Source organism: Pocillopora verrucosa, chromosome 8, assembly GCF_036669915.1.
Source record: "Pocillopora verrucosa isolate sample1 chromosome 8, ASM3666991v2, whole genome shotgun sequence".
Classification (NCBI taxonomy): domain Eukaryota; kingdom Metazoa; phylum Cnidaria; class Anthozoa; order Scleractinia; family Pocilloporidae; genus Pocillopora; species Pocillopora verrucosa.
The window spans coordinates 1179986-1252074 of NC_089319.1; the positions used below are offsets into that span (position 1 = coordinate 1179986).

The 72089-nt window shown below is 38.0% G+C and overlaps 4 protein-coding genes, 1 long non-coding RNA gene and 2 pseudogenes across 5 annotated transcripts; all 7 read left to right on the forward strand.

Moving 5' to 3' along the window:
• Positions 1 to 4212: 4212 nt before the first annotated feature.
• Positions 4213 to 11131, forward strand: LOC136282832 (leukocyte tyrosine kinase receptor-like). The gene is made up of 4 exons (XM_066170771.1): positions 4213 to 4520; positions 5258 to 5392; positions 10154 to 10669; positions 10836 to 11131. Exons 1-4 carry the CDS (start codon positions 4214 to 4216, stop codon positions 11129 to 11131), a joined length of 1254 nt encoding a protein of 417 aa, XP_066026868.1. The 5' UTR covers position 4213.
• On the forward strand, positions 5669 to 7468 carry LOC136282790 (uncharacterized; annotated as a pseudogene).
• A 10791-nt stretch (positions 11132 to 21922) lies between the features above and the next one.
• On the forward strand, positions 21923 to 24361 carry LOC136282759 (uncharacterized). Its single transcript, XR_010718423.1, has 3 exons — positions 21923 to 22039; positions 22429 to 22549; positions 24279 to 24361. It is a non-coding gene; the product is annotated as an uncharacterized lncRNA (long non-coding RNA).
• Position 24362: 1 nt separating this feature from the next.
• LOC131772384 (uncharacterized) lies at positions 24363 to 52258 on the forward strand. The gene is made up of 7 exons (XM_066170772.1): positions 24363 to 24420; positions 24987 to 25058; positions 34465 to 34776; positions 35515 to 35649; positions 40410 to 40925; positions 41092 to 41379; positions 51972 to 52258. Exons 1-7 carry the CDS (start codon positions 24363 to 24365, stop codon positions 52256 to 52258), a joined length of 1668 nt encoding a protein of 555 aa, XP_066026869.1.
• On the forward strand, positions 35926 to 37725 carry LOC136282791 (uncharacterized; annotated as a pseudogene).
• A 2408-nt stretch (positions 52259 to 54666) lies between the features above and the next one.
• Positions 54667 to 55416, forward strand: LOC136282833 (uncharacterized). Its single transcript, XM_066170773.1, has 2 exons — positions 54667 to 54964; positions 55100 to 55416. Exons 1-2 carry the CDS (start codon positions 54667 to 54669, stop codon positions 55414 to 55416), a joined length of 615 nt encoding a protein of 204 aa, XP_066026870.1.
• A 13658-nt stretch (positions 55417 to 69074) lies between these two features.
• LOC136282834 (uncharacterized) lies at positions 69075 to 69894 on the forward strand. The gene is made up of 3 exons (XM_066170774.1): positions 69075 to 69198; positions 69375 to 69590; positions 69824 to 69894. The coding sequence occupies exons 1-3, from the start codon at positions 69075 to 69077 to the stop codon at positions 69892 to 69894; spliced, it is 411 nt and encodes a 136-aa protein (XP_066026871.1).
• Positions 69895 to 72089: the final 2195 nt, after the last annotated feature.

Below are 72089 nucleotides of genomic sequence, written 5' to 3' on the forward strand. Positions count from 1 at the left end.
ATGGTAAAGCAAGCTTAAAACGGCAACAATCGCCAGAAACTACAACGGATACACAGGATATGAGTAAGTTTTATTGTTTTTCGAGAAAAATCTTCATATTTCGAAATATTTATCGTTGTAAATCGACCATATTTCGTTCCCTATACTATTCCTTATAACGTGTTAAAATTTTCAACGGTTCCTAGAATAACTTACTCTGAGTCACACAACGCGTGACGCGTTCGTGAATTAATGATTGGCTCTTTCTCGAAAACGTGACCTTGGGTCGCCTGTGACAAGACAATTGCGTAAACAATACTTGACATAATAACATTATACACAAAAAACACGGGATTTTGGATCATGTATTTATTAAAAAAGAATATCCATACAACTACAATGAAAACAAACATAAGATTCACCTTTCTGATCGTGAAATTAATACCATTCGCACTGTTATCGTAGCTACGTTCCTTGGCATCAAGTGAATCCAACATGGTGTCTTTCTTCACTAGCAGTTTGCATCCATTTGAATTTTGTTCTTCAGTCTCACGGTAGTAGTGTTGTTCAATAGATTGCATAGAGTATATGCAGTTTGGTTTCAGATTTCAGATTTTGCTTTTTACAACGAGTTTACGTTTTCAACTAAGACATTGGCATACTTGGCATACAAGACATACAAGGCATTCAATGCTTTCATGGCTTTCAAGCGTTCGCGATTCTGTCCGATCCAAAATTACCGCTCGATAACATCTTTTTGTGTGGATTGGCCGCGAACAATACGACTTGCGTATGCGTCTATAAGTATTTTGAGCGTTTGCCCCATAATGCTCCAGATGATCGTAATCAGATTACGTTGAAATACAAAACGACTGACAAAATAGTTTTATGGGCAAAAATCTCGTGTTCGTCATGTGACCCGGCCCTGTCCGTGCATGACAACGTCAATCATCATCAAGATAGCACGCGTGATCAGCATGTGAACACCTCATTGGATCACAGTTAGTTGTCATGGTGTTGAGGGCCCAATGACCTCTGGGTACTATTGCGCAATTTTTCCATTTTGTGGCGGAGGAAAAAAACAAGCACGTATCATATCTATGCAAATTTGACTTCGCTCGTCTTTTCAGAACCACCATATATATAAAAGTCAATGACCAACACTGTTTATCCTTTTATTTGCTTGAAATCGTACCAGTAACTGTGATAAAAAAAAATTGTTTCGGGAAAATATTCGCCTATAAGACGCACCCAAACTTTGCCGGTAATTTTTAATAGAAATTAGGAATTTCTTGAAAAAAACGGTGCGCCATATAACTGAATAACTACGGTATGTATAATCGCCAACCAGCAACATCCTAGGGGAATGTATTCAGTCGTGACAACCACTGACAACCTCATAAATAAACAAAGAAGGTGGCCCATTTCAACGTACATTAAACTTCAGCTGTCTCAAATTGGTTTATCTTCCTTTTAAGTTGAAAACATTCACAAACGTTGTTGGCTGAAATTATGACAGGCGATTTCTGAGGACATGTTTTTTGCATCTTACTGCTTCGTTCTCGCCGTTTTAGCTTTCTTAATACCAAAAGGACGAGGTGAGACTTTCCTACAGTTATCTTCTTGCTCATGTCTGAGTACTATTTGAAAATCTACCAAACCATTATGTTTCGTTCTTGGTAGCCTTGTATATTAACTTAACTAAACTTTGAAATAATCATACAAACTACTCCTGCAATTGATAGATATAATAAATTACTTCAGTGAAATAGTTCTCCCTTGGATAACATGAAATAACTTGCATATTTACGAGGATTTCACATATCGTTTGAATTCATTTTACACCTTATGATCATTATTTCGAAGCAACAAGATGGCGAACAAATCAGAAGCGAAAGTGTACTTTATAATCGATAACCACGTCTTTCTCTCAGCAATGTTGTCCGTGCACGTTTATAACTTTTCGATCCACGCAATCATTACGGATGAAATGACCACTGACAGGCCTTTGTATCTTCACAACGAGAAAAATAACTTTTCGTGGAAAAGTGTCTTATCCTCAAAGCCTACCTAATTTATAAAAATTTGGCGTTTGGTGAAATTTGGCTCCAGATAAAGGTGGTGCTGAGGTTGATTGAAATTTTCCAAACCTAAATCGAGGACTTTGTGTATTGCAGGTAGCCTTTACAGAAAGGAAGTTCTAACTTAGCTTGGGGCACAATTTTACTCTTCAGACACGTATACATAAACACGAATACGTTTAGCATTACTCCCAACCACGGGCTTTTCGAGCCAAGCCGGTGGTTGCAAGGAAAAATTTGTTTAACAAATTTTGCGCAATCCTGTTTGATCAGAACGGAGATTGTTGAAAGTCGATTCTGTTCTAAGTTTTTTTTAAAGTGCTAAAAGAAAAATAGTGAAGACAATCCGTCTTGCAAACTAAGGTCGAAATTTTTTGGACGCGAGTATTTTCAGTATTCGTCCCTCTTCACCATTCTAACTCTATTTCACACCGAAAACTATATCTAGACTTGACTCGGCAATTTCACCTCGTCTTTATTTGACGCTCAAATGTGGGCGAACGAGGATCGCGTGTAAACAGTTGCTAAAGAGTATTGTTGACTGCCTCCTACGTCGCACTCATACGGACATAATAAGCCACAATAAAACAACACATAAAGGACTTCTTCCTCTTTTTTTATTCAAATTATAGGCCATTGACATGCATTAAGTATAATCACTTAGAACCTCATAATCAGACAAAAGAGGTGACGTATTTTAACAAAAATTAAACTACAGCTGTCTTATTTCGTCCAATGTTTCCCTTAAGGAAGAAAAACTTACTGTAGCTGTTCGCTGGAATTATAACGAGCGTTTGCGTTCTACTGTTTCGTTCTCACCGTTTTAGTTTCCCTAATACCAGAAGGACAAGGTAAGATTTTGCTATACCCAGTTTCCACCAATACTTAAACATGTTTTAAAGCTGTTATGTTAAACATGGTCAAAAATTGTCTTCTTAGCAGCTGCTTACACCGATAGTTTTCAACTTCAAATTTTTCAGAATGAAAATAAGATTGGTGTTTACTTGAAACCTATGTCAGTTATTCACATATCTGTTTTAATTCAACCCGGCTGATGTTGTGAATGGGGTATTACTAGTTGTCTAAGAACTATTTCAAAGTTTTCTTAATCATCATATAATTTTTATATTACCTTTATCTACATAACTAAGCCTTTAAATATTCACATAAGCATTTCCTATTAGTATATAATACAGTAACAATTTTTTTCATATACATACTTGGAGTGGCATAAGACAACCAAATATTCCAAAGGAGGTTTTTATTTGATTTTGCAATATTTTTTGAAAATGACAAAATCGAAACATATAAAATTTAGTGAACATGGTTTTTGGGCGGAGCCAAAAGGGAAGGTTTCCTTTGAATAAACAGTCATTGTCTCTACAGTGATGTCCGCGAACCGCGTTTAATTTTGAACTTTTTGATCCAACACAATGGATAAAATGACTACTGACAGACCTTGAAAAAAATGAGCACCTTAATTTTCGCGCTGTTTGGCTGTTTGGTACAGTTCGGCTTCAAAGTTGATGTTTATGGGCTTTAATGAGCGGGCAGATGAAAGGAATAAGTTATTACCGATACACCGCAGAAAGAAAGTTTAAAATTAGCCTGCGGAGCAATTTCGCTTCACCCAGCCATAACAGGTGATTTCGACAAAAAAATGTGTTAAACAAACTTTACGCAGTCTGGTGTGATCGTAAAGGAGACTGATGGCAATGATCGAGTCATTGAGCTCCTTAGGATATTTTAGGTTAAAAAATATACTCTCTGCATCGGGAAAAATGAATTGTCGGCGGTATCTCTACTTGATCAATTTCTCGTCCGCTCAGTCATTCAAAATTTTCCAGACCTTTAAAAGCTCATAATTTCCCAAAACTGTCAAGTCCTATTACGATACTTTCAGCTCTAATTTTTCCTGCACTCCATTTCCAGAACCACCTGTAAAATTAAAGAATTTTCTCTTGCAGTTCTTTTCTTCATAATTTATTTCGGAGGCTAAATGTTTCTTTTTTGCGATAAGTATTTACAAAAAAGAGAATAACAGATGGGCGGGGGGTTTGAGGTCCTGTTCTTCCAATTATCCACTGTTCTTAGTCAGCCTCGAGAAAAAAAGTTTATTCATTGATGTCTATGAGTTTCGTTTTTCAGGAAAAATGCTGTGGATATTTCGTTATTTTCTTGTCTGTGTTTCGGTCACCAACCTTGTAATCGCTGAGGATCAGTGCAGGATAGAAATTAACATTCGTGGCATGACTCTCAAAGGCTTCGTTTTCAAGAGAATGACAGTAGCAGCTCCTCATATCTGTGACATCTTATGTGAAAGGGAAATTACCTGCCAGAGCTATAATTTCAACAGAAAAGAACAGATCTGTGAATTAAACAACCGCACAAAGGACGTAAGACCCGAGAATTTCCGCTCGGATCCAGCGTGGTTTTATATTCGCCGTTTGAACGGAAGAGGTAACTATTCAGCCAATAATGTTGAATAATAATTATCAATATTTTGGTCATACGCTCGACTTTGATTACAGTCCGCGTTTCCTGATCTCCCGCGATCATCGGTATTGATTTTTCTATCATTCTCAATTCTAATGATGAACGACATTAGTTCTATCCCTTTTCTTTGTAGTTGCTTTGTAGTTTCCCACCAAAAGCGTAGCTCCAAGTTCTTCCGACAGACACACAACCCACAATTCCTCCATTAACTCTGACGAAGGGCTAACACTCGAAACATCTGTTTTGAAACTCTGAACGGTGGCCAACTTACGTTATCAAGTCACTTGATAGCACCAAATAACCTTGTTATACTCTCTCACCGACGCAGCACCACAGTTTCATTAGAAAATTACCCCCTTTATTCAGTTTAACTTTTAGTTAACTTCTTCACAGAACAGCTTTGATACATGTGTGAAATAGTGATAACAAATTATTTATGTATTTATTCTTTAAAATGATACAAAAAGCTTAGGGTAAGAAGATAAAAAAGCTGGTGGGTCTAAAGGAAGGGTTTAAAAGTGAGGGGGCCCACTTCCCAAGAGAAGGCTGCTTGACAGAGCGTTTAATTTAACACATTCGAAGGCGGAATTTGAGTGAATGGAATTAGATCCTTATTCTAATTCTCTTGTGCTTTTCACTCTCGGCTTTCGACTTGCGCACCTACATATACTTTATTTTCAACATTTTTACCTACATACCAGTTCCCTTGGGTTCGATTCCGGAGTTACCAGCACGTTCATGCCGGGAAATAACAGCAAGCGAAGGAAAAAATACTGCAAGCAACAAATACTGGCTGGATCCATCTGGCACAGGAAAGGCAGTTTTGGTTTACTGTGGTATGAATTTTCACTCTCTGTTTAAATTGTAGATTCTTTTAATAGCGTCTCTCTGTTTGCGACAACTAAGAAGTGTTTTGCGACAGCTAAGAAGGGTTTTGCGACAACTAACAAGTGTTTTGCGAAACTAACAAGTGGTTTGCGAAACTAACAAGTGTTTTGCGACAACTAAGAAGTGTTTTGCGACAACTAAGAAATGTTTTGCAACAACTAGAGTTTGGCGACAATTTGAATCTTCTTCTGCATGTTACGCAAGACTATTTTTCTGATAAATTAATGAGTGGGTTCCTATTACTGTACGAAAACTAAGAACTAAGAAGTGTTTTGCGACAACTAAGAAGTGTTTTGCGACAACTAAGAGGTGTTTTGTGACAACTAAGAAATGTTTTGTGACAACTAGGAAGTGTTTCGCGACAACTAAGAAGTGTTTTGTGACAACTAAGAAGTATTTTGCGACAGCTAAGAAGTGTTTTGTGACAACTAAGAAATGTTTTGCGACAACTAAGAAGTCTTTTGCGAAAACTAAGAAGTGTTTTGTGACAACTAAGAAGTGTTTTGTGACAACTAAGAAGTGTTTTGTGACAACTAAGAAGTGTTTTGTGACAACTAAGAAGTGTTTTGTGACAACTAAGAAATGTTTTGCGACAACTAAGAAGTCTTTTGCGAAAACTAAGAAGTGTTTTGTGACAACTAAGAAGTGTTTTGTGACAACTAAGAAGTGTTTTGTGACACTAGATCTTTGGATTCACTGAAATTATCAACAAATCAGTACAACACAGCTGTAAAACAACAAGGAGTCACCAGATCGCTGGAAATAAAGTGGGAAGAAAACAGAGGCAAAATTCTTGCAGAACTGACTATGAACAGGACAAAGAAGAACACAGGTGACGCAAAGCCAATGAAACAAAGGAAGAGCATCGCTAAGAACAGGTCCTCATGCACTGATAAATATCCTCTGGCTTCCAATCTTTTACTCGCCAAGTTTAAACCACGGAGAGCAGCAGGAAGCAAAGTGTCCAAACTTTGGTTAAAAAGTAATGAAATTGAAAATTAAAGCATGCTATGGCGCAGAAGAAGCTCCAAAATTTAAGGGAAGCAGCAACTGGTTCCAGAGATTCAGAGAAAAACACAACACATTACTGAGGAGAAGGATCAACTAGTAAAAAAAAAAAGACTGGGAAGAAGATGGCCGGGATACGATCCAGAAATTCCATAGGGATTTGAGGAAAGCCTCGAAATCACAAAGGAGAAGAAACAAGTTCCATACAGTTGACCCAAAGAATGCAAGATTGATACCTTAAAATAGATACAATATCGACCAGGTAGGTTCCTGTCCCATTTGTAAACGAGCAAGATAAAACCTACGACACATTGGGTGCTAAGCAAGTGTGCGTGTCACAACCATCTTCTGGTTTAGATAAACGACAGGCTACTCTACAACTTTGTATTGGGGCTGATGGGGAACAAAATGTGAAGCCAGCTCTTATCTTCAGAGGAAAAGGGCGTGTGGCCACTGAGGAGAGAGAAAAGTATGACAAGAGGGTTGATGTGTATTTCCAGCAAAATGCTTAGATTAATGAAGAAATCAGCATGCGGTGGGTTCAGGGCACACTTATTCCAGGAATTAGGAATGACTAAAAAGAATAAGTTCTATTTGTAGACCATGTCGGCTTTCAACAAGGTCAACAATTCCATGAAACATGCAGAAATCAGATCAACACTACAGTTTACATGCTGCCTGAAAACCACACTGACAAAATCCAGCCCATTGATGCAGAATGTGGTCGGATTATGAGAGGTAAAATTGGTGCAACAATGGAAACATGGCTGGAAGAGGAGAACAATCTCGATAAATGGCAGGATAGACTTTCAGCAAAGGATAGAAGAAGACAGATTGCACCCACGATTCGCTTTCCTCAGTCCCTTTGGATTAAACGTGGGTACTCTTATTTGTCTGCTCCGGATCTTCATTCTGACATTGACATAACGATTTTCATGGATGCACCATCTAACCCGGATGTGTCTCTCGATGATGACTCAACCGCCTCAAAGGTTTGCAAGATTACCCTGCTATAGCAGCTAGTTTACAGAGGGGATAATGATGTTGTTTGTGTTTGTGAGACCTGGCTCAATGACTCTGTCATGGAGTGTGAGCTGCCTTATGGCTACTCTTTCTATCGAAGGGGTAGAGAAGGACGCGTCGGCGGCGGTTTATTGTTCGCAACTGATCTACAGGCCTTTCGCCGTTTGGATCTTGAGAAAGAAAACACCTAACTGATCGTTGTTGAAATTAGAATGCTGAACTGTATTCCCGTTATCTTGTACACTTTTTATCGCCCGCCTGGTTCTTGACCTGAGATTCGTCATGATTTGAACTCTGCTTTCAGAGCAATGCTGAGTCACGTCGCATTGTTTTGGCAGGAGATGTTAATTTACTCTCTATCGACTGGTCCGCCGATTTACCAATCTCTTTGGGTACTGGGATTCATGCGATGGATAGATCTTTTTTTTGTGTGTAATTGTCCAGAAATTATCACAAACGTTCTCACTTCAACTCCGGAGAGGTGTGGGTTTCCAGCGGATCATCACATCTCAGAATTTACTGTCCTTTTAAAATTTAAGCTGTCTAAGTCTGTTCGCGCTACACCTACGATTTCAAACGCGGGAATTTTCAAGATCTTTGCAGTCTCCTGTCACATACCCCTTTGGAAATTGCACTTTCTGGAGGCTTTGACGAGAGCTGAGCTTTATGAAAGGATGTGTTTTTGTCAGCTGTAGACCAATGTACACCTTCTAAGTCTGTAAAAGATACTAACCTCCCTGGATAGACAGTGAAGTTCGCCATCACATTCCTAAGAAATATGGGGTTCTAAGGAAATATCGCCTAAATAAGTCCGATGATAACAATCTGAAACTGCGCTCCTTGAGTCAACATGTTGAGTACCTGGTTAAAAGAAAACATCGCCTTTATTTGGAGAAAACTGAAGGAGCATCTTCTGAGAATCCAAAATTGTTTTGGAGTTATTATAAAGCCGTTCTGCACCACCGAGCCAAACAAAATTCAGTGATAACCTATTACGGCATAGAGGCTACGACCCCAGCTGAAAAGTGGATCTTTCAAATTCTTATTTTTCATCCGTCTTTACTCCTCTGAGTCCCGTTGCAAACTACGATATTTCCGCTCTTTCAGTGCACCAGCATAGATCAGTTATGCAAGTAACGAAGTTGCAAAATGTTTAGCCACTTTGGTTACCTCTAAAGCGTGCGGCTCTGATAACACTCCTCCGCGCCTTCTAAAAGAATGCAGCAATCAAATTGCACCTAGTCTTTGTTCGCTTTTCAATCTCTCCTTACGAACTGCTCGCATACCGTCTGAATGGAAATAAGCCAATGTCACACCGGTACGTAAAAAGGACTCTATGAAACCGGCTGAAAATTATAGGCCTATTTCCTTGTTATGTATTCAAAGCAAAGTCCTGGGACGCTGTGTCTGTATTAAACTTTACCATCATGTTAAACAATACATCAGGCCTCTCCAGCATGGCTTTTTGCGAAATCGCTCCTGCGTCACACAGCTGTTATCTCTTCTTAATACCACTGGTCATAACCTGGACAAAAATATTTAAACAAATGTTATCTACCTGGACTTTGCCAGCTTTCGATTCCATCGATCACTCAGTTTTGCTTCAAAAGCTCAAACGATATGGTGTGGAAGGCGACACGCTTTCCTGGTTTACAGATTACCTAAGTTGAAGATCTCAAAGGGTCATTTTGGATGGTGTTGCCTCGCAGTGGGTCCCAGTTACATCGGAAGTTCCTCAGGGCAGCCTACTTGGATCATTTCTATTTTTTGTTTTTATTAATGATCTGCCAGGTGTTCTACCGGAAGGTACTCAATCTGCTCTCTACGCAGACGACACCAAAGTCTTCAGTTCCATCTCGTCTATAGCAGATTGTGAACGACAACAACAAACTCTGAAAAACCTGAATTCCTGGAGTCACGATAATAACATACGATTCAATGCCTCTAAATGTAAAGTTCCCACTATAACACGCAAGAAAAAGCCTTTACTTCAAGACCTTTTTTAGGCCCTGAAAAAGTACTGCATGTGCGTGAGGAGAAGGATCTGGGTGTAGTTATCTCGGACAAACTTACCTGGGACTCACATGTACACTTGATTACAGCAAAAGAAAACAAACTTTTAGGTCTGCTAAAGAGATCATGTCCCTTGTTAACTAAAGTGGCAATAAGGTCCTTGTATTCAGCGATTGTGAGGCCTCACCTTTGTTAAGGAACTGAATGCTGACATTTTGCTCGGACTTTAAGTTTGCTTGTGGATTTGGAACCTTGGAAAGAGGGAGGGGGGGGACTGGTGCATTATGAATTTGCTTGACTTTTGCTGCGTTTTCAGTTGTTTATCACCAGGACTACTACCCCTCCCCCCTCCCCCCCTGCCCCCTCTCCCCCCTCTCCCCCAATGTAATACTATTGCCTTGAGTGATGTGGTTAAGGTTAGTTTCATCCATGAATTGATTAAGATGTTCTGCTTGCACATTTATTTCATCTGTTAGTAGTCTATGCAGTATTTAATATTTAGGAATAATTTTTCAGGCTGGTTTTGCAGAAAACACCCGATATATAAGAACAAAATCAGCCTGAACCACTAAAACACGTGTTATTTTAAGCAAAGCCAAAAGTAATCGTTACAATTTCTTACTAGTATCATAACCTTTATTATTTTGTGTATGTGTTTTACGAAGGATTTACAGCTGTTTTTACAAATCTTGGTAAGAATGGAACAGAGGGTCCAAACTCAGTTGGCAGTCACTACACAGGTCAGGATCATGACGGACAAGTTACAGTGTCCAGCGGTATTCAACTGTGGACTGTGCCGCACACTGGTGAATACAGAATAGAAACAATAGGTGCCTCAGGGGGGTACAGCGAGGACAGTGTCATCAACGGAGGGAGAGGGGCGCGGATGATTGGAAACTTTATGTTGACCAAAGATGAGATCATTCGTATACTTGTTGGTCAAAGAGGGGAAAGATCGAATTCTTACAAAAATGCTGCCTCAGGCGGAGGAGGTACATTTGTAGTAAGAGGAGAAATGCCTTTGATCATAGCCGGAGGTGGAGGAGGAGTTGCAAAAATGACAGAACAACATTCAGGATGTGATGCGTCCATAAACACAACAGGAAATGCAGGGTATAACTCGCCATTCCTGTCAGGAGGAAGCAACGGAAATGGAGGACAAACTGATAAACCGCACTCTGGTAGGTGAAGAATTTCCTATTTATAACTTCTGAATTTTTTTTTGCATCCATCAGTATTTCGAAAAAAGAGGTGGTACTGGTCGCTCAAATTTGGATTTTTCTCAGAATTACTAAAAGCCATGATCTGTTAAGTTGCTAGTGTCAACTGTAAATCTCTTGATTGTAGGTGGCGGTGGCGGCGGCTTTAACAGTAATGGAGAAGACTCACAGCAATCTCATGGAGGGGGAAAGGGAGGTAAAGGGTTTCTGGCCGGGGGAGAGGGGGGAAAACAGCAGGGTGGTTTCGGAGGTGGGGGTGGTTCTCGTTTTATTGGTGAGATACCTGGAGGCGGTGGAGGGTACTCCGGGGAAGTGGAGGTGCGAATAAAGATATTTCCTGTGGGGGAGGGGGAGGATCTTTCAACAACGGAACAAATCAGCAAAATGAATGTTGTTATAAAACTGCTGGACATGGTAAAGTGATCATAACATTTCTCCACTGAAATGCATGACAGCACTTTCCTTAGCGTGTAGTGGTAATTCTGTTTTGAAGCGCTAATTGATATTGGTTTTTAAACTCAATTGCTTTTAATTTTTTTGGATCATTATTTAGATTTTATTATTAAGCCGTGTTACTGTAAGACAAACAGCGCAACATATGGTTCTAGAGGCGTTTATATTTGAGGTTAGAATTAAAATTCACAAACAACATTTGCTGGAATAGGTGAGTTTGTGAATTTTTACTGACCTAACCTTCTCCCCCGGGGGGGAGGGATAGAGTAGGGGGAGGGGAAAGGGGGGAAGGGACAGGGGGGAGGGGATGGGGAGAATTAAGCATGGCTCGTACGTTCTGAGTTTTATGATGCATGAATATTTAGGTGATAGAAAAAAGTGAACAACAAATTCTCCCACCTCTTTATTCAATCAGATTCCTACGCGTTAAAAACATACAATATTAGGGCGAGGCAAGATAATAGTTTGTAATCTCCAGGGTGAGGACAATGTTAGCTACAAATTACTTTGGCCTATAGAATAAAGAAGATACAAATGCCAAGACTGTTTAGACTTTAAATAGCGGGCATGGTGGGAAGTTAGTGATAATTGGTCAAATAATAACATATGGGTAATGAAGACTAAGTAATAATTTTGTAAAGAAACAGTTGTGAAGTCAGCTCTTCATATTCTTGTGCATTTTATGTCAATGAATACACATTTAACAATGTAAAGGTATGCAGTCAATCTTTTTTTCTCGATCAGCTCAAAACCAAATTGATTTTCAGTAATGATACAGTCAGTGTGACCCGGCTTCTTTAATTTTTTTGCCCGTTCACCTTCTAAATGTTGCTGCGCATGACACTGACTGTAGGCGATGGCACATTCAAGTTAACGCAAAACCTTATTTACTTGTTATATTTTTGTTTTTCTGCTAACATCTGGAATGTCTTTTCAGGAGGCTCTCGTGCTCTTCGTCACTTAAAGTGGAGTAAAGCGCTGTAATTTTCGCGTAGTTGGAAAGAATGATTCTGCTTAATAATAGTTAGAAATATATTGAGAACATTCTTTGCTGGTGGTCGGTCTATAGTGTAGATTTAATAACCTCTAGTGAAACTCAATAAATTGATATCTGGCTGTCAGTATTTTCATGTTTGTTAGTTAAACCTAAATTATAAAGTCCCATCAACAGACAGCAGGGTAAATTTGTGAAAGAACGAAAAAAGTATCTATGTATCTTACAGGAAATTTCGTGTATCCCCCAACTTTACTCATCGTTGCTCGTCTTTGATGTCGTTCCTTGCAGCACACGAAAACCAGCCTTGACTGAAGGTCTTTGCAGGGTAATCGAAAATTGTATGATGCATGGATATTTAGGTGATGGAAAACAATGAACAACAAATTATTTTCTATGACAGCCTTGTATAGAAGGAGATTCTGACGACGGCTATAAAAAGCGTCGCGAATTGTTTGAGGCCTTCCAACGCAGTTTCTGATTAGACTTCTGATTGAGCAATCGTAAGATAGTAACTAAATAATTCACGCACACTTTTCACAAGACATTCGTCACTCATTACATGTGTCTCCTTTACTGAACTTACCTTCAGCGGAATACAACGAAGGTACAATTAAGTAGAAAGTCAAATTCGTTGAATTGGTTGTGAGTTGCTATATAAAAACTCACCTTTGTAGATACGGCTAATCATTCACTTGCACAAAATGAAAACAATTGAATCGAGACAGTTGCTGCATAGTGAAAATTTCTATGGAGCAGAAATGATGAATACTTTGCTATGAAAATTTCACATGTAGTCAAATATGACGTGAAATGAGGCCTGGACGGAGCCCTTAATCCAATAAAATCAAAATTCAATTCCTGATAACGCATAACTCTTCAGATAAAGAAAGGGGTAAGTTTCCAAAGAAACTTGTGTTGTGTCGGTTGGAGATTATAACAGGGTAGTTCGGTATTAACAAGTAAGTTGATAACGTGAATTGGCCACCGGAAAAAGTTTAAAAGTTGACGTCTTGAGCGTTAGCCCTTCCTAAGAGCGAATGGAGGAATTATAAGTCGTGTGTATTTTTATATGCAGAAAATTGAGCTTCGCTATTGGTGGGAATATGGTGACGAGAAAACAAAAATAAATTAGTTGAACGAAAGGCGCTCGTTGATATCGAGGGGATTTACAGTTTTGCGGCTTTCCGAACTGCCTTGATGTACGGAAATGCCGCATACTGTCATATGGTGCTCAGAATGATTAGGGAGATTTAATTAAATTACTTTTTCAAACGTATTGAAATGAATGCGGTTTATTTCGACTTTTTGAAGCTTAGTTTTTAAAAAACCAGAAATTGCAAAACCTATTTAATCAGCGCTTGTATTGATCGTTTCCACGCAGTTTTCCTATTCCGGTTAGAGGCCCCCTCGGACATAAGCCCCTCCGTTTCTAAGCCCTTCTAAAACCCCTCATGAAGTTGTACAGCCCCAGGGTTTATAACCAGCAGTTTACGGTAGAAGGCAATTAACTTCCTGATTTATTCAGACAGAACGCCATTAATACCCGTTCAGTATAATCAAGTTTCACCAACCAACAAGGTCCCAGAGGAACTAATTCAGCCATGACAACTACTAACAACCACATAAATAAACAAAGAAGGCGCCCAATTTGAACGCAGATTAAAATTCAGCTTTCTTAGTTGATTGTCCACTTGTCCTTAAAAGTGTAAAACTCACAGTAGCTATTCGCTGGGATTATAACGGCTGTTTTTTTTTTCATTTGTTTTCCCTAATACCAGAAGGACGAGGTGAGATTTTCCTACAGTTCTATCCTAGTTATGTCTGAGTAATATTTCAAAGTTTTCAAAGGAGATGTTCCATTTCCTTAAATTTTCCATGACGAGAGTGAACCGACCAAACAGGATCAGGAACACCACTGCACACCACTAAAGTCACCTTGTATTCTTCTGTTTTTTGTACCAAAAAAATAAGTTGCCTCTACCTAAGCATGGCTAAACATTTGCCATCGAATAATCCGGATTCTTATTAAGACACTGGGATGCGTCGAGGCCAAGAAAATTTAACGCTCTACTCTAGAAAAACACTTAAGAGCTAATGTCAGCATGCATCAAACAAACAGCGGCAAGTCACCCAAATTTGTTTTCACTCCTACTTTCTATTTTGTAGCCCAATATGTTCTAATAATTGTGATGTAGTTTTTTGTGAAAATTTATTTTAGTTTTCGAGAAATAACTTTTGTCGTTCGACCGCTCAAATATGCAAATTTTCAACCTGAATATTACCCGAGTTGTGGGACCTCATGTAACGAATGTACTAGACCTACGGTATTTCTGTGAACATAATACTTTGTTTTATTATCTAAACTTAATCCCCTGTCGCTATTGAAGCTGGCAAAGAAATATTTATTTTTTGGTGAATATTTTTGTCCGACATACTTTTCCTATGTCGAAAAGTAGCATCAAAACAAAGACAGTTTTAACAATGACCGATATGATAGAATCTACTGAGCTTCAAGCTTTTAAAAGACCAAAGGATGGTTATAAAGTTACTGTGAAAATTTCCTTGTGTATTTGTGTTGTTTTATCTTGAGACGAACTCAAAGTCCGGCAAAATTTACTTGATAGCGACTATGGAATATACATGGTGCGCCTACTTGTCGCCACCGTTAATTGGCATAAATCACTACAATTTGTAAAAAAGTCTAACATAACACTCTTACCTTGTTATTTATGATTTTATTAGCCGTTTCCATTATTATAATACGCCTGGGTATATTTTTTTGACAGGAGCACAGGTTTTGCGTCGTGTTTTCCCCTCCCTCATTTATATCATAAGCTAGTCACGCAATAATTAATACCGACACAAGTGAAAATTTACCATGTTTAAAGATTTTTATTTACGTTGAATTGAAAATATATATTAAAATATGTGCTTTCTTCACTAACCGTTGTTTCAGCGGCAGCGAAGCAGTTAAAAGTGGGTTGTTGCTTCAACGCTACTGAAATTTTTAGTATTCAGACAGGCGAGCAAAGCGTGATGCTCTGGGAATAAAGACTTTTAGGGGCCTTTTACATGATATCCGAATGAGTTTTGTTCAAGAACGAGTTCATACCGGTTGCCACATAATATCCAGCGTAAAATTCATTCGAATAATTTTCGCTCTAAGTCGGAACCTCATGGACTACTGATAGACATAACAAGAATTCGTTTGATATTCAGACACGTAACCTCTTATTGTTATTGTTGTCAGTTGTTATGGAGACTATTTCCAGCAGAGGGGAAATGATAAGTGAAAATGTCAATTAAAAAATGACATTTGCATTGAAAAGCTCTGAAAGAAGACGTGAAGTAACCTGGACGGGGAATTTCATCCAACAAAATTGATATTTCTCTTCGAAGAGTTTAAATTGTTTGACAGGTTCTTTGGTCTGTTGATACTAAGTGTTAACTTGTGAATCATCTTCCACCCCCCCCCCCCATCCCCCCGCCATTCACTTTTCCTTTATTAAAAAACGGAAATTGAAAGGGTCCTGAGGTAAACAGTCTCGTGAAGGGGAGAGGGGGTGGAGGGCGCAAGTCATTCATGTACGAACATGTACGAACATGTACGAAACTTGTACGAATGACACTTGATTACATGAAAAACCAGCTTCACCTCACAATCAAAGAATGAGAAATAAATATGAGGATAAAAAACAAATTCTCCATCAGAGCCAACCCAAAATTTCGGAACATCAACTTGTTTTGGTAAAACAGTCGTCTTTATTTGACGCTCAGCGTGGGTGAACGAGGATCGCGTGTAAACAGTTTGTAAAGAGTATTGTTGACTGCCTCATACGTCGCACTCATACGGACATAATTAAGCCACAATAAAACAACACATGAAGGACATCTTCCTCTATTTTTATTCAAATTATAGGCCATTGACATGCATTAAGTATAATTACTGAGAACCTCATAATCAGACAAAGGAGGTGACGTATTTTAAACAAAAATTAAACTGCAGCTGTCTCATTTCGCCCAATGTTTCCCTTAAGGAGGAAAAACTTACTGTAGCTGTTCCCTGGAATCATAACGGGCGTTTTTTTCTGAGGAAATGCTGTCTGTATTCTACTGTTTTGTTCTCACCGTTTTAGCTTCCCTAATAACAGAAGGACAAGGTAAGATTTTCTTATACCTAATTCACACTAATGCTTAAACATGTTTTAAAAACTGTTAAGTTAAAGATGGTCATAAATTGTCTTCTTAGCAGCTGCTTAAACCGATGTTTTTTCAACTTCAAATTTTGCAGCATGAAAATAAGATTGGTGTTTACTTGTGACCTATGGAAAATTCAGTTATTCACATCTCTGTTTTAATTCAACCTGGTTGATGTTGTGAATGGGGTATTACTAGTTGTCTAAGAACTATTTCAAAGTTTCCTTAATCATCATATAAGTTTTTTTTATTATCTTTATCTACATAACTAAGGCTTGAAAATATTCACTTAAGCATTTCCAATTAGTACTTAAAACAATTATTTTTTTCATCTATATACCCGGAGTGGCATAAGACAACCAAATATTTTAAAGGAGGTTTTTATTTTATTTTGTACCATATTTTGAAAATGACAAAATTGAATAAAATTAAATTTCAGGAAACATGGTTTCTGGGCTGAGCCAAAAGGGAAGGTTTATTTTGAATAAACATTCATTGTCTCTACAATGATGTCCGTGCACCGCGTTTAATTTTGGACTTTTTGATCCTACACGATGGATAAAATGACCAGTGGCAGATCTTTTTGGCTGTTTGGTTTCAAAGTTGATGTAAAGGCTGGTTCCATTTTTCATAAAACGTCAATTGGGGGTTCATGTACTTCAGAGAGCGGGCAGAATAAAGGATTAAGTTATTATCGATCCACCGCAGAAAGAAAGTTTTAAAATTAACCTGCGGGACAATTTCACTTCACCCAACCAAAACAGGCGATTTCGACAGAAAAATCTTCTAAATAAATTTTACTCAGTCTCATGTGATCGTAACCGAGACTGATGGCAATGATCGAGTCATTGAGTTCCTTAGGATATTTTAGGTTCAAAATATACTTTCAGCCTTTATAGTGCACGATCCAGCGCAAGTGTGCGATCATGAAGATTCTCTACTTGGAAATTCTCCACATTTATTTAAACGATCTATGTCACCACCACCGTTTTTCTCTTTTGACTGGTTGAATATATTACGGAGGGAAACTTGAAGAGGCACCTAAAGAAAATTTGTTTGCAATTAGTTAGAATCTCCTTGAAATGGTAAAATAACTAGAAACAAGCGGGGCGGTATTTATTTTTCTTTACTTTCATAACATTACAAGAAATTCGAGTAATGGATCATATTTCAAGCCGATCAGCTTTTATAATTAAATGTTGCACAGTACTGTACGGCGTTAAAAAAATTGTTAAATATTTAAGCTTTGCGCGAAGATAATCATCTTCCCATGCTCTGAGAAGTTAGAAAACAATCATTAACACGGTTTAATTTTTGAGATTTTCGAAATTAAAATTTTCGGACAAATTTACTTAAATACAAAAAAACCCTGAAAACAGACTCATTGACTTATTGTTTATCCAAGCAAATTAGTACGTGTGATGTCCCCCAGACTCTATTTCAGGTCCCTTGTTATGTAAATTATATATGATCTTCCTTATGCATCTAAATAACACAACCTCTGCTTTTTGATGATGACACCAGTATCTTTTATTCTCTCTCAGATCCCGATTATTTAGAGTCCGTTCTCAATGATGAAGTGTGAAATCTTGACATTTGGATGAAATGCAATAAGCTTTCAGTAAATTTTAAGAAAACGAGTTACATTATTTTTAAATCGAGGCAGAAGAAACTTGGCAAATCTTTTTCCCTGTCCTTTGGAAATCAGACATTGAAACAAGTAAATGAAACAAAATTCTTAGGTGTTTATATTGATTGATACATTTAACAAGGAAACTTCACCTTACAGTTGGCGCGGCTAACACATCCCTAGTCAGCCGGTATAATCTTTAGGGCTAGATACTATTTGTCCATCTAATACTAAACTTACTCTGTACATACGTTTAATTTACCCCATATATCACCTTACCTTATTCACCCTGGTTGTCCACGTATGTGACCAACTTAAAGTATCTTTTTTTATTTACAAAACGTGTTGGCCTGTGCTATTACCAACTCGAACTATCGGGGGGGGGGGGGGGGAACACACTGCCTCCATGTTTTGCTAAATTGGGGCATCTTAGTTATTTTCTAAGTCAACGCAATTGCAAATTCATGTTGTATTATCATAATCAACTATTGCCCCCGATGTTTCTCACGTTGTTCCCTGAAAATAGGCAAGTACGAACAGGTATGATACACGAATATCCCAATGGCTATCGACCACATAAACTGTCGTACTAATCTTAAACAATTTACAATACTCTAACAAGGGCCTAAAATTTGGAATATCTCCTCCCCATATCGAATCACTGGTTTGACGCAGATTTTTTAACTTTTACAAAGAAAGATCATTGAACTTTATCAATAAAATTGAAATCCGAATTGGCCCAAGAGTCACCCCTGCAAATCCACAACTTAATTTACAAACATGTTGACAACCGATGTGGCCTCTCCTATAAGCCTGATGGTTTCTTTTCTTGGAAGTCTCCTCGTCCTACTATACTGTTAAACCTGTTTAAATATTATATCTTAAGTTGCCAATAAAATGTGATGATGAATTATGAATGAATAAAATTGTGCGAAAGCCTTTCGTAGGTCCCTTAAGAAAAAGTGCAAATTTTTGGTGCTTAAGCATTATCAAGCGGAAAATCAACACGAATTGTAATTTGACGAGCCGTTTGTTTATGGTGAAAATTTCCAGCAATGTAGACCCACTGATAACTTGTGTGTAATCCCTCCCCCACTCCCTTGCAATCGCACCTCTTCTTCGACTTAACGACGACCAGAAACTGAAAGCGGTGTCAAGAAAGACTTACACTCGAAGACCGTTGAAAATTGGCCCCGCACGAAATAGCTGCAAAAGCACCTCTAATGCAAACCATAATTCAATTTCAACCATCAGTGATTATCATAGTTTTTTAAGAAAATATCGAGGTTTTACCTGTTTTGTGAAAACGAACGTCGGCGTATATATATTTATATGTATGTAGGTATATATATATATATATATATATAGATACAACGTTTATTTATTGTTTCATTTTTGGTAGGCCTTGGCTATTAATATAACTAAACCTTGAAATATTCATACAACTACTACTCCTTCAAGTGTTAGCTATAAGAAATTACTTTAGTCAAATACGTTTTCCTCCCTTTGGATTACATGAAATAACGCTTCACATTTACGAGGAGTTCCCACAGCGTTTGAATTCATCCTTGCGCCTCCTGATCATTATTTTAAGAGCAACAAGATGGCGAACAAATCATAAGGCGAAAGTTTACTTTAGAACCAGTAATCACATCTTTAGATCCCACGCAATCATTATGGAGAAAATTACCACTGGCAGGCCTTTGGATCTTCACAACGAGAAACTACTTTTCGTGGAAAATGTTTCTCAAAACCTACCTTATGTACTAAAAACTTGGCGTTGGGTGAAATTTGGTTCCAGATAGAGGTGGTGCTGAGGTTGATTGAAATTTTCCAATCTAACTGGAGGACTTTGTGTATTGTCGGTAGCCTTCACATAAAGGAAGTTCTAAATTAGCGTGGGCACAATTTGTATTCTTTCATACACGCACACCACACCCGCATAAGCTTTTATTGTTACTCCTATAAAAGAAAAAATATTTGCCAAACCAATTTTGTGCAATCCTGTTTGATCAGAACGTAGATTGTTGAAAGTCGATTCGGTTCTAAGTTTCCTAAGTGTGAGAACAAAACAGAGAAGACCAATCCGTATAAAAGATTTCAACTTTTTCACCGACTTAAATAAACATAGGCATGCGTGGCGTACAAGAGTTATTTTTTTGGCTGAGGAGGTTAAGATGGGGCTCTTGTGTGTACCTAATGTTTCCATTTCTGTAACAGAAAAAGAGCATTCTTCAAACGGACGAAAATAAAAACGTAATTTATCTGAACTCACACAGGTATTTTGTGGCCTATTCTCTCTATTGTTTAAATACTTCTAAGCAAGAATTATATGCATCAGTGCCAAACTTACTGTTGTCTATTTCGCTGCAGTTGTTTGGTCTCTTCACACAAGGCCATCTATTCCCCGTTGGAGAGAGAGAGCACGTTGCGTGATGAGACCCAAATAACGGTTGCGAAAGAGACGACGCTTACTGCCGTTCCTTTAACAGAGATAAATTAAAATTCTACGTCTACAGTTAGTTGCCTAAAAAAATTTAACGTTTTTTTTTACACAAAAAGCAAACTGAAATCTCTGTTGTATCTTCAATAGACCTTAACCAAAGATATATTGCGATCTCGAATAAGTGAAGATACATTGAACAAGAGAAAAAGGAAAAATTTCAAAGAGGGCTCCTTGATTGTTTTGTTGCTTACCTGGACTTTGCCCTCTGTGTGTGAAATGTGAGATAAAATGCAGGTTGTTTACAAGGAATTAACACGCGATTGGATTAAGTCCAAGGTAGCTAAAACGCAATTTAATACGTAGAAAAAGTCAAAACGCGGAAGAATTGTATATGAAAAGATATCATAATCAGTAGCTTTTAGTTCCATGTGAAGCTTTTTTCAGTGGGGTTGAACAATGCGGTAAGAATACGTGATTAAATGCAGGTTGTTTACAAGAAATGACACGCGTTAGAGAGAAGTCTAATTTGGCTGGAATTTGATTGGGGCTCGAATACAATTCAAGCACGTGAAAAATGTGCAGTGCAATGATAAAGATATTTATCTTCTTTGGACTTTGGACGTTGTTTTCGTGGTACGTGAGATAAGTAAGCTGTTTGGCGTGTGAGCTATGAGTGCGGAAAAAAACTTACTGTTCTAACTTTAAAATGGTACAAAGATGCGAACCTTTTTTATGTCAATAAATCTCGACCTTAATCGACGATCTCGCGAGGCCACAACCATAACACTTATTTAATAAACACCAAAATACGGTTAAAGTCATTCTTTTGCACGGCCCCCTGTTTAAATGACATCGTCTAAATAAACAATACCCAAACGCTGTGGTTGGCGCAAGATATTCAAATGCTATATTTTTATGATTGGTGCGAGATAAATACCCCTAAACGCTGTGATTGGTGCAAGATATCCAAATGCTGTGATATGATTAGTGCGAGATAAATACCCTGATGCGGCAATCTGATTGGTGCAAGGTAAATACTCAAATGCGACGATCTGATTGGTGCTAGCAACATACCACTCTACACACTAACATACGGTTTTTCTTTTTTTCATAAAAAAATAACTTTAAAATGAATGTTTGATAATATTTCTCGAATATTAGTCCACTGGACTTTGGTAATCGATCAAAATAGCGAGATCATCGAGAGGGAGATAAAAATTGCATCGATCAGTCGGAAGATACATCATAAACATTCGGCTGGTGTTAAAAAGTAATCGCCAAGCCAAAACCGAAGCAATAGTTTTCTCAATACTGCACAGCAACTTTCCAACTTTACAAAATTATTTTCCAGGTAACTGCCGCAGTTTAAAATTTACTACTTTTCCTAAACCTGGCTACCGGTTGGAGAATCACACGGTTCGAACTATCGACGTTGTCAACGAGGATCTCTGCATGTTCCAATGCTACCTGGAACCTAATTGCATCAGTTATAACTTCTGTGAGATAAAACAGCTGTCTGGAAAACATGAGTGTGATCTGAATAACGCGACTATTGAACATGATGAAGACCTGGTGAAAAACGAAAGTTACATTTACCGCGGAGCAGAGGTGAGGATCAATTCTATGAGGGAAAAGTAATACTCTTTGTACGGGAAAGCTCTGATACGAAATCAGGGATATCCCTGGCCTCTCCTACTAATTTAAATAACCCTCTCGCAACGGGAATAAATGTAACGCGAATATCCGCGTATATCACCAACAACCTTGCGTGGAAAGAGCGCAACAAAGCACTCGCGAACAACAAATTAAGAGTACACTCGAGGACCACGAGGGCGGACGGGTGGAATCAAGAAACGTCCAAAACATAGCCCAAAAAATGGAACTGCATGCATGAGACATACGCACACCATTGCAAGTGCGGACGACAAACACACGGGAAGAATTTGTTAGCCTGCCAAAACATCATTTTAAATTTCTCTTTTCCTTTCCTTCCTAAGAATGCTTGTAAGAAAAATCCTTGCAAGAATAACGCAACATGCCAAGCTGGGTTTACAGACAGGGACTATCAGTGTTTGTGTGTTGATGGATCTGGATTTAAAGGCCACGATTGTGATGAGGGTAAGGAATCTTCTACTTTCATTAGTATAGCTAATCACATGATTTCGAGTGAAATCTGGGATAAATCAGCACGAGTATATTTTTGAAAGGCCAACCAAATTAACCAACCCGTACGATCGTAATCTTCTGCGTCTGTTGCGCTGGTTTAACTCCTTGATAATTTTATTCAGGGCGATCGCTGTAAACTTTCATAGCTGTTTCTGGAAGCCAAACTTTTGACCAGTTGTTTGTCCTTTGTTGGATGTTTTTATTTTTGGCATTCCCTGAAACTCTGAATTAAAACATTGTTGCTTTCTCCGTACCTGTCAGCATTTTGTTTCGTTGTCCTTACGCAACTTACCTGTCAATCAGTTTGATTTAAACTTTCTGCACTGTTTGGGATAAATTGACGCGCTCTCAGCCAATGAGCATGCTGAAATTCTTGCGTGTGTTTTTTTAAAGAAACATGATGTACTGATAAGTAACAAGTTTCGCACGCTCCTCCCCTAAACTTTATTTCTTTTAGGTGATTGGGCAGACTTATTTGAAAGGGATAAGCACCATACAATCGCTAGCATCTCAATAGTTTGAAAGTTTCAGAACATCACAATAGATAGCCCTGGCTTTGAAGTTTGCGAGAAGAATGATCTAGGATAGCACAAGCTATTCAAAATACAAAAGACGATTTAAATGAATAACTGTGTTGCTGCTCATGGTTCATTTTAGAACCTGGTTCATCACTTTCATTGTATTGGTTGTACCCCAACTTTTTCTTTATCACGTGTAAAGTTGAAACAGAAAAAACAACGGTTTTCAGTTAGCGACAGCAATATACTTCGTGGGACGCCCTTTCGCTTCTTCTTTATCTTTCAAGATTCTCTTAAAGCCTGGCTTGCATACTTTACTACCCTCTCTCAAGAATTCTTCATCATAAGTATGCCGCTGAGGTTTTCTCAAATTCAATTTCAGCCAATAGTCAAACTGTATCAATTTTCACTCGTCAACATTACCGCTACTGTTCTTCACTTCTCTCATCCTCCCAACACCTTAAAAAGCGCCCCGTGGCCTGAAATTGTGCTTTACATTTGGTGCATTTCCACCTCTGACATTTTGGATTTCAGTTGGTCGTAAGTGACTGAGTCAATAACGTAACCTGAAGAAAATGGAAACCTTGGTATTCTTGCGGTCGCAGGAGCTGTTTGAGCCGTACTTCAATTCTTCTATCTTCTAATGAAACCAGCTTTTGGTGGCATATTCGGACATTTTGGTCCGAATAGTTTTTAAAAAATGGATGTTTATCGGCGTTCTTTACAACCGCGGCCCTGAGTAAAAGCAGTGTTGGCAAAACCAAAAGTAATCGTAAAAATTTCTTACTAGCATCATAGCTTTTATTTTTACTGCATGTGTTTTACGAAGAATTTACAGTTGTTTTTACAAGTCTTGGTGAGGGTGGAACAGGGGGTCAAGAATTTCTCAATTATTCTTAAATTTTACATTGTAGTCTATTTATTTTATATTTTATGCAAGGAGCGTCCTCGATAGGGATAACTTCTGACGTTTCCTTTTATGTATCATTACATAGTAAATATTAATTATTGTTATTATTGATATATAAGAACAAAATTAGCCTGAACCCCCAAACACCTGTTCTTTTAAGCAGGTTTTTACTGTATTGGCAGAGCCAAAAGTAATTATAACAAGTTATTACTAGTATCATAACTTTTATCTTTACTGTATGTGTTTTACGAAGGATTTAAAGCTGTTTTTACAAATCTTGGTAAGAGTGGAACAAAGGGTCCGGACTCAGTTGGCAGTCACTACACAGGTCAGGATCATGACGGACAAGTTACAGTGGACCAACGGTACGTCAACTGTGGACTGTGCCTACCAAGGTGAATACAGAATAGAAACAATAGGAGCCTCAGGGGGGTACAGTGAGGGCACAGTTATCAAGGAGGGAGAGCGGCGAGGATGATTGGAAACTTTATGTTGACCAAAGATGAGATCATTCATATACTTGTTGGTCAAAGAGGGGAAAAAAGGCATAATAAAAAATTCTACCAAAGAAAAACTGCTTCAGGCGGAGGAGGTACATTTGTAGTAAGAGACAACAAAACTTTAATCATAGAAGGAGGTGGGAGGGAGGATTGCAAAATGACAGAACAAAACATTCTCGGGATGTGATGCCGTCCATAAACCATCAGGGAATGCAGGGTAACAACTCCTTTATTCCTGTCAGGAGGAATGGAACGGAGATGGGAGGACAAACTGATACTGATAAAAGGTGAAGAAATTCCTTTTTATAAATACTGAAATTTTTTTGCATTATAGTGCCACCCATCAGCATTTCGAACAAAGAGGTGCTACTGGTCGCTTAAATTTGGATTTTTTTCAGAATCACTTAAAGCCATGATCTCTTCACGTAGCTAATATCAACTGTAAATCTTCTTGATTGTAGGTGGTGGTGGTGGCGGCGGATTTTACAGTAATGGAGAAGATTCAGGGGGTTCTGGTGGAGTGGGAAAGGGAGGTTACCGGATTTCTAGCAGGGGGAGAGGGGGGAAGACATTTGGGTGGGTTCGGGGTGGGGGTGGTATATTGCAGCTAAAGAGTTCTGAGGGAGTGTGGAGGGTAGCTGGGGGGAAGTGGAGGTGCGAATAAAAATATTTTTTTTAGGGGAGGGGGAGGTTCTTTCACAACGGAACAAATTCAGCAAAATGAATGTTGTTATAATACTGCTGGACATGGTAACAGTGATCATTCCATTCTTCATTGAAATGCATGGCAGCACTTTTCTTAGCTGGTAGTGGTAATTCTGTTTTGAAGCGCTAATTGATATTGTTTTGAAACTCAATACTCTTAATTTTTTTGGGTCATTATTTAGATTTGTTAGTACGCCGTGTTCATTGATGGAGCTCAATCTGATTTCTGTAATAAAACATGTGGTATTCCACAGGGGTCTATTTTAGGCCCTCTCATATTCACTGTTTATCTTACTGATCCCTTCATGTGATTTGGTTTCAAACACAGATTGTATGCAGCGATACTACCCTCACCACATCTGCAGAAGACCCAGGTGTGCTTGAATATAAAAATGAATAATAATATTAATTTAATCCAGTCATGGCTGTCAGCAAAAAAAATAACTTTAAAATGTGAAGAAGAATAAATACATGCTGATAGGGAGCCAATTAAGTTATCCCAAATAAATAGTGACTTCACAGTCAAAGTCAATACCACTCCCTTAGAAAGAGTAATTGAACATAAAACCCTGGAGTTCAAATCGGACTTTGGGAAATCTTTAAGCTGGCGCAACACATTTCCCATACCATTTCAAAGAAAAATATCCGATGGTATTGCTATATTGAGGCGTGTAAGTAATTTTATACACTTGATACTACAGTGAATATGTATAATGCAATGGTGATACCATATTTTAATTACTGTAATAAAGGGCTAGCAGACAATCTTCAAAAGACTGCGGAATAGGGCTTGCTAGAATTTCTCACCTTTTCTAACTATGACGTGCGCTCAAGGGTTTTGGGTGGATGAGATTGGATTGGAAAGGCTAGAATACTTATAAGACTTAAAAACGGTTGGCTGTGACAATGTATAAAATACATAATAATCTTTCCCCATCGTATCGCAGGCGGATCTTTACAAAACACCTCCAAATGTACAATCACACAATCTTACAGAAATTCTGAGCTAAATTATTATGTCCCCAGACCCAGAACTGCGTCTAGCGAAAGGGAGCCTACACTACAGAGGGATCTGTGGTGGAATAGGATTCCTTCTGCGATTAAAAAACTGCCTAGTTGGACGTTTTTAAAAAACTTAGTTCCATGGGAAAGAGTTCTATGATACACAAGTGTAACTCGTATTATTCATGATATGAGTTTTTGTATTTTTAACATTTATAGTACTCGGTAGCTTGTGAATAATGATATAAGTTTTCGTTTCTGTTTTTGTATGTTTAATATTATAGTCAGCAAGTTCTTAAAGTATTTTAGTATAATTTTAAACACGATTCCTAGGAAGACCATGTAAAATGATACTGAGTTCGTGTATAAATAAAGCTTGATGATGATGATGAGGTTACTGAACAAACAGCACAACTTGTGGTTCTAGAGGCGTTGAGTTGAAGGTAGCATTAAAAATTTAAAGACAAAAGTTGCTAGAATGCGTGAGCGCGGGTTATGCATTTTTACTGACCTTACCTTCTTCCCGGGGGGGGGGGGGGGGGGAAGGGGAGGCCGCACCTGGCTTCTTTAATTTTTTTGCCCGTTGGCCTGCGATATTTTGCTGCGCCTGACACTAACTATAGATGATGGCGCATTCACGTTAACGCAAAACCTTATGTACTTGTTATATTTTTGTTTTTCTGCTAACATCTGGAATATCTTTTCAGGAGGCTCTCGTGCTCTTTCACTTAAAAGTGGAGTAAAGCGCTGTAATTTTCACCTAGTTCGAAAGAACGTTTCTGCTTAATAACAGTTAGAAATAGATTGCGAACAATCTTGCTGGTGGATTGACTAAAAGATCCCAAGAATTGTTTCTATGAGGTACAGAAAAGAGCAATCCCTTTACCTATATTGTCGGTCTCTAGTGGTCGACTTAGTAAATTCTGGTGAAAATCAATAATTGAGATCTGGCTTTAAGTATTTTCTGATGTTTGTTAGGTAAACCTAAATTATAAAGTCACATCAACTGTAGAAGCAAGGTAAATTTGTGAAAAATATTCACGTATCTTTTAAAAACAAGAAATTCGTTGGATCCCCCAACTTTACCTATTCGATTGCTTTTTCAATGTTAACTTCAATCCGCACGGAGGAACTCAAGGCGCTTCTCTGGTTCTCCAAAAACATTGGCGGTACTTGGACGCTCAATCTTACTTCACTTACAAGTTAAATTCCAGCCTCAATTAGACTCAAACTTCAAAATGAAGGCAGAAAGAAGCCGTTCAGCGCGCGTAAATGGAATAGAGCGTTAAGGTTTTTATCTTATATAGAGCGATTGAGTGTAATCAGGTGTGTGTAAGCTTGGTGATCCAGTTTAGGTGTGAAGTGTAGAGGGAACGGAATAGAAACAGAGGCCAGCTTTATGATCATGTGTGAGAGTGACTGAGTGGAAACATTAAAAGTGTATCATTAAATTGAACTTAAAATCTTTAAATTGAAACAAATTAAATTTGAATCGTTTGAAGATAAAATTAATTTTATATCCTTAACTCAGTGCTATATCACTCGCACCCACGTTTTTTACCGATAATCATCCAATGTTCGCGCTAGTTTCAGCTCATCCAGAAGACAAATACATTATTTTAGCTATAATTTTTGCTAAGTCGGTGCCATCATGAAAACTACTGACATAACAAGAAGTCGTTTGATGTGTCAGGCATGTAACTCTTATTTGCTTGGCACAACTTGAGTACAGCCCCCCCCCCGAAACGAGTCAGTTGTTATGGAGAAAATTTCCAGCAGAAGGGAAGGGATAAGTGTTTCGCAAGTAAATATTTACATTTGCATCGAAAAGTCTGAAAGAAGATGTGAAGTAAAGCATAGACGTGGCTTTTCATCCAACAAAATTGATATCCAGTTCTTTCGGAGAGTTTAAATTGGTTTGACAGGTTCTTTAGTCTGTTCATACCAAGTGTTAGCTTGTGAATCACCTTCCACCCTCTCTCCCCCCCCCTCCCTTCACTCTAGTTATTCAAATTATAGGCCATGACATTGATCTTGAGTTTCACCAACCAATTAGTTCACAGGGAAACTAATTCAGTTGTGACGACCACTGAGAACCTCATAATCAGACATAGAGGTCACGTATTTTAACAAATATTAAACTGCAGCTGTCTCGTTTCGCCCAAGTTTCTCTTGAGGAGGAAAAACGTGCTGTAGCTGTTTCGCTGCAATTATAACGGGCGTTCTTTCTGAGGACATGCTGTCTGTATTCTACTGTTTTGTTCTCACCATTTTGGCTTCCCTAATAACAGAAGGACAAGGTAAGATTTTCCTACACCCAATTTTTTCCTATACCCAATTCACACCAATGCTTAAAGGCTGTTAGTTAAACATGGTTAAAATTGTACTCTTAGCATCTGCTTAAACCGATGTTTTTAACTTCAAATTTAGCAGAATGAAAACAAAAATTAGTGATTATTTGAAACCTATGGGAAATTCTGTTATTCAGTGTTTTAATTCAACTTAGTGGATGTTGTGAATGGGGTATTATTTGTCGTCTAAGAACTATTTCAAAGTTTTCTTAATCATCATATAACTTTTGTCATCTTTATCTACATAACTAAGCCTTGAAATATTCACATAAGCATTTTTTATTAGTACTAAAACAATAATTATTTTATTCATCTACATACCTGAAGTGGCATAAGACAACCGAATCTTTCAAAGAAGTTTTCATTTTATTTTGCAAAATATTTTGAAAAAGCAAAGTAGACCCAATGATAACTTGTGTGTAATTCCCCCCCCCCCCCGAAATAGCTGCAAAACTACCTCTAATGTAACAATAATTTCCGTTTAAACTATCAGTAATTATCACAGATTTTTACAAAAATATCGCGGTTTTACACGTTTATGAAAACGGTCGTCGGACAAGGAAGAGCGTATATATATTTATAAGAACAGCCTTATTTTATTACATTCATACGAACATGCATAAAGCCAGAATAGAAAACCACATTAAGGACATCTTCCCCTATTAAGAAAAAATTGAAGGCTATAATACACATTACCGTACTTATTAGGTTATAAGGCGCACTCGGCTATAAGACGCACCCCCAATTCGGCAACTTCATTATTGCATGTTTTCAAACTGAAAATATCGCTAAAATACTTGGTTATAAGGCGCACCGTTGTTGGGGAGTAAAGATCAGTCAAGTTTATTGTAAATTTTCATAAACTTACAAAAAAGCGAAAAAGTCGCGTATTGATTATAGTTTACTGTTAATTAACAAAATCAGAATTGTCGCACACGCGACCACGCGCACAAACAAAAGCCTTGATTAAACTAGACCCTGTGAGCAGGGTAACTGGGATACCTGGATGGTATTGGATCCGTGGAATCAAGTGTTGTGATACTACGCGTGTCGGACTAGTATACTGAAATAGTGAGCTCAAGTCTGGCCAAGGGCATACACCTGTCTCAAAACATAGGCATGCTATGCATGCAAGAGTTATTTTTTCTAGGGTGGGTGGATTACTTGAAACATTGTAAGTGGTCTACATTCTTACAAAAGGAAAGAAGATTATTAACGCGGGAAAGAATGAAAATGTCGAATTACCTCACACACAGGTATTTTGTGGTAGATTATGTGTGTTGTGCGAATAAATGTAACCAAAAATAAACTGTATTTGTGCCACGGATACCTGTTAGTACAAAATGTAGACAGCAGACTGCAGACCGGATACAAAATATAGACTGCAGAGTGGGTAAAAAATGCAGACTGAGAATCTGAAGAGTTTTTACGTCTGGTATATAATAACATGTCATCTTACAGCTTACCGCGCGTCACGCAATCGCTTTTCCGCGATCAGCCTTCACGATTATTTGCACTATTGTGGAAATTCCTGGCCCATTTCTTGATGAAAATCGATCGTAATATAATTTCAAGCCTTCAACATAGTCTTCTCACTTTGCGCGCGAGTTGGTTGGTGTGATGTCTGTACAGATTTTACCATTGTAATAAAAGTAGATGACGTGAATAATAGTGATGGTAAAGCAAGCTTAAAACGGCAACAATCGCCAGAAACTACAACGGATACACAGGATATGAGTAAGTTTTATTGTTTTTCGAGAAAAATCTTCATATTTCGAAATATTTATCGTTGTAAATCGACCATATTTCGTTCCCTATACTATTCCTTATAACGTGTTAAAATTTTCAACGGTTTCCTAGAATAACTTACTCTGAGTCACACAACGCGTGACGCGTTCGTGAATTAATGATTGGCTCTTTCTCGAAAACGTGACCTTGGGTCGCCTGTGACAAGACAATTGCGTAAACAATACTTGACATAATAACATTATACACAAAAAACACGGGATTTTGGATCATGTATTTATTAAAAAAGAATATCCATACAACTACAATGAAAACAAACATAAGATTCACCTTTCTGATCGTGAAATTAATACCATTCGCACTGTTATCGTAGCTACGTTCCTTGGCATCAAGTGAATCCAACATGGTGTCTTTCTTCACTAGCAGTTTGCATCCATTTGAATTTTGTTCTTCAGTCTCACGGTAGTAGTGTTGTTCAATAGATTGCATAGAGTATATGCAGTTTGGTTTCAGATTTCAGATTTTTGCTTTTTACAACGAGTTTACGTTTTCAACTAAGACATTGGCATACTTGGCATACAAGACATACAAGGCATTCAATGCTTTCATGGCTTTCAAGCGTTCGCGATTCTGTCCGATCCAAAATTACCGCTCGATAACATTTTTGTGTGGATTGGCCGCGAACAATACGACTTGCGTATGCGTCTATAAGTATTTTGAGCGTTTGCCCCATAATGCTCCAGATGATCGTAATCAGATTACGTTGAAATACAAAACGACTGACAAAATAGTTTTATGGGCAAAAATCTCGTGTTCGTCATGTGACCCGGCCCTGTCCGTGCATGACAACGTCAATCATCATCAAGATAGCACGCGTGATCAGCATGTGAACACCTCATTGGATCACAGTTAGTTGTCATGGTGTTGAGGGCCCAATGACCTCTGGGTACTATTGCGCAATTTTTCCATTTTGTGGCGGAGGAAAAAAACAAGCACGTATCATATCTATGCAATTTGACTTCGCTCGTCTTTTCAGAACCACCATAATATAAAAGTCAATGACCAACACTGTTTATCCTTTTATTTGCTTGAAATCGTACCAGTAACTGTGATAAAAAAAAATTGTTTCGGGAAATATTCGCCTATAAGACGCACCCAAACTTTGCCGGTAATTTTTAATAGAAATTAGGAATTTCTTGAAAAAAACGGTGCGCCATATAACTGAATAACTACGGTATGTATAATCGCCAACCAGCAACATCCTAGGGGAATGTATTCAGTCGTGACAACCACTGACAACCTCATAAATAAACAAAGAAGGTGGCCCATTTCAACGTACATTAAACTTCAGCTGTCTCAAATTGGTTTATCTTCCTTTTAAGTTGAAAACATTCACAAACGTTGTTGGCTGAAATTATGACAGGCGATTTCTGAGGACATGTTTTTTGCATCTTACTGCTTCGTTCTCGCCGTTTTAGCTTTCTTAATACCAAAAGGACGAGGTGAGACTTTCCTACAGTTATCTTCTTGCTCATGTCTGAGTACTATTTGAAAATCTACCAAACCATTATGTTTCGTTCTTGGTAGCCTTGTATATTAACTTAACTAAACTTTGAAATAATCATACAAACTACTCCTGCAATTGATAGATATAATAAATTACTTCAGTGAAATAGTTCTCCCTTGGATAACATGAAATAACTTGCATATTTACGAGGATTTCACATATCGTTTGAATTCATTTTACACCTTATGATCATTATTTCGAAGCAACAAGATGGCGAACAAATCAGAAGCGAAAGTGTACTTTATAATCGATAACCACGTCTTTCTCTCAGCAATGTTGTCCGTGCACGTTTATAACTTTTCGATCCACGCAATCATTACGGATGAAATGACCACTGACAGGCCTTTGTATCTTCACAACGAGAAAAATAACTTTTCGTGGAAAAGTGTCTTATCCTCAAAGCCTACCTAATTTATAAAAATTTGGCGTTTGGTGAAATTTGGCTCCAGATAAAGGTGGTGCTGAGGTTGATTGAAATTTTCCAAACCTAAATCGAGGACTTTGTGTATTGCAGGTAGCCTTTACAGAAAGGAAGTTCTAACTTAGCTTGGGGCACAATTTTACTCTTCAGACACGTATACATAAACACGAATACGTTTAGCATTACTCCCAACCACGGGCTTTTCGAGCCAAGCCGGTGGTTGCAAGGAAAAATTTGTTTAACAAATTTTGCGCAATCCTGTTTGATCAGAACGGAGATTGTTGAAAGTCGATTCTGTTCTAAGTTTTTTTTAAAGTGCTAAAAGAAAAATAGTGAAGACAATCCGTCTTGCAAACTAAGGTCGAAATTTTTTTGGACGCGAGTATTTTCAGTATTCGTCCCTCTTCACCATTCTAACTCTATTTCACACCGAAAACTATATCTAGACTTGACTCGGCAATTTCACCTCGTCTTTATTTGACGCTCAAATGTGGGCGAACGAGGATCGCGTGTAAACAGTTGCTAAAGAGTATTGTTGACTGCCTCCTACGTCGCACTCATACGGACATAATAAGCCACAATAAAACAACACATAAAGGACTTCTTCCTCTTTTTTTATTCAAATTATAGGCCATTGACATGCATTAAGTATAATCACTTAGAACCTCATAATCAGACAAAAGAGGTGACGTATTTTAACAAAAATTAAACTACAGCTGTCTTATTTCGTCCAATGTTTCCCTTAAGGAAGAAAAACTTACTGTAGCTGTTCGCTGGAATTATAACGAGCGTTTGCGTTCTACTGTTTCGTTCTCACCGTTTTAGTTTCCCTAATACCAGAAGGACAAGGTAAGATTTTGCTATACCCAGTTTCCACCAATACTTAAACATGTTTTAAAGCTGTTATGTTAAACATGGTCAAAAATTGTCTTCTTAGCAGCTGCTTACACCGATAGTTTTCAACTTCAAATTTTTCAGAATGAAAATAAGATTGGTGTTTACTTGAAACCTATGTCAGTTATTCACATATCTGTTTTAATTCAACCCGGCTGATGTTGTGAATGGGGTATTACTAGTTGTCTAAGAACTATTTCAAAGTTTTCTTAATCATCATATAATTTTTATATTACCTTTATCTACATAACTAAGCCTTTAAATATTCACATAAGCATTTCCTATTAGTATATAATACAGTAACAATTTTTTTCATATACATACTTGGAGTGGCATAAGACAACCAAATATTCCAAAGGAGGTTTTTATTTGATTTTGCAATATTTTTTGAAAATGACAAAATCGAAACATATAAAATTTAGTGAACATGGTTTTTGGGCGGAGCCAAAAGGGAAGGTTTCCTTTGAATAAACAGTCATTGTCTCTACAGTGATGTCCGCGAACCGCGTTTAATTTTGAACTTTTTGATCCAACACAATGGATAAAATGACTACTGACAGACCTTGAAAAAAATGAGCACCTTAATTTTCGCGCTGTTTGGCTGTTTGGTACAGTTCGGCTTCAAAGTTGATGTTTATGGGCTTTAATGAGCGGGCAGATGAAAGGAATAAGTTATTACCGATACACCGCAGAAAGAAAGTTTAAAATTAGCCTGCGGAGCAATTTCGCTTCACCCAGCCATAACAGGTGATTTCGACAAAAAAATGTGTTAAACAAACTTTACGCAGTCTGGTGTGATCGTAAAGGAGACTGATGGCAATGATCGAGTCATTGAGCTCCTTAGGATATTTTAGGTTAAAAAATATACTCTCTGCATCGGGAAAAATGAATTGTCGGCGGTATCTCTACTTGATCAATTTCTCGTCCGCTCAGTCATTCAAAATTTTCCAGACCTTTAAAAGCTCATAATTTCCCAAAACTGTCAAGTCCTATTACGATACTTTCAGCTCTAATTTTTCCTGCACTCCATTTCCAGAACCACCTGTAAAATTAAAGAATTTTCTCTTGCAGTTCTTTTCTTCATAATTTATTTCGGAGGCTAAATGTTTCTTTTTTGCGATAAGTATTTACAAAAAAGAGAATAACAGATGGGCGGGGGGTTTGAGGTCCTGTTCTTCCAATTATCCACTGTTCTTAGTCAGCCTCGAGAAAAAAAAGTTTATTCATTGATGTCTATGAGTTTCGTTTTTCAGGAAAAATGCTGTGGATATTTCGTTATTTTCTTGTCTGTGTTTCGGTCACCAACCTTGTAATCGCTGAGGATCAGTGCAGGATAGAAATTAACATTCGTGGCATGACTCTCAAAGGCTTCGTTTTCAAGAGAATGACAGTAGCAGCTCCTCATATCTGTGACATCTTATGTGAAAGGGAAATTACCTGCCAGAGCTATAATTTCAACAGAAAAGAACAGATCTGTGAATTAAACAACCGCACAAAGGACGTAAGACCCGAGAATTTCCGCTCGGATCCAGCGTGGTTTTATATTCGCCGTTTGAACGGAAGAGGTAACTATTCAGCCAATAATGTTGAATAATAATTATCAATATTTTGGTCATACGCTCGACTTTGATTACAGTCCGCGTTTCCTGATCTCCCGCGATCATCGGTATTGATTTTTCTATCATTTCTCAATTCTAATGATGAACGACATTAGTTCTATCCCTTTTCTTTGTAGTTGCTTTGTAGTTTCCCACCAAAAGCGTAGCTCCAAGTTCTTCCGACAGACACACAACCCACAATTCCTCCATTAACTCTGACGAAGGGCTAACACTCGAAACATCTGTTTTGAAACTCTGAACGGTGGCCAACTTACGTTATCAAGTCACTTGATAGCACCAAATAACCTTGTTATACTCTCTCACCGACGCAGCACCACAGTTTCATTAGAAAATTACCCCCTTTATTCAGTTTAACTTTTAGTTAACTTCTTCACAGAACAGCTTTGATACATGTGTGAAATAGTGATAACAAATTATTTATGTATTTATTCTTTAAAATGATACAAAAAGCTTAGGGTAAGAAGATAAAAAAGCTGGTGGGTCTAAAGGAAGGGTTTAAAAGTGAGGGGGCCCACTTCCCAAGAGAAGGCTGCTTGACAGAGCGTTTAATTTAACACATTCGAAGGCGGAATTTGAGTGAATGGAATTAGATCCTTATTCTAATTCTCTTGTGCTTTTCACTCTCGGCTTTCGACTTGCGCACCTACATATACTTTATTTTCAACATTTTTACCTACATACCAGTTCCCTTGGGTTCGATTCCGGAGTTACCAGCACGTTCATGCCGGGAAATAACAGCAAGCGAAGGAAAAAATACTGCAAGCAACAAATACTGGCTGGATCCATCTGGCACAGGAAAGGCAGTTTTGGTTTACTGTGGTATGAATTTTCACTCTCTGTTTAAATTGTAGATTCTTTTAATAGCGTCTCTCTGTTTGCGACAACTAAGAAGTGTTTTGCGACAGCTAAGAAGGGTTTTGCGACAACTAACAAGTGTTTTGCGAAACTAACAAGTGGTTTGCGAAACTAACAAGTGTTTTGCGACAACTAAGAAGTGTTTTGCGACAACTAAGAAATGTTTTGCAACAACTAGAGTTTGGCGACAATTTGAATCTTCTTCTGCATGTTACGCAAGACTATTTTTCTGATAAATTAATGAGTGGGTTCCTATTACTGTACGAAAACTAAGAACTAAGAAGTGTTTTGCGACAACTAAGAAGTGTTTTGCGACAACTAAGAGGTGTTTTGTGACAACTAAGAAATGTTTTGTGACAACTAGGAAGTGTTTCGCGACAACTAAGAAGTGTTTTGTGACAACTAAGAAGTATTTTGCGACAGCTAAGAAGTGTTTTGTGACAACTAAGAAATGTTTTGCGACAACTAAGAAGTCTTTTGCGAAAACTAAGAAGTGTTTTGTGACAACTAAGAAGTGTTTTGTGACAACTAAGAAGTGTTTTGTGACAACTAAGAAGTGTTTTGTGACAACTAAGAAGTGTTTTGTGACAACTAAGAAATGTTTTGCGACAACTAAGAAGTCTTTTGCGAAAACTAAGAAGTGTTTTGTGACAACTAAGAAGTGTTTTGTGACAACTAAGAAGTGTTTTGTGACACTAGATCTTTGGATTCACTGAAATTATCAACAAATCAGTACAACACAGCTGTAAAACAACAAGGAGTCACCAGATCGCTGGAAATAAAGTGGGAAGAAAACAGAGGCAAAATTCTTGCAGAACTGACTATGAACAGGACAAAGAAGAACACAGGTGACGCAAAGCCAATGAAACAAAGGAAGAGCATCGCTAAGAACAGGTCCTCATGCACTGATAAATATCCTCTGGCTTCCAATCTTTTACTCGCCAAGTTTAAACCACGGAGAGCAGCAGGAAGCAAAGTGTCCAAACTTTGGTTAAAAAGTAATGAAATTGAAAATTAAAGCATGCTATGGCGCAGAAGAAGCTCCAAAATTTAAGGGAAGCAGCAACTGGTTCCAGAGATTCAGAGAAAAACACAACACATTACTGAGGAGAAGGATCAACTAGTAAAAAAAAAAAGACTGGGAAGAAGATGGCCGGGATACGATCCAGAAATTCCATAGGGATTTGAGGAAAGCCTCGAAATCACAAAGGAGAAGAAACAAGTTCCATACAGTTGACCCAAAGAATGCAAGATTGATACCTTAAAATAGATACAATATCGACCAGGTAGGTTCCTGTCCCATTTGTAAACGAGCAAGATAAAACCTACGACACATTGGGTGCTAAGCAAGTGTGCGTGTCACAACCATCTTCTGGTTTAGATAAACGACAGGCTACTCTACAACTTTGTATTGGGGCTGATGGGGAACAAAATGTGAAGCCAGCTCTTATCTTCAGAGGAAAAGGGCGTGTGGCCACTGAGGAGAGAGAAAAGTATGACAAGAGGGTTGATGTGTATTTCCAGCAAAATGCTTAGATTAATGAAGAAATCAGCATGCGGTGGGTTCAGGGCACACTTATTCCAGGAATTAGGAATGACTAAAAAGAATAAGTTCTATTTGTAGACCATGTCGGCTTTCAACAAGGTCAACAATTCCATGAAACATGCAGAAATCAGATCAACACTACAGTTTACATGCTGCCTGAAAACCACACTGACAAAATCCAGCCCATTGATGCAGAATGTGGTCGGATTATGAGAGGTAAAATTGGTGCAACAATGGAAACATGGCTGGAAGAGGAGAACAATCTCGATAAATGGCAGGATAGACTTTCAGCAAAGGATAGAAGAAGACAGATTGCACCCACGATTCGCTTTCCTCAGTCCCTTTGGATTAAACGTGGGTACTCTTATTTGTCTGCTCCGGATCTTCATTCTGACATTGACATAACGATTTTCATGGATGCACCATCTAACCCGGATGTGTCTCTCGATGATGACTCAACCGCCTCAAAGGTTTGCAAGATTACCCTGCTATAGCAGCTAGTTTACAGAGGGGATAATGATGTTGTTTGTGTTTGTGAGACCTGGCTCAATGACTCTGTCATGGAGTGTGAGCTGCCTTATGGCTACTCTTTCTATCGAAGGGGTAGAGAAGGACGCGTCGGCGGCGGTTTATTGTTCGCAACTGATCTACAGGCCTTTCGCCGTTTGGATCTTGAGAAAGAAAACACCTAACTGATCGTTGTTGAAATTAGAATGCTGAACTGTATTCCCGTTATCTTGTACACTTTTTATCGCCCGCCTGGTTCTTGACCTGAGATTCGTCATGATTTGAACTCTGCTTTCAGAGCAATGCTGAGTCACGTCGCATTGTTTTGGCAGGAGATGTTAATTTACTCTCTATCGACTGGTCCGCCGATTTACCAATCTCTTTGGGTACTGGGATTCATGCGATGGATAGATCTTTTTTTTGTGTGTAATTGTCCAGAAATTATCACAAACGTTCTCACTTCAACTCCGGAGAGGTGTGGGTTTCCAGCGGATCATCACATCTCAGAATTTACTGTCCTTTTAAAATTTAAGCTGTCTAAGTCTGTTCGCGCTACACCTACGATTTCAAACGCGGGAATTTTCAAGATCTTTGCAGTCTCCTGTCACATACCCTTTGGAAATTGTACTTTCTGGAGGCTTTGACGAGAGCTGAGCTTTATGAAAGGATGTGTTTTTGTCAGCTGTAGACCAATGTACACCTTCTAAGTCTGTAAAAGATACTAACCTCCCTGGATAGACAGTGAAGTTCGCCATCACATTCCTAAGAAATATGGGGTTCTAAGGAAATATCGCCTAAATAAGTCCGATGATAACAATCTGAAACTGCGCTCCTTGAGTCAACATGTTGAGTACCTGGTTAAAAGAAAACATCGCCTTTATTTGGAGAAAACTGAAGGAGCATCTTCTGAGAATCCAAAATTGTTTTGGAGTTATTATAAAGCCGTTCTGCACCACCGAGCCAAACAAAATTCAGTGATAACCTATTACGGCATAGAGGCTACGACCCCAGCTGAAAAGTGGATCTTTCAAATTCTTATTTTTCATCCGTCTTTACTCCTCTGAGTCCCGTTGCAAACTACGATATTTCCGCTCTTTCAGTGCACCAGCATAGATCAGTTATGCAAGTAACGAAGTTGCAAAATGTTTAGCCACTTTGGTTACCTCTAAAGCGTGCGGCTCTGATAACACTCCTCCGCGCCTTCTAAAAGAATGCAGCAATCAAATTGCACCTAGTCTTTGTTCGCTTTTCAATCTCTCCTTACGAACTGCTCGCATACCGTCTGAATGGAAATAAGCCAATGTCACACCGGTACGTAAAAAGGACTCTATGAAACCGGCTGAAAATTATAGGCCTATTTCCTTGTTATGTATTCAAAGCAAAGTCCTGGGACGCTGTGTCTGTATTAAACTTTACCATCATGTTAAACAATACATCAGGCCTCTCCAGCATGGCTTTTTGCGAAATCGCTCCTGCGTCACACAGCTGTTATCTCTTCTTAATACCACTGGTCATAACCTGGACAAAAATATTTAAACAAATGTTATCTACCTGGACTTTGCCAGCTTTCGATTCCATCGATCACTCAGTTTTGCTTCAAAAGCTCAAACGATATGGTGTGGAAGGCGACACGCTTTCCTGGTTTACAGATTACCTAAGTTGAAGATCTCAAAGGGTCATTTTGGATGGTGTTGCCTCGCAGTGGGTCCCAGTTACATCGGAAGTTCCTCAGGGCAGCCTACTTGGATCATTTCTATTTTTTGTTTTTATTAATGATCTGCCAGGTGTTCTACCGGAAGGTACTCAATCTGCTCTCTACGCAGACGACACCAAAGTCTTCAGTTCCATCTCGTCTATAGCAGATTGTGAACGACAACAACAAACTCTGAAAAACCTGAATTCCTGGAGTCACGATAATAACATACGATTCAATGCCTCTAAATGTAAAGTTCCCACTATAACACGCAAGAAAAAGCCTTTACTTCAAGACCTTTTTTAGGCCCTGAAAAAGTACTGCATGTGCGTGAGGAGAAGGATCTGGGTGTAGTTATCTCGGACAAACTTACCTGGGACTCACATGTACACTTGATTACAGCAAAAGAAAACAAACTTTTAGGTCTGCTAAAGAGATCATGTCCCTTGTTAACTAAAGTGGCAATAAGGTCCTTGTATTCAGCGATTGTGAGGCCTCACCTTTGTTAAGGAACTGAATGCTGACATTTTGCTCGGACTTTAAGTTTGCTTGTGGATTTGGAACCTTGGAAAGAGGGAGGGGGGGGACTGGTGCATTATGAATTTGCTTGACTTTTGCTGCGTTTTCAGTTGTTTATCACCAGGACTACTACCCCTCCCCCCTCCCCCCCTGCCCCCTCTCCCCCCTCTCCCCCAATGTAATACTATTGCCTTGAGTGATGTGGTTAAGGTTAGTTTCATCCATGAATTGATTAAGATGTTCTGCTTGCACATTTATTTCATCTGTTAGTAGTCTATGCAGTATTTAATATTTAGGAATAATTTTTCAGGCTGGTTTTGCAGAAAACACCCGATATATAAGAACAAAATCAGCCTGAACCACTAAAACACGTGTTATTTTAAGCAAAGCCAAAAGTAATCGTTACAATTTCTTACTAGTATCATAACCTTTATTATTTTGTGTATGTGTTTTACGAAGGATTTACAGCTGTTTTTACAAATCTTGGTAAGAATGGAACAGAGGGTCCAAACTCAGTTGGCAGTCACTACACAGGTCAGGATCATGACGGACAAGTTACAGTGTCCAGCGGTATTCAACTGTGGACTGTGCCGCACACTGGTGAATACAGAATAGAAACAATAGGTGCCTCAGGGGGGTACAGCGAGGACAGTGTCATCAACGGAGGGAGAGGGGCGCGGATGATTGGAAACTTTATGTTGACCAAAGATGAGATCATTCGTATACTTGTTGGTCAAAGAGGGGAAAGATCGAATTCTTACAAAAATGCTGCCTCAGGCGGAGGAGGTACATTTGTAGTAAGAGGAGAAATGCCTTTGATCATAGCCGGAGGTGGAGGAGGAGTTGCAAAAATGACAGAACAACATTCAGGATGTGATGCGTCCATAAACACAACAGGAAATGCAGGGTATAACTCGCCATTCCTGTCAGGAGGAAGCAACGGAAATGGAGGACAAACTGATAAACCGCACTCTGGTAGGTGAAGAATTTCCTATTTATAACTTCTGAATTTTTTTTTGCATCCATCAGTATTTCGAAAAAAGAGGTGGTACTGGTCGCTCAAATTTGGATTTTTCTCAGAATTACTAAAAGCCATGATCTGTTAAGTTGCTAGTGTCAACTGTAAATCTCTTGATTGTAGGTGGCGGTGGCGGCGGCTTTAACAGTAATGGAGAAGACTCACAGCAATCTCATGGAGGGGGAAAGGGAGGTAAAGGGTTTCTGGCCGGGGGAGAGGGGGGAAAACAGCAGGGTGGTTTCGGAGGTGGGGGTGGTTCTCGTTTTATTGGTGAGATACCTGGAGGCGGTGGAGGGTACTCCGGGGGAAGTGGAGGTGCGAATAAAGATATTTCCTGTGGGGGAGGGGGAGGATCTTTCAACAACGGAACAAATCAGCAAAATGAATGTTGTTATAAAACTGCTGGACATGGTAAAGTGATCATAACATTTCTCCACTGAAATGCATGACAGCACTTTCCTTAGCGTGTAGTGGTAATTCTGTTTTGAAGCGCTAATTGATATTGGTTTTTAAACTCAATTGCTTTTAATTTTTTTGGATCATTATTTAGATTTTATTATTAAGCCGTGTTACTGTAAGACAAACAGCGCAACATATGGTTCTAGAGGCGTTTATATTTGAGGTTAGAATTAAAATTCACAAACAACATTTGCTGGAATAGGTGAGTTTGTGAATTTTTACTGACCTAACCTTCTCCCCCGGGGGGGAGGGATAGAGTAGGGGGAGGGGAAAGGGGGGAAGGGACAGGGGGGAGGGGATGGGGAGAATTAAGCATGGCTCGTACGTTCTGAGTTTTATGATGCATGAATATTTAGGTGATAGAAAAAAGTGAACAACAAATTCTCCCACCTCTTTATTCAATCAGATTCCTACGCGTTAAAAACATACAATATTAGGGCGAGGCAAGATAATAGTTTGTAATCTCCAGGGTGAGGACAATGTTAGCTACAAATTACTTTGGCCTATAGAATAAAGAAGATACAAATGCCAAGACTGTTTAGACTTTAAATAGCGGGCATGGTGGGAAGTTAGTGATAATTGGTCAAATAATAACATATGGGTAATGAAGACTAAGTAATAATTTTGTAAAGAAACAGTTGTGAAGTCAGCTCTTCATATTCTTGTGCATTTTATGTCAATGAATACACATTTAACAATGTAAAGGTATGCAGTCAATCTTTTTTTCTCGATCAGCTCAAAACCAAAATTGATTTTCAGTAATGATACAGTCAGTGTGACCCGGCTTCTTTAATTTTTTTGCCCGTTCACCTTCTAAATGTTGCTGCGCATGACACTGACTGTAGGCGATGGCACATTCAAGTTAACGCAAAACCTTATTTACTTGTTATATTTTTGTTTTTCTGCTAACATCTGGAATGTCTTTTCAGGAGGCTCTCGTGCTCTTCGTCACTTAAAGTGGAGTAAAGCGCTGTAATTTTCGCGTAGTTGGAAAGAATGATTCTGCTTAATAATAGTTAGAAATATATTGAGAACATTCTTTGCTGGTGGTCGGTCTATAGTGTAGATTTAATAACCTCTAGTGAAACTCAATAAATTGATATCTGGCTGTCAGTATTTTCATGTTTGTTAGTTAAACCTAAATTATAAAGTCCCATCAACAGACAGCAGGGTAAATTTGTGAAAGAACGAAAAAAGTATCTATGTATCTTACAGGAAATTTCGTGTATCCCCCAACTTTACTCATCGTTGCTCGTCTTTGATGTCGTTCCTTGCAGCACACGAAAACCAGCCTTGACTGAAGGTCTTTGCAGGGTAATCGAAAATTGTATGATGCATGGATATTTAGGTGATGGAAAACAATGAACAACAAATTATTTTCTATGACAGCCTTGTATAGAAGGAGATTCTGACGACGGCTATAAAAAGCGTCGCGAATTGTTTGAGGCCTTCCAACGCAGTTTCTGATTAGACTTCTGATTGAGCAATCGTAAGATAGTAACTAAATAATTCACGCACACTTTTCACAAGACATTCGTCACTCATTACATGTGTCTCCTTTACTGAACTTACCTTCAGCGGAATACAACGAAGGTACAATTAAGTAGAAAGTCAAATTCGTTGAATTGGTTGTGAGTTGCTATATAAAAACTCACCTTTGTAGATACGGCTAATCATTCACTTGCACAAAATGAAAACAATTGAATCGAGACAGTTGCTGCATAGTGAAAATTTCTATGGAGCAGAAATGATGAATACTTTGCTATGAAAATTTCACATGTAGTCAAATATGACGTGAAATGAGGCCTGGACGGAGCCCTTAATCCAATAAAATCAAAATTCAATTCCTGATAACGCATAACTCTTCAGATAAAGAAAGGGGTAAGTTTCCAAAGAAACTTGTGTTGTGTCGGTTGGAGATTATAACAGGGTAGTTCGGTATTAACAAGTAAGTTGATAACGTGAATTGGCCACCGGAAAAAGTTTAAAAGTTGACGTCTTGAGCGTTAGCCCTTCCTAAGAGCGAATGGAGGAATTATAAGTCGTGTGTATTTTTATATGCAGAAAATTGAGCTTCGCTATTGGTGGGAATATGGTGACGAGAAAACAAAAATAAATTAGTTGAACGAAAGGCGCTCGTTGATATCGAGGGGATTTACAGTTTTGCGGCTTTCCGAACTGCCTTGATGTACGGAAATGCCGCATACTGTCATATGGTGCTCAGAATGATTAGGGAGATTTAATTAAATTACTTTTTCAAACGTATTGAAATGAATGCGGTTTATTTCGACTTTTTGAAGCTTAGTTTTTAAAAAACCAGAAATTGCAAAACCTATTTAATCAGCGCTTGTATTGATCGTTTCCACGCAGTTTTCCTATTCCGGTTAGAGGCCCCCTCGGACATAAGCCCCTCCGTTTCTAAGCCCTTCTAAAACCCCTCATGAAGTTGTACAGCCCCAGGGTTTATAACCAGCAGTTTACGGTAGAAGGCAATTAACTTCCTGATTTATTCAGACAGAACGCCATTAATACCCGTTCAGTATAATCAAGTTTCACCAACCAACAAGGTCCCAGAGGAACTAATTCAGCCATGACAACTACTAACAACCACATAAATAAACAAAGAAGGCGCCCAATTTGAACGCAGATTAAAATTCAGCTTTCTTAGTTGATTGTCCACTTGTCCTTAAAAGTGTAAAACTCACAGTAGCTATTCGCTGGGATTATAACGGCTGTTTTTTTTTCATTTGTTTTCCCTAATACCAGAAGGACGAGGTGAGATTTTCCTACAGTTCTATCCTAGTTATGTCTGAGTAATATTTCAAAGTTTTCAAAGGAGATGTTCCATTTCCTTAAATTTTCCATGACGAGAGTGAACCGACCAAACAGGATCAGGAACACCACTGCACACCACTAAAGTCACCTTGTATTCTTCTGTTTTTTGTACCAAAAAAAATAAGTTGCCTCTACCTAAGCATGGCTAAACATTTGCCATCGAATAATCCGGATTCTTATTAAGACACTGGGATGCGTCGAGGCCAAGAAAATTTAACGCTCTACTCTAGAAAAAACACTTAAGAGCTAATGTCAGCATGCATCAAACAAACAGCGGCAAGTCACCCAAATTTGTTTTCACTCCTACTTTCATATTTTGTAGCCCAATATGTTCTAATAATTGTGATGTAGTTTTTTTGTGAAAATTTATTTTAGTTTTCGAGAAATAACTTTTGTCGTTCGACCGCTCAAATATGCAAATTTTCAACCTGAATATTACCCGAGTTGTGGGACCTCATGTAACGAATGTACTAGACCTACGGTATTTCTGTGAACATAATACTTTGTTTTATTATCTAAACTTAATCCCCTGTCGCTATTGAAGCTGGCAAAGAAATATTTATTTTTTGGTGAATATTTTTGTCCGACATACTTTTCCTATGTCGAAAAGTAGCATCAAAACAAAGACAGTTTTAACAATGACCGATATGATAGAATCTACTGAGCTTCAAGCTTTTAAAAGACCAAAGGATGGTTATAAAGTTACTGTGAAAATTTCCTTGTGTATTTGTGTTTTTTTATCTTGAGACGAACTCAAAGTCCGGCAAAATTTACTTGATAGCGACTATGGAATATACATGGTGCGCCTACTTGTCGCCACCGTTAATTGGCATAAATCACTACAATTTGTAAAAAAGTCTAACATAACACTCTTACCTTGTTATTTATGATTTTATTAGCCGTTTCCATTATTATAATACGCCTGGGTATTATTTTTTTGACAGGAGCACAGGTTTTGCGTCGTGTTTTCCCCTCCCTCATTTATATCATAAGCTAGTCACGCAATAATTAATACCGACACAAGTGAAAATTTACCATGTTTAAAGATTTTTATTTACGTTGAATTGAAAATATATATTAAAATATGTGCTTTCTTCACTAACCGTTGTTTCAGCGGCAGCGAAGCAGTTAAAAGTGGGTTGTTGCTTCAACGCTACTGAAATTTTTAGTATTCAGACAGGCGAGCAAAGCGTGATGCTCTGGGAATAAAGACTTTTAGGGGCCTTTTACATGATATCCGAATGAGTTTTGTTCAAGAACGAGTTCATACCGGTTGCCACATAATATCCAGCGTAAAATTCATTCGAATAATTTTCGCTCTAAGTCGGAACCTCATGGACTACTGATAGACATAACAAGAATTCGTTTGATATTCAGACACGTAACCTCTTATTGTTATTGTTGTCAGTTGTTATGGAGACTATTTCCAGCAGAGGGGAAATGATAAGTGAAAATGTCAATTAAAAAATGACATTTGCATTGAAAAGCTCTGAAAGAAGACGTGAAGTAACCTGGACGGGGAATTTCATCCAACAAAATTGATATTTCTCTTCGAAGAGTTTAAATTGTTTGACAGGTTCTTTGGTCTGTTGATACTAAGTGTTAACTTGTGAATCATCTTCCACCCCCCCCCCCCATCCCCCCGCCATTCACTTTTCCTTTATTAAAAAACGGAAATTGAAAGGGTCCTGAGGTAAACAGTCTCGTGAAGGGGAGAGGGGGTGGAGGGCGCAAGTCATTCATGTACGAACATGTACGAACATGTACGAAACTTGTACGAATGACACTTGATTACATGAAAAACCAGCTTCACCTCACAATCAAAGAATGAGAAATAAATATGAGGATAAAAAACAAATTCTCCATCAGAGCCAACCCAAAAATTTCGGAACATCAACTTGTTTTGGTAAAACAGTCGTCTTTATTTGACGCTCAAGCGTGGGTGAACGAGGATCGCGTGTAAACAGTTTGTAAAGAGTATTGTTGACTGCCTCATACGTCGCACTCATACGGACATAATTAAGCCACAATAAAACAACACATGAAGGACATCTTCCTCTATTTTTATTCAAATTATAGGCCATTGACATGCATTAAGTATAATTACTGAGAACCTCATAATCAGACAAAGGAGGTGACGTATTTTAACAAAAATTAAACTGCAGCTGTCTCATTTCGCCCAATGTTTCCCTTAAGGAGGAAAAACTTACTGTAGCTGTTCCCTGGAATCATAACGGGCGTTTTTTTCTGAGGAAATGCTGTCTGTATTCTACTGTTTTGTTCTCACCGTTTTAGCTTCCCTAATAACAGAAGGACAAGGTAAGATTTTCTTATACCTAATTCACACTAATGCTTAAACATGTTTTAAAACTGTTAAGTTAAAGATGGTCATAAATTGTCTTCTTAGCAGCTGCTTAAACCGATGTTTTTCAACTTCAAATTTTGCAGCATGAAAATAAGATTGGTGTTTACTTGTGACCTATGGAAAATTCAGTTATTCACATCTCTGTTTTAATTCAACCTGGTTGATGTTGTGAATGGGGTATTACTAGTTGTCTAAGAACTATTTCAAAGTTTCCTTAATCATCATATAAGTTTTTTTTATTATCTTTATCTACATAACTAAGGCTTGAAAATATTCACTTAAGCATTTCCAATTAGTACTTAAAACAATTATTTTTTTCATCTATATACCCGGAGTGGCATAAGACAACCAAATATTTTAAAGGAGGTTTTTATTTTATTTTGTACCATATTTTGAAAATGACAAAATTGAATAAAATTAAATTTCAGGAAACATGGTTTCTGGGCTGAGCCAAAAGGGAAGGTTTATTTTGAATAAACAGTCATTGTCTCTACAATGATGTCCGTGAACCGCGTTTAATTTTGGACTTTTTGATCCTACACGATGGATAAAATGACCAGTGGCAGATCTTTTTGGCTGTTTGGTTTCAAAGTTGATGTAAAGGCTGGTTCCATTTTTCATAAAACGTCAATTGAGGGGTTCATGTACTTCAGAGAGCGGGCAGAAGAAAGGATTAAGTTATTATCGATCCACCGCAGAAAGAAAGTTTAAAATTAACCTGCGGGACAATTTCACTTCACCCAACCAAAACAGGCGATTTCGACAGAAAAATCTTCTAAATAAATTTTACTCAGTCTCATGTGATCGTAACCGAGACTGATGGCAATGATCGAGTCATTGAGTTCCTTAGGATATTTTAGGTTCAAAATATACTTTCAGCCTTTATAGTGCACGATCCAGCGCAAGTGTGCGATCATGAAGATTCTCTACTTGGAAATTCTCCACATTTATTTAAACGATCTATGTCACCACCACCGTTTTTCTCTTTTGACTGGTTGAATATATTACGGAGGGAAACTTGAAGAGGCACCTAAAGAAAATTTGTTTGCAATTAGTTAGAAGCTCCTTGAAATGGTAAAATAACTAGAAACAAGCGGGGCGGTATTTATTTTTCTTTACTTTCATAACATTACAAGAAATTCGAGTAATGGATCATATTTCAAGCCGATCAGCTTTTATAATTAAATGTTGCACAGTACTGTACGGCGTTAAAAAAATTGTTAAATATTTAAGCTTTGCGCGAAGATAATCATCTTCCCATGCTCTGAGAAGTTAGAAAACAATCATTAAAACGGTTTAAGTTTTGAGATTTTCGAAATTAAAATTTTCGGACAAATTTACTTAAATACAAAAAAACCCTGAAAACAGACTCATTGACTTATTGTTTATCCAAGCAAATTAGTACGTGTGATGTCCCCCAAGACTCTATTTCAGGTCCTTTGTTATGTAAATTATATATGATCTTCCTTATGCATCTAAATTAACACAACCTCTGCTTTTTGATGATGACACCAGTATCTTTTATTCTCTCTCAGATCCCGATTATTTAGAGTCCGTTCTCAATGATGAAGTGTGAAATCTTGACATTTGGATGAAATGCAATAAGCTTTCAGTAAATTTTAAGAAAACGAGTTACATTATTTTTAAATCGAGGCAGAAGAAACTTGGCAAATCTTTTTCCCTGTCCTTTGGAAATCAGACATTGAAACAAGTAAATGAAACAAAATTCTTAGGTGTTTATATTGATTGATACATTTAACAAGGAAACTTCACATTACAGTTGGCGGCTAAACAAATCCCTAGTCAGCCGGTATAATATTTAGGGCTAGATACTATTTGTCATCTAATACTAAACTTACTCTGTACTATACGTTAATTTACCCATATATCACTTACCTTATTCAACCTGGTTGTCCACGTATGTGACCAACTTAAATATAATTTTTTTATTTACAAAAACGTGTTGTGCGTGCTATTACCAACTCAGACTATCGAGAACACACTGCCTCCATGTTTGCTAAATTGGGCATCTTAGTTATTTTCTAAGTCAACGCATTGCAAATTCATGTTTTATTATCATAATCAACTATTGCCCCCGATGTTTCTCAAGTTGTTCCCTGAAAATAGGCAAGTACACAGTTATGATACAAGAATATCCAATTGCTATCGACCACATAAACTGTCGTACTAATCTTAAACAATTTACAATACTCTAACAAGGGCCTAAAATTTGGAATTCTCTCCCAATATCGATCACTGGTTTGACCAGATTTTTTACTTTTAAAAGAAAGATCATTGAACTTATCAATAAAATGAATCCGAATTGGCCAAGCCGCAAATCCACAACTTAATTACAAACATGTTGACAACCGAGGTGGCCTCTCCTATAAGCCTGATGGTTTCTTGGAAGTCTCCTCGTCCTACTATACTGTTAAACCTGTTTAAATATTATATCTTAAGTTGCCAATAAATGGTGATGATGATGATGATGATAAAATTGTGCGAAAGCCTTTCGTAGGTCCCTTAAGAAAAGTGAAATTTTTGGTGCTTAAGCATTATCAAGCGGAAAATCAAAACGAATTGTAATTTGACGAGCCGGTTGTTATGGTGAAAATTTCCAGCAAGGTAGACCCAATGATAACTTGTGTGTAATCCCTCCCCCCTCCCTTGCAATCCACCTCTTCGACTTAACGACGAACAGAAACTGAAAGCGTGTCAAGAAAGAATTACACTCGAAGACGTTGAAAATTGGCCCCACGAAATAGCTGCAAAACTACCTCTAATGCAACAATAATTCAATTTCAACCATCAGTGATTATCATAGTTTTTTAAGAAAATATCGAGGTTTTACATGTTTGTGAAAACGAACGTCGGCGTATATATATATATATATGTATGTATGTATATATATATATATATATATATATACACGTTTATATATATGTTTCATTTTTGGTAGCCTTGTCTATTAATATAACTAAACCTTGAAATATTCATACAAACTACTCCTTCAAGTGTTAGATATAATAAATTACTTTAGTCAAATAGTTTTCCCTTTGGATTACATGAAATAACCTTCACATTTACGAGGAGTTCACACATCGTTTGAATTCATTCTGCGCCTCCTGATCATTATTTGAAAGCAACAAGATGGCGAACAAATCAGAAGCGAAAGTTTACTTTAGAACCAGTAATCACATCTTTAGATCCCACGCAATCATTATGGATAAAATGACCACTGGCAGGCCTTTGTATCTTCACAACGAGAAAATAACTTTTCGTGGAAAGTGTCTCAAAACCTACCTTATGTACTAAAACTTGGCGTTTGGTGAAATTTGGTTCCAGATAGAGGTGGTGCTGAGGTTGATTGAAATTTTCCAAATCTAAATGGAGGACTTTGTGTATTGTAGGTAGCCTTCACAGAAAGGAAGTTCTAAATTAGCGTGGGCACAATTTTTATTCTTCATACACGCACACACACACGCATACGTTTATTGTTACTCCTATAAAGAAAAAATATTTGCCAAACAAATTTTGTGCAATCCTGTTTGATCAGAACGGAGATTGTTGAAAGTCGATTCGGTTCTAAGTTTCCTAAGTGTGAGAAGAAAAACAGAGAAGACAATCCGTATAAAAGATTTCAACTTTTTCACCGACTTAAATAAACATAGGCATGCGTGGCGTACAAGAGTTATTTTTTTGGCTGAGGAGGTTAAGATGGGGCTCTTTGTGTACCTAATGTTTCCATTTCTGTAACAGAAAAAGAGCATTATCTTCAAACGGACGAAAATAAAAACGTAATTTATCTGAACTCACACAGGTATTTTGTGGCCTATTCTCTCTATTGTTTAAATACTTCTAAGCAAGAATTATATGCATCAGTGCCAAACTTACTGTTGTCTATTTCGCTGCAGTTGTTTGGTCTCTTCACACAAGGCCATCTATTCCCCGTTGGAGAGAGAGAGCACGTTGCGTGATGAGACCAAATAACGGTTGCGAAAGAGACGACGCTTACTGCCGTTCCTTTAACAGAGATAAATTAAAATTCTACGTCTACAGTTAGTTGCCTAAAAAAATTTAACGTTTTTTTTTACACAAAAAGCAAACTGAATCTCTGTTGTATCTTCAATAGACCTTAACCAAAGATATATTGCGATCTCGAATAAGTGAAGATACATTGAACAAGAGAAAAGGATAAAATTTCAAAGAGGGCTCCTTGATTGGTTGTTGCTTACCTGGACTTTGCCCTCTGTGTGTGAAATGTGAGATAAAATGCAGGTTGTTTACAAGGAATTAACACGCGATTGGATTAAGTCCAAGGTAGCTAAAACGCAATTTAATACGTAGAAAAAGTCAAAACGCGGAAGAATTGTATATGAAAGATATCATAATCAGTAGCTTTTAGTTCCATGTGAAGCTTTTTTCAGTGGGGTTGAACAATGCGGTAAGAATACGTGATTAAATGCAGGTTGTTTACAAGGAAATGACACGCGTTAGAGCGAAGTCTAATTTGGCAAAATGGAATTTGATTGCTCGAATACAATTCAAGCACGTGAAAAATTGCAGTGCAATGATTAGATATGTTCTTATTGGACTTTGGACGTTGTTTTCGTGGTACGTGATGGAATGTAAGCTGTTTGGCGTGTGAGCTATGAGTAAAGGAGCGGAAAAAACACGTTCTAACTTTAAAATGGTACAAATGATGCGAACCTTTTTTATGTCAATAAATCTCGACCTTAATCGACGAGGCTCTCGCGAAGGCCACAACCATAACACTTATTTAATAAACACAAAATTTCTGGTTAAAGTCATTCTTTGTGCACGGCCCCCTGTTTAAATGACATCGTCTACAAGAAAACAATACCCAAACGCTGTGGTTGGCGCAAGATATTCAAATGCTATAATATGATTGGTGCGAGATAAATACCCCTAAACGCTGTGATTGGTGCAAGATATCCAAATGCTGTGATATGATTAGTGCGAGATAAATACCCTGATGCGGCAATCTGATTGGTGCAAGGTACATCCTCAAATGCGACAATCTGATTGGTGCTAGCAACATACCACTCTACACACTAACATACGGTTTTTCTTTTTTTCATAAAAAAATAACTTTAAAATGAATGTTTGATAATATTTCTCGAATATTAGTCCACTAGACTTTGGTAATCGATCAAAATAGCTGAGATCATCGAGAGGGAGATAAAAATTGCATCGATCAGTCGGAAGATACATCGTAAACATTCGGCTGGTGTTAATAAAATAATCGCCAAGCCATCAACCGAAGCAATAGTTTAGAAGAACTAAAGAAGCAACTTTCCAACTTTACAAAATTATTTTCCAGGTAACTGCCGCAGTTTAAAATTTACTACTTTTCCTAAACCTGGCTACCGGTTGGAGAATCACACGGTTCGAACTATCGACGTTGTCAACGAGGATCTCTGCATGTTCCAATGCTACCTGGAACCTAATTGCATCAGTTATAACTTCTGTGAGATAAAACAGCTGTCTGGAAAACATGAGTGTGATCTGAATAACGCGACTATTGAACATGATGAAGACCTGGTGAAAAAAGAAAGTTACATTTACCGCGGAGCAGAGGTGAGGATAAATTCTATGAGGGAAAAGTAATACTCTTTGTCCGGGAAAGCTCTGATGTGTAATCAAGGGAAACTACTAATTTAAATAACCCTCTCACAACGGGAATAAATGTAACGCGAACATCCGCGTATATCACCAACAACCTTGCGTGGAAAGAGCGCAACACAAGCACTCGCGAACAACAAATTAAGAGTACACTCGAGGACCACGAGGGCGGACGGGTGGAATCAAGAAACGTCCAAAACATAGCCCAAAAAATGGAACTGCATGCATGAGACATACGCACACCACTGCAAGTGCGGACGACAAACACACGGGAAGAATTTTTTAGCCTGCCAAAATATCATTTTAAATTTCTCTTTTCCTTTCCTTCCTAAGAATGCTTGTAAGAAAAATCCTTGCAAGAATAACGCAACATGCCAAGCTGGGTTTACAGACAGGGACTATCAGTGTTTGTGTGTTGATGGATCTGGATTTAAAGGCCACGATTGTGATGAGGGTAAGGAATCTTCTACTTACATTAGTATAGCTAATCACATGGTTTCGAGTAAAATCTGGGATAAATCAGCACGAGTATATTTTTGAAAGGCCAACCAAATTAACCAACCCGTACGATCGTAATCTTCTGCGTCTGTTGAGCTGGTTTAACTCCTTGATAATTTTATTCAGGGCGATCGCTGTAAACTTTCAGAGCTGTTTCTGGAAGCCAAACTCTTGACCAGTTGTTTGTCCTTTGTTGGATGTTTTTATTTTTGGCATTCTCCCTGAAACTCTGAATTAAAACATTGTTGCTTTCTCCGTACCTGTCAGCCATTTTGTTTCGTTGTCCTTACGCAACTTACCTGTCTTTCTGCACTGTTTGGGATAAATTGACGCGCTGTCAGCCAATGCGCATGCTGAAATTCTTGCGTGTGTTTTATTAAAGAAACATGATGTATTGATAAGTAACAAGTTTCGCACGCTCCTCCCCTAAACTTTATTTCTTTTAGGTGATTGGGCAGACTTATTTGAAAGGGATAAGCACCATACAATCGCTAGCATCTCAATAGTTTGAAAGTTTCAGAACATCACAATAGATAGCCCTGGCTTTGAAGTTTGCGAGAAGAATGATCTGGGATAGCACAAGTTATTCAAAATACAAAAGACAATTTAAATGAATAACTGTGTTGCTGCTCGTGGTTCATTTTAGAACCTGGTTCATCACTTTTATTCTGTATTGGTTGTACCCCAACTTTTTCTTTATCACGTGTAAAGTTTGAAACAGAAAACAACGGTTTTCAGTTAGCGACAGCAATATACTTCGTGGGACGCCCTTTCGCTTCTTCTTTATCTTTCAAGATTCTCTTAAAGCCTGGCTTGCATACTTTACTACCTTCTCTCAAGAATTCTTCATCATAAGTATGCCGCTGAGGTTTTCTCAAATTCCATTTCAGCCAATAGTCAAACTGTATCAATTTTCACTCGATCAACATTACCGCTACTGTTCTTCACTTCTCTCATCCTCCCAACACCTTAAAAAGCGCCCCGTGGCCTGAAATTGTGCTTTACATTTGATGCATTTCCACCTCTGACATTTTGGATTTCACTTGGTCGTAAGTGACTGAGTCAATAACGTAACCTGAAGAAAATGGAAACCTTGGTATTCTTGCGGTCGCAGGAGCTGTTTGAGCCGTACTTCAATTCTTCTATCTTCTAATGAAACCAGCTTTTGGTGGTATATTCGGACATTTTGGTCCAAATAGTTTTTAAAAAATGGATGTTCATCGGCGTTCTTTACAACCGCGGCCCTGAGTAAAAGCAGTATTGGTAAAACCAAAAGTAATCGTAAAAATTTCTTACTAGCATCACAGCTTTTATTTTTACTGCATGTGTTTTACGAAGAATTTACAGTTGTTTTTACAAGTCTTGGTGAGGGTGGAACAGGGGGTCAAGACATTTCTCAATTATTCTTAAATTTTACATTGTAGTCTATTTATTTTATATTTTATGCGAGGAGCGTCCTCGATAGGGATAACTTCTGACGTTTCCTTTTATGTATCATTACATAGTAAATATTTAATTATTGTTATTATTGATATATAAGAACAAAATTAGCCTGAACCCCCAAACACCTGTTCTTTTAAGCAGGTTTTTACTGTATTGGCAGAGCCAAAAGTAATTATAACAAGTTATTACTAGTATCATAACTTTTATCTTTACTGTATGTGTTTTACGAAGGATTTAAAGCTGTTTTTACAAATCTTGGTAAGAGTGGAACAAAGGGTCCGGACTCAGTTGGCAGTCACTACACAGGTCAGGATCATGACGGACAAGTTACAGTGTCCAGCGGTATTCAACTGTGGACTGTGCCGCACACTAGTGAATACAGAATAGAAACAATAGGAGCCTCAGGGGGGTACAGTGAGGACATTGTCATCAACGGAGGGAGAGGGGCGCGGATGATTGGAAACTTCATGTTGACCAAAGATGAGATCATTCGTATACTTGTTGGTCAAAGAGGGGAAAAAGCGTATTCTAACAAAAAAACTGGCTCAGGCGGAGGAGGTACATTTGTAGTAAGAGGAGACAACAAGCCTTTGATCATAGCCGGAGGTGGAGGAGGAGTTGCTAAAATGACAGAACAACATTCCGGATGTGATGCGTCCATAAACACAACAGGAAATGCAGGGTATAACTCGCCATTCCTGTCAGGAGGAAGTAACGGAAATGGAGGACAAACTGATAAACCGCGCTCTGGTAGGTAAAGAATTTCCTATTTATAACTGCTGAATTTTTTTTGCATCCATCAGTATTTCGAACAAAGAGGTGATACTGGTCGCTCAAATTTGGATTTTTCTCAGCTAATGTAAACTTTAAATTTCTTGATTGTAGGCGGTGGCGGCGGCGGCTTTTACAGTAATGGAGAAAACTCAGAGATTTCTGGTGGAGGGGGAAAGGGAGGTAAAGGATTTCTGGCCGGGGGAGAGGGGGGAAAACAGCAGGGTGGTTTCGGAGGTGGGGGTGGTTCTCGTTTTAATGGTGAGATACCTGGAGGCGGTGGAGGGTACTCTGGGGGAAGTGGAGGTGCGAATAAAAATATTTCCTGTGGGGGAGGGGGAGGTTCTTTCAACAACGGAACAAATCAGCAAAATGAATGTTGTTATAATACTGTTGGACATGGTAAAGTGATCATTACATTTCTTCATTGAAATGCATGGCAGCACTTTCCCTAGCGTGTAGTGGTAATTCTGTTTTGAAGCGCTAATTGATATTGGTTTTTAAACTCAATTGCTTTTAATTTTTTTGAGTCATTATTTAGAGTTTTTTATTAAGCCGTGTTACTGTAAGACAAACAGCGCAACATGTGGTTCTAGAGGCGTTTATATTTGAGGTTAGAATTAAAATTCACAAACAACATTTTCTAGAATAGGTGAGTTCGTGAATTTTTACCGGCCTAACCTTCTCCCCCGGGGGGAAGGGATGGAGTAGGGGGAGGGGGGAAGGGGGGAAGGGACGGGGGGAAGGGATGGGGAGAATTAAGCATGGCTCGTACGTTCTCAGTTGTATGATGCATGAATATTTAGGTGATAGAAAACAGTGAACAACAAGTTTTCCCTCTCTTTATTCAATCAGATTCCTACGCGTTAAAAGCATACAATATTAAGGTGAGGCAAGATAATAGTTTGTAATCTCCAGGGTGAGGACACTGTTAGCTACAAATTACTTTGGCCTATATAATAAAGAAGATACAAATGCCAGGACTGTTTAGACCTTAAATAGCGGGCATGGTGGGAAGTTACTGATAATTGGTCAAATAATAACATATGGGTAATGAAGACTAAGTAATAATTTTGTAGAGAAACAGTTGTGAAGTCAGCTCTTCATATTCTTGTGCATTTTATGTCAATGAATACACATTTAACAATGTAAAGGTATGCAGTCAATCTTTTTTTCTCGATCAGCTCAAAACCAAAATTGATTTTCAATAATGATACAGTCAGTGTGACCCGGCTTCTTTAATTTTTTTGCCCGTTCACCTTCTAAATGTTGCTGCGCATGACACTGACTGTCGGTGATGGCACATTCAAGTTAACGCAAAACCTTATTTACTTGTTATATTTTTGTTTTTCTGTTAACATCTGGAATGTCTTTTCAGGAGGCTCTCGTGCTCTTCGTCACTTAAAGTGGAGTAAAGCGCTGTAATTTTCACGTAGTTGGAAAGAATGATTCTGCTTAATAATAGTTAGAAATATATTGAGAACATTCTTTGCTGGTGGATTGACTAAAAGCTCCCAATAGTTGTCTCTATGAGTTACAGAAAAGAGCAATCACTTTCCCTACATTGTCGGTCTATAATGTAGATTTAGTAACCTTTAGTAAAACTCAATAAATTGATATCTGGCTGTCAGTATTTTCATGTTTGTTAGTTAAACCTAAATCATAAAGTCACATCAACAGACAGCAAGGTAAATTTGTGAAAGAATGAAAAAAGTATCTATGCATCTCACAGGAAATTTCGTGTATCCCCCAACTTTACTCATCGTTTTTACTCGTCTTTGATGTCGTTCTTCGCAGCACACGAAAACCAGCCTTGACTGAAGGTCTTTGCAGGGTAATCGAAAATTGTATGATGCATGGATATTTAGGTGATGGAAAACAGTCAACAACAAATTATTTTCTATGACAGCCTTGTATAGCAGGAGATTCCTGACGGCGGCTATAAAAAGCGTTGCGAATCGTTTGGAATTTCCAACGCAGTTTCTGATTAGACTTCTGATTGAGCATCGTAAGATAGTAACTAAATAATTCACGCACACTTTTCATAAGACATTCGTCACTCATTACATGTGTCTCCTTTACTGAACTTAACTTCAGCGGAATACAACGAAGGTACAATTAAGTAGAAAGTCAAATTCGTTGAATTGGTTGTGAGTTGCTATATAAAAACTCATCCTTGTAGATACGGCTAATCATTCACTTGCACAAAATGAAAACAATTGAATCGAGACAGTTGCTACATGGTGAAAATTTCTATGGAGCAGAAATGATGAATACTTTGCTATGAAAATTTCACATGTAGTCAAATATGACGTGAAGTGAGGCCTGGACGGGGCCCTTAATCCAATAAAATCAAAATTCAATTCCTGATAACGCATAACTCTTCAGATAAATAAAGGGTAAGTTTCCAAAGAAACTGGTGTTGTGTCGGTTGGAGATTATAACAGGGTAGTTTGGTATTAACAAGTAAGTTGATAACGTGAATTGGCCACCGGAAAAAGTTTAAAAGTTGAAGTCTTGAGCGTTAACCCTTCGTCAGAGCGAATGGAGGAATTGTGGGTTGTGACTGTTTTTATATGAAGAAAATTGAGCTACGCTATTGGTGGCAATATGGTGACGAGAAAACATAAAAATTAATTAGTTTAACGAAAGGCGCTCGTTGATACCGAGGGGATTTAGAGTTTTGCGGCTTTCCGAACTGCCTATGTACGGAAAGGCCGCATACTGTCATATGGAGCTCAGAATGATTAGGGAGATTTAATTAAATTACTTTTTCAAATGTATTGAAATGAATGCGATTTATTTCGACGTTTTGAAGCTTAGTTTTTAAAAAAACAGCAATTGCAAAACCTATTTTAATCAGCGATTGTATTGATCGTTCCCACGCAGTTTTCCTGTTACAGGCCCCCTCGGACAACTACTAACAACCACATAGATAAACAAAGAAGGCGCCCAATTTGAACGCAGATTAAACTTCAGCTTTCTTAGTTGCCTGATTTTGTCCTTAAAAGTGTAAAACTCACAGTAGCTATTCGCTGGGATTATAACGGCTGTTTTTTTTTTCATGTGTTTTCCCTAATACCAGAAGGACGAGGTGAGATTTTCCTACAGTTCTATCCTAGTTATGTCTGAGTAATATTTCAAAGTTTACCAAGGCGATATATTACTTTTTGATTATCTTTATTGAGATAACTAAGCTTGAATTATTCGCACAAGTTTCTCGGCTTCCACTGGAATTGAATATAATATATCGTTTCATTTCAATACATACCTGGACTGGCACAGGACAACCTACGAATTTTGCAAGAAGTTCATGCGTCTTTGAAGTTATTTTGTAACACAGATTTTGGATACAACAAGTTTACAAACGAACAAATTTTATGAAACGTGGTTTTTTGGAGTAACCAAAAGCGAAAGTTTACTTCAGAAATACAAAAATAAAGTCACTTTCTCTACAAAGAAGTCAGTGAACGTATACGGGTCTTTTGACATGTTCTATTATACGCGACGGATGGGTTTGACTACTGACATATTTTCGTTTTTGTTTAAAGTTGAGTATAGCCGCAAACGCTAATCACTCGTATTTCAAACTTTACTAGAACAAACTTGACACATTGTTGAATACGGTAACTGAAAATGACAAAATTACAAACACGCGAATGAGCATAAAATAACTTACATCGTATGAGTGAAAGTACTGGAAAACGACAAAGCGAGATAAACAAGGATACTTACAAGACGAATGTGATCAACCCAAAGACGAAAACATGAAACCCAGAGCTAGATATGTAACGGTAATTTTCACAAACTAGACAACTAACCAAATAAATTACGCGCAACCAATATATATACGATATGCAAATAAATATAACAAGTACAGAACTGGTAACTGACAAAGGACACTAATGGAAGACGAGAAAATAAACAACTAACACGAAACTATGAAACACCAACACTAACAAAAAATGATAGTACAAATTCTTGCGCCTACATTGAGAGTCAACTAAAATAGCACGACTCGGAGATAAATGAAAAATTCACAAAGCTGTGAGACTTTTCAATTCTTGTGATGAAATTATCTTATTCGTCAAAACGAGACAAAATATGCTGTTTTCTCAAAACCTACTGGAAAATTAAAGAGAATAAAAAAACGAAACCGCAGTGGCAATTAAATATGTCATCTGTGACAAAGTCCGGCTTTTGTACAATTTGGCTCTTGAGTTGATCTAAAGGTTGGTTCACAAAATCTGCACGGAGAACTTAATTCGTATGTTCTAGAAAGTTGGTCGAACTAAGGCATAAGTTATTTATGATCCACCGCTGAAACGATGTTCTAACCAAAAGGTTGATTTATATCGGAAATTTATTCGACAAATTTTACTCAGTCTTAGTTCATCAGAACGAAGAATGTTGACTTTCGGTTCTACAAGCAACATGAGACATTTTTTTAGTTAAAAAACATTGCTTTTAAGCTCTTAGATTCTTTTGGATAACAGATGACTACATTTAACATTTTAATATTTGTTGTTCCTGTTACACTCAAGTTGGCAATCTGTAGCACGCGTAATACTCGAATTAATTGTAGGTTTCGCGCGACATCCCCGCGACAAAATGACACGTTTAGTAGAGGAAATAACGACCCTCGTGAGGCTTCGGTACAGTAAATCAAGTCAAAGAAAACACCAAATAGGTAAATGGGTATAAAGAGAGGACCTACAAATGATCTTTCTTCTATTCAGGGAATCTTTTGAGCAATGTTACGTCACGGAATAGAGCACAATTTTTATTTTATCTCATATGGAGCGATTAAGTTCAGTAAGAGTGTAAGCTTTGTGATCCAGTTAGGTCTTAAGTGTAGTGGGACGGAATAGGGACAGAGCCAGCTTTATGATCAAGTTTGAGGTGACTGAGAGGAAACATAAAGCAACTTTTGTTTTTCTCTAAAGATTGATCGAGTCTAAACAAAACAGAATCCTTGTAATTAAGTTTGAATTATTGAATAATCACAGGGCATAAGCTTTGTGAATCAATTAATTCAGCGCAAAGTAAACAATGAATTAATACGAACAAAAACATAAAATTAGTTATAACGTGTAGACTAACTGAGCATCAAAAAAGCATGAGCCTTGTGATCACGCAAAGAGCGATACTAGATAACATGAAGAACGTGCCAATAAAGTTCTTGTCACTTTGTCGGTTCATCAATCGACAAACTTGAGAACTTTCAAGATATAACTAGTTACATATGAACGTTAATGAGAGTCCTGACATGTATATAATCGACAGATTATAAACTAGTTAGTCCATAATCTGTTGATTCAACTTAATTGTTCAGTGATGTTTTTACTCTTTACAAGACCACGCCTGGTCATTAGATTTTCTTGAGAAGTCAAACTCCTCTCTATTGCTGTATGAAATTTCCTCTTATCATTGTACGTTGTTCTTCGTCATTTCTCCCCTTCGCTTTATGATTATAGGTTCACAAAGCTTAATTTTCAAGCAATATCAATCGAAATATAAAGATCTAACCTAAGAAGGCAAATGGAAATCAATCCCTCATAACAAAGGAATATCTTAAAGCGCATCCCCTTCCCTCCCCACCCCCCTTGGGCTCTTGAGCCCTCGTGTAACGATGTCTATTATCTTTGAGAACAAAACAAAAAGGAAGTAAAAAGAATTGTGACAATCAAGAACAGTTTATTTGACCAGATCATTAACAATGTTTTTCTTTCCTTGGAAGCTTTTATCTTATTACTTCTTCTCTCGCTTTCATTAGTCTCCACAATGATAAGGAATCCATTTACACTGCATCAAGAAAAGTCAACATAAACGTCATACTTTTGTTTTTAAAACTTGCAAGAAAATCGATAAAACCCAAGAAATAAAACTACAAAAAAATTGACATGTCACCATCGCTGTGCATAGCAAACATATTTTAGGGCATCCTGAATCTATGGAAAATAATTCAACACTCGCATGATTTTGGTCTCTTAAATGAAAAAAGGGAAATAAGAACTTGCTAAATTTGAGAGTAATTCATCAAAAAATGAGTCACTACTTAACCGAATTGCAAGAAAGAAAATAACCTCATATAATGCAGAAGTTTAGGTGCGGCAAATGTTTCGTTGAAAATCAATCTGACTAAGGTGGTGTAATTTAACCATCAATATTGTTAAAGATCTTCATAAAAATGACAAATTTGTACTGTGGATCGTAAGGCAGGGGGACCGCTTTTCTTGGATCATTAATCTCGTTTCCTTGTTAGTCACAGCAGTTTGTCCAAGCTTTTGGGACCACAATCCACCGGGGGGGGGATGGAGGGCATGAGTCAAACATGTACGAAACTTGTACGAATGACACTTGATTACATGAAAAATTAGTTTCACCTGACAATCAAAGAATAAGAAATAAATATGAGAAAAAAACAAATTATTCGTTAGCCGCCAACCCCAAAATTTTGGAACATCAACTTGTTGCGGTAAAACGGTCGTCTTTATTTTACGCTCAAGTGCGGGCGAACACGGAATGCGTGTAAACAGTTGGTAAAGTACGGTGGCCCACAACTGTCAGGCAAAAGAAATAACCTCGCGGCAAAAGAAATAACAATGTCCTCACGGCATAAAAGAGGGCGTGGGGGCCGGGACTAGCTGTCGAGGTGCACCATGGGATAAGAAAATGCAGTAAAGGGGTCAGCGGCTGATCATCACTTCCCGCCATTTCTCTCGCCGTGAGTCTCTTTCTTTTGCCCCGCGGTTATTTCTTTTGCCGTGACAGTTGTGGGCCACCTTAGTAAAGAGTATTATTAACTTCCTCATACGTCGCGCTCATACAGATATAATTAAGCTAGAATAAAACAACACATGAAGGACATCTTCCTCTATTTTTATTCAAATTACAGGCCATTGACATGCATTAAGTATAATTAAGTTTCACCAATCAACTGGTTCACAGGGAAACTAATTCAGTTCTGAACCACATAATCAGACATAGGATATGATGTATTTGAACCAAAATAAAACTGCAGCTGTCTCATTTCACTAAATGTTTATCTTAAGGAGGAAAAACTCACTCTAACTGTTCGCTTGAATTATAACGGGTGTTTTTTTCTGAGAACATGCTGTCTGTATTCTACAGTTTCGTTCTCACCGTTTTGGCTTCCCTAATACCAGAAGTACGAGGTAAGATTTTGCTATACCCAATGCACACCAATGCTGTTTTGTTAAACATGGTTGAAAATTGTCTTCTTAGCAGCTGCTTAAGCCGATGTTTTTCAACTTCAAATTTAGCAGAATTAAAATATAAATTAGTGTTTACTTGAAACCTATGGAAAATTCAGTTATTCACATATCTGTTTTAATTCAACCCGGTTGATGTTGTGAATGGGGTATTATTTGTTGTCAAAGAACTATTTCAAAGTTTTCTTTATCATCATATGTTTTTAATGACATAATGATGATAAATTTTAATGACATAACATTATTGGATCAATAATAGCTAAATCCTTTCTTCTGCCCGCTCATTAAAGTACATGAACCCCTCGACTTAAGTTTTATGAAAAATGGAACCAGCCTTTTATTCGCATTTGCGACTAGTTAGATGCTGTTTGAAATGGTAAAATTGCTAAAAACATAACATAACATAACATTCATAACATTACCAGAATTTCGAGTAATGGATCATATTTCAAGCCGAACGACTTTTATAATTAAATATTGCAGAGCACTGTACGGCGTTAAAAAATATTCTTAAATATTTAAGCATTCCGCGAAGATAATCATCTTCCCACGCTCCCAGAAGTTACAAACAATCATTAAAACGGTTTCGTTTTGAGATTTTCGAAAATAAAATTTCGGGCAAATTTAAGTACCCCAAAAAAAACTTCAATACAGACTCATTGACTTATTGTTTATCAAAGCAAATTAGTACGTGTGGTGTCCCCCAAGGCTCTATTGTTAGTCCTTTGTTATATACATTATATAAGATCTTCCTTATGCATCTAAATTAACACAGCCTCTGCTTTTTGATGATGTCACTAGTATCTTTTATTCTCACTCAGATCCCGATTATTTAGAGTCCGTTCTCAATGATGAAGTGTGAAATCTTGACATTTGGATGAAATGCAATAAGCTTTCGGTAAATTTTAAGAAAACAAGTTACATTATCTTTAAATCGAGGCAGAAGAAGCTTGGTTAATCTTTTTCCCTATCCTTTGGAAATCAGACATTGAAACAAGTAAATGAAACAATATTCTTAGGTGTTTATATTGATGAGCATTTAACAAGGAAACCTCACATTAGCTTCGTAGCTAAACAAATCCTTAGTCAGCCGGTATAATATTTAGGGCTAGATACTATACTTCATCTAATATCAAGCTTACTCTGTACTATACGTTAATTTACCCATATATCACTTACTCTTATTCAACCTGGCCGTCCACATATGTGACCAACTTAAATAGAATGTTTTATTTACAAAAACGTGTCGTGCGAGCTATTATCAACTCAGACTATCGAGAACACACTACCCGCATATTTGCTTAATTGGGCATTTTAGTTATTTCCTAAGTCAAAGCATTGCAAATAGCAAAACTAATGTTTTATTATCATAATCAACTATTGCCCCCGATGTTTCTCAGCTTGTTACAAGAATATCCAATTGCTATCGACCACATAACTGTCGTACTAATCTTAAACAATTTACAATACTCTACCAATTGAAGGCCTAAAATTTGGAATTCTCTCGCAATATCGATCACTGGTTTGACCAGCTTTTTTACTTTTAAAAGAAAGATCATTGAATTTTTTAAATAAAATGAATCCGAATTGGCCAAGCCGCATATCCACAACTTAATTACAAACATATTGACAACTGAGGTGGCCTCTCCTATAAGCCTGGTGGTTTCTTGAAAGTCTCCTCGCCCTACCATACTGTTAAACCTGCTTAAAAATTATATTTTAAGTGGCTAATAAATGGTGATGATGATGATGGTGATGATAGAATTGTACGAAAGCCTTTCGTAGGTCCCTTAAGAAAAGTAAAATGTTTGGTGCCTAAGCAATATCGAGCTGAAAATCAAAACGAATTGTAATTTGACGAGCCGGTTGTTATGGTGAAAATTTCCTGCAAAGTAGACCCAATGTGTAATGTGTGTAATCCCCCTCCCTCCCTTGCAATCCACCTCTTCGACTTAACAACAAACGGAAACTGAAAGCGTGTCAAGAAAGAATTACAGTCGACGACATTATTGAAAATTGGACCCACGAAATAGCTGCAAAACTACCTCTAATGCAACAATAATTTCGTTTAAACCATCAGTAATTGTCATAGTTTTTAAGAAAATATCGAGGTTTTACATCTTTGTGAAAACGGTCGTCGGACAAGGATAGCGTATATATATATACGTTTATATATATGTTTCATTTTTGGTAGCCTTGTATATTAATATAACTAAACCTTGAAATATTCATACAAACTACTCCTAGAAGTGTTAGATTTACTAAATTACTTTAGTCAAATAGTTCTCCCTTGGATAACATGAAACAACCTACATTATTTGAAAGAAACAAGATGGTGAACAAATCAGAAGCGAAAATTTACTGTAGAACCAGTAATCACGTCTTTTTCTTAACAATGTTGTCCGTGCACGTTTACAACTTTTGGATCCCACGCAATCATTATGGATGAAATGACCACTGGCAGGCCTTTGTATCTCCACAACGAGAAAAAAATAACTTTTCATGGAAAAATGTCTCAAAGCCTACCTTAAACTTATCTATTAAAACTTGGCGTTTGGTGAAATTTAGCTCCAGATAGAGGTGGTGCTGAGGTTGATTGAAATTTTCCAAACCTAAATCGAGGACTTTGTGTAATGCAGGTAGCCTTTACAGAAAGGAAGTTCTAAATTAGCTTGGGCGCAATTTTACTCTTCATACACGCACACACACACACCCATACGTTTATTATTACTCCCATAAAGGAAAAACTATTTGTCAAACAAATTTTGCGTAATCCTGTTTGATCAGAACGGAGGTCGTTGAAAATCGATTCGGTTCTAAGTTTTCTAAGTGGAAGAAGAAAAATAGTGAAGACAATCCGTATAAAAGACTTCAACTATTTTGCCTTCACTACACAACCGAACACACTCAAAGGTTGAGGCATGGGCGCGTTGGTCAGCTAGGCCCAAGATATATTTTAATTGTGACAATGAATTTACAACAAAGTGGATAAGAGATACATCAAGTAACGTCCTACATGCGCCAAAGCCGGACACGTCAACCCCCAAAACCTTTTGTTAGGAAAATAGGGACCGTGTACCCCCGACCAACTGCAGTGGCGCCACCTTTGGAGTTTTAAGGTTGATCTATAAACAATGAAGAGAATGAAGAAAACAAATCATATCAGGCTAATTACACAATAAAAATAAACCTTATGGGAAAGTGCTAGTGGCAAGGCTGACCGTAGAATGCCACAAGTTTCTCAACGATCTCTTCTTACAGACGTACTACCCATGAGCCTTCGCGTACTACGCTCGCACCCAGTTCTCTGCATGTTCCGTGTCGGCAAAATATTAATTTATGTCAATACCGATTATCACAAATTACATTTTTAACCAACTCAAATAAACATAGGCAAACGTAGCGTACAAGAGTCATTTTTTCGGCTGAGCAGATTAAGATGGGACACTTTGTGTCGATTCGGTTCTAAGTTTTCTGAGTGTGAGAAGAAAAACAGTGAAGACAATGGCCGTTTTTATACTCGATGACGCGTTACCCGTCCAGTCGGGTAACGCGTCTCTTAAGTTATTCGTCTGATGTAAAGACGGGACGAACAACATGACGAGCAACAAGAGACGAATAATGAGAGATTTTTGGCGGTAAAATTTAAGAAGGGGGCCCTGCTGGAACTTGTAAAATTGTTTTCCTGTAAAAGAAAAGCTGAAGAAGAGTTTTTAAGTCGCCAATATAAAATGAACGAAGAAATGTTTTCTTCTTTGAATTCTTCAATCGACATACGTTCCTCAAGAACCTTCTTTATCTCCTCGAAAACAGTTTTGTTTGCAGTCTTCGTCAACGCAAATTTGTCCAGTTTGTAACCAAAGTCGTTTTCCTCGTCTGGCAGGACGAAGGTAAAGTACTTCAGCTCTCTTTCTGTCCATGAACGACTTTGCTGTTTCGTACCTGCATCAGCTGCAGCCGCCATGTTGTTACGTTTGGCGTTTAACCGCCAGCGTTTTTGCAACACGGTCTCATTAATTTTTAGCGTTGGCTTTGGCAATCGATCAAAATAGCTTAGATCTTCAAGAGGGAGATAAAAACTGCATCGATTAGTCGGAAGATACGTTATAAACAATCGACAGGTAACAGTAGAAGAATCGCAAAGTCAAAAGCCAAAGCAATAATTTAGAAGAAAAAGTGCTTTACAGTTCGAGTTTAAGAGAGGTGCTCAATACTGCATAGCAACTTTCCAACTTTACATAATTGTTTTCCAGGTAGCTGCCGCAGTTTATTGTTTACTACTTTTCCTAAACCTGGCTTCCGGTTGGAGAATCACACGCTTCGAACTATTGAAGTTGTTAACGAGGATCTCTGCAGATTCCAGTGCTACCTGGAACCTAGCTGCGTCAGTTATAACTTCTGTGAGATAAAACAGTTGTCTGGAAAACATGAGTGTGATCTGAATAACGCGACTATTGAACATGATGAATACCTGGTGAAAAACGAAAATTATATTTACCGCGAAGCAGAGGTGAGGATGAATTCTATGAGGGAAAAGTAATACTCTTTGTCCGGGAAAGCTCTGATACGAAATCAAGGGATATCCCGGCCTCTCCTACTAATTTAAATAACCCTGTCGCAATGGGAATAAATGTAACGCGAACATCCGCGTATATCACCAATAACCTTGCGTGGAAAGAGTGCAACAAAAGCACTCGCGAACAACAAATTAAGAGTACACTCGAGGACCACGAAGGTGGACGGGTGGAATCAAGAAACCTCCAAAACCTAGCCCAAAAAATGGGACGGCACGCATGAGACATACGCACACTATTGCAAGTGCGGACGACAAACACACGGGAAGGATTTGTTAGCCTGCCAAAACATCATTTTAAATTTCTCTATTCCTTTCCTTCCTAAGAATGCTTGTAAGAAAAATCCTTGTAAGAATAACGCAACATGCCAAGCTGGGTTTACAGACAGAAACTATCAGTGTTTGTGTGTTGATGGATCTGGATTTAAAGGCCATAACTGTAATGAGGGTAAGGAATCTTATACTTTTATCAGTATAGCTAATCACATGATTTCGAGTGAAATTTGGGATAAATCAGCACGAGTATATTTTTAAAGGCCAGCCAAATTGCACGAGCCCGTACGCTCGTAATCTTCTGCGTCTTTCGCACGAATTGTTGTGCTGGTTTAACTCCTTGATAATTTTATTCAGGGGGATCGCTGTATACTTTCAGAGCCGTTTCTGGAAGCCAGACTTTTGACCAGTTGATTGTCTTTCGTTGGATGTTTTTATTTTTAGCATTTACCCTAAAACTCTGAATTAAAACATTGTTGCTTTCTCCTCACCCATCAGCCATTTTGTTTCGTTATGCTTACGCGACTTACCTGTCAATCAGTTTGATTTTAACTTTGTGCACTGTTTGGGATAAATTGACGAGCTCTCGGCCAACGAGCATGCTGAAATTCTTGCATGTGCTTTAATAAAGAAACATGATGTACTGATAAGTAACAAGTTTCGCACGCTCCTCCCCTAAACTTTATTTCTCTTAGGTGATTGGGCAGACTTATTTGAAAGGGATAAGCACCATACAATCACTAACATCTCAATAGTGTGAAAGTCTCAGAACATCACAGCAGATAGCCTTGGCTTTGAAGTTTGCAAGAAGAATGATCTAGGATAGCACAAACTATTCAAAGTACAAAAGACGATTTATCTGAATAACTGTATTGCTACCCATGGTTCATTTTAGAACCTGGTTCATCGCTTTTTTTTTATTTGCATTGCTTTTACCGCATTAAGTCTCAATTTTTTCAATCGCGTCTAAAGTTTGAAACAGAAAAACAACGGTTTCCGGTCAGCGACATCATTCGACTTCGAGGGGCGCTCTCTCGCTTCTTGTTTTTCTTTCAGGATTTTTTTAAAATCCTGGCTTGCATACTTTGCCACCTTCTCTCAAGAATTATTCATCTTAAGTATGCCGCTAAAGTTTTCTCAAATTCCATTTCAACCAATAGTCAAACTGTATCAATTTTCGCTCGGTCAACATTACCGCTACGGTTCTTCAGTTCTCTCATCCTCCCAACACCTTAAAAAAGTGCCCCGTGGCCTGAAATTGTGCTTTGCATTTGATGCATTTCCACCTCTGACACTGACATTTTGGATTTCAGTGGATCGTAAGTGACTGAGTCAATAACGTAACCTGAAGGAAATGGAAACCTTGGTATTCTTGCGGTTACAGGAGACGTTTGAGCTGTATTTTAACTCTTCTATTTTCTAATGAAACCAGCTTTTGGTAGCATATTTGGACTTAAATGTCCGAATAGTTTTTAAAGAATGGCTGTTTATCAGCGTTCTTTTCAACTGCGGCGCTGAGTAAAAGTAGTATTGGCAAAGCCAAAAGTAATTGTAACAATTTCTTACCAGCATCATAACTTTTATTTTTACTGTATGTGTTTTATGAAGGATTTACAGCTGTTTTTACAAATCTTGGTAAGAGTGGAAGAAAGGGTCCAGACTTAGTTGGCAGTCACTACACAGGTCAGGATCATGACGGACAAGTTGAAGTGTCCAGCGGTATCCAACTGTGGACTGTGCCGCACACTGGTGAATACAGAATAGAAACAATAGGAGCCTCAGGGGGGTACAGTGAGGATAGTGTCATCAACGGAGGAAGAGGGGCGCGGATGATTGGAAACTTTATGTTGACCAAAGATGAGATTATTCACATACTTATTGGTCAAAGAGGGGAAGACCGAAGCCGAATTCAAACAAAAAGACTGGCTAAGGCGGAGGAGGTACATTTGTGGTGAGAAAAAACAACACGCCTTTAATCATAGCCGGAGGTGGAGGAGGAGTTGCAAAAATGACAGAACAACATTCAGGATGTGATGCGTCCGTAAACACAACAGGGAATGCAGGGTATAACTCGCCATTCCTGTCAGCAGGAATGAACGGATATGGAGGACAAACTGATAAACCGCACTCTGGTGGGTGAAGAATTTCCTATTTATAAATACTGAATTATTTTTTTTTGCATTCTACTGCCATCCATCAGTATTTCGAACAAAGAGGTGTTGCTTGTTGCTCAATTTTTTTTTTCAGAATTACTAAAAGCCATGATCTGTTAAGTTGCTAATGTCAACTGTAAATCTCTTGATTGTAGGAGGTAGTGGTGGAGGCTTTTACAGTAATGGAGAAGACGCAAAGATTTCTTTTGGAAAGGGTGGAAGGGGAGGTAGAGGATTTCTGGCCGGAGGAAAGGGCGGAGCACATCAGGGTGGTTTCGGAGGTGGGGGTGGTTATCGTTTAGTTCATGAAATACCTGGGGGAGGTGGAGGGTACTCTGGGGGAAGTGGAGGGTACTCCGGGGGAAGTGGAGGTGAGAATAAAGATCTTTCCTGTGGGGGAGGGGGAGGTTCTTTCAACAACGGAACAAATCAGCAAAATGAATGTTGTTATAATACTGCTGGACATGGTAAAGTGATCATAACATTTCTCCATTGAAATGTATGGCAGCACTTTCCTTAGCGTGTAGTGGTAATTCTGTTTTGAAGTGCTATTTGATGTTTGTTTTTAAACTCAATAGTTTAACTTTTTTGGGTCATTATTTAGATTTTGTTATTGAGCCTTGTTACTGTAATACAAACAGTGCAACATGTGGTACTAAAGGCGTTTATATTTGAGGTTACAATTAAAATTCACAAACAACATTTGCTAGAATAGGTGAGTTTATAAATTTGTACTGACCTCACCTTCTCCCGTGGGGGGAGGGATGGGGTAGGGGAGGGGGGAAGAAGGGAAGGGACGAAGGGAAGGAATGGGGAGAATTAAACATTGCTCGTACGTTCTGAGTTGTATGATGCATGAATATTTAGGTGATAAAAAACAGTGAACAAAAATTTTCTCACTTCTTTATTCACTCAAATTCTTACGCGTTAAAAGCATACAATACTAGGGCGAGGCACGTTAATACTTTATAATCTCCTGGGTGAGGACCATGTTAGCCACAAATTACTTTCGCTTATAGAATAAAGAAGATACAAATGCTAAGACTGTTTAGACTTTAAATGGCGGGCATGGTGGGAAGATAGCGATAATTGGTCAAGTAATAACTTATGGGTAATAAGGACTAACTAATAATTTTGTAGATAAACAATTGTGAAGTCAGCTCTCCATGTTCTTGTGTATCCAATTTAAATGAATACACATTTAACAATGTAAAGGTTCATTATGCAGTCAATCTATTTTTTCCTTGATCAGCTCAAAACTAAAATCGATTCTCACTACTGATGGCTTCTTTAATTTTTTTGCCCGTTCATCTTCTAAATTTTGCTACACGTAACACTGATTGTAGGTGATGGCACATTCAAGTTAACGCAAAACCTTATTTTCTTGTTATATTCTGTTTTTCTGCTAACATCTGGAATGTCTTTTCGGGAGGCCCTCGTGCTCTTTCACTCAATGCACTGTAATTTTCACGGAGTTGGAAAGAAGGTTTCTGCTTAATAATAGTTAGAAATATATTGAGAACATTCTTTTCTGGTGGATTGACTAAAGGTTCCCAAGAATTGTTTCTATGAGTTACAGAAAAGAGCAATCACTTTTCCCTATATTGTCGGTCCATAATGTAGATTTTGTAAATTCTAGTGAAACTCAATAAATTGATGTCTGGCTGTCAGTATTTTCTTCATGTGTGTTAGTTAAACCTAAATTATAAAGTCACATCAACTGAAAGCAAGGCAAATTTATAAAAGAACGAAAAAATTTCCATGTATCTGACAGGAAAGTTCGTGGATCCCCCAACTTTACTTATCGTTTTTACTCGTCTTTGATGTTTTTTCGCAGCACACGAAAACCAGCCTTAATTGAAGGTCTTTGCAGGGTAATCGAAAATTGTATGATGCATAGATATTTAGGTGATGGAAAACAGTGAACAACAAACTATTTCTGTGACTATAAAAAGCGATACGAACTATTTGAGGATTTCCAACGCAGTTTCTGATTGGACTTCTGATTTGAATAATTCACGCCCATCTAACTGTAAAACAGAAAAATACATCCAATTATAAGCCCCTTCCCCCCCACCCCCCCTCCCCTCAGATGTAAGCTCTCTTCAAGCTTTTCCTGTTTTAATAGATAGGAACTCTGAGCAGTTGGAAAAGTCATGGCACGTGGAGCAATAGGTTTATTACTTCCTTTTGATTATCAAAGATGAACCTTCGTTTTGTTATGTTTCAGTTCTGTTCGTGTTGTTCGAGTTGCTAGATCAGGATTAAAAAAACTCCTCATCATCGGGCTACATCAGTTGAGTTTCTGCTGACAGTGAGTTTCAGTATTCGCTGACTGGCCTTGGCCTGAAGATCATTAAAAACAGGTGCTCGACAAGCTTGCACAAATCAAGTGTTCACATCATTCCTCATGACTCTGTTGCGTTACTCTAAAAATCTACAAGTAACACAACCATCGATTCCTTTTCAATTTGGCTTCAATCCGCAAGGAGACTCAAGGCACCTCTGGTACTCCAAAAACATTGGCGGTACTTGGACGCTCGATGTTTTACTTACAAGTAAATCAAGCCTCAATTAGACTCAAAACTTCAAGATGAAGGCAAAAAGAGCCGTTCAGCGCGCGTCACGGAATAGAGCATAATTTTTTTTATCTCGTGTAGAGCGATTGAGTGCAATCAGAGTGTGTAAGCTTTGTGATCCAGTTAGGTGTCAAGTGTAGAGGGACGGAATAGGAACAGAGCCAGCTTTATGATCATGTGTGAGGTGACTGAGTGGAAACATAATGCAACTTTTGTGTTTATTTAAAGAGCAATCAAGTGTCAACGAAATAGAAGCCTTTTAATTAAGTTTGAATTGATAGAATGATCACA

What these genes read in the sequence shown, in the direction of transcription:
- LOC131772384 (XM_066170772.1), top strand. Translation starts at nt 24,363, where the DNA reads ATGACGGACAAGTTACAGTGGACCAACGGTACGTCAACTGTGGACTGT. An exon ending in TGGTGGAGTGGGAAAGGGAG is followed by an intron (nt 25,059 to 34,464) that starts GTTACCGGATTT and finishes TTCGTTTTTCAG; the next exon opens with GAAAAATGCTGTGGATATTT. An exon ending in AACTGATAAACCGCACTCTG is followed by an intron (nt 40,926 to 41,091) that starts GTAGGTGAAGAA and finishes TCTTGATTGTAG; the next exon opens with GTGGCGGTGGCGGCGGCTTT.
- LOC136282833 (XM_066170773.1), top strand. Translation starts at nt 54,667, where the DNA reads ATGATTGGAAACTTCATGTTGACCAAAGATGAGATCATTCGTATACTT. An exon ending in AACTGATAAACCGCGCTCTG is followed by an intron (nt 54,965 to 55,099) that starts GTAGGTAAAGAA and finishes TCTTGATTGTAG; the next exon opens with GCGGTGGCGGCGGCGGCTTT.
- LOC136282834 (XM_066170774.1), top strand. Translation starts at nt 69,075, where the DNA reads ATGACAGAACAACATTCAGGATGTGATGCGTCCGTAAACACAACAGGG. An exon ending in AACTGATAAACCGCACTCTG is followed by an intron (nt 69,199 to 69,374) that starts GTGGGTGAAGAA and finishes TCTTGATTGTAG; the next exon opens with GAGGTAGTGGTGGAGGCTTT. An exon ending in GTACTCCGGGGGAAGTGGAG is followed by an intron (nt 69,591 to 69,823) that starts GTGAGAATAAAG and finishes GTCATTATTTAG; the next exon opens with ATTTTGTTATTGAGCCTTGT.
- LOC136282832 (XM_066170771.1), top strand. Translation starts at nt 4,214, where the DNA reads ATGCTGTGGATATTTCGTTATTTTCTTGTCTGTGTTTCGGTCACCAAC. An exon ending in TCGCCGTTTGAACGGAAGAG is followed by an intron (nt 4,521 to 5,257) that starts GTAACTATTCAG and finishes CCTACATACCAG; the next exon opens with TTCCCTTGGGTTCGATTCCG. An exon ending in GGCAGTTTTGGTTTACTGTG is followed by an intron (nt 5,393 to 10,153) that starts GTATGAATTTTC and finishes TGTTTTACGAAG; the next exon opens with GATTTACAGCTGTTTTTACA.